This window comes from Copadichromis virginalis, linkage group LG9, assembly GCF_057382275.1.
Source record: "Copadichromis virginalis isolate Kocher_CV1m ecotype Utaka linkage group LG9, C_Virginalis_male_GT1.1, whole genome shotgun sequence".
Taxonomy (NCBI): Eukaryota; Metazoa; Chordata; class Actinopteri; order Cichliformes; family Cichlidae; genus Copadichromis; species Copadichromis virginalis.
Window position 1 is genome coordinate 15,180,262 of NC_140626.1, and position 72,089 is coordinate 15,252,350.

The 72,089-nt window shown below is 42.2% G+C and overlaps 1 protein-coding gene, 1 long non-coding RNA gene and 2 pseudogenes across 2 annotated transcripts; 2 read left to right on the forward strand and 2 right to left on the reverse strand.

Annotated features, from left to right (window-relative positions):
* Positions 1–26,752: 26,752 nt before the first annotated feature.
* LOC146701637 (histone H1-like) lies at positions 26,753–32,323 on the forward strand (annotated as a pseudogene).
* A 14,581-nt stretch (positions 32,324–46,904) lies between these two features.
* On the reverse strand, positions 46,905–47,518 carry LOC146701638 (uncharacterized). The gene is made up of 2 exons (XR_014922376.1): positions 47,167–47,518; positions 46,905–47,081 (listed from the first exon to the last, which is right to left on the reverse strand). It is a non-coding gene; the product is annotated as an uncharacterized LOC146701638 (long non-coding RNA).
* A 529-nt stretch (positions 47,519–48,047) lies between these two features.
* On the reverse strand, positions 48,048–50,280 carry LOC146701639 (uncharacterized; annotated as a pseudogene).
* Positions 50,281–50,304: 24 nt separating this feature from the next.
* LOC146701640 (uncharacterized) lies at positions 50,305–53,015 on the forward strand. Its single transcript, XM_085468886.1, has 2 exons — positions 50,305–50,840; positions 51,017–53,015. Exon 2 carries the CDS (start codon positions 51,462–51,464, stop codon positions 53,013–53,015), a length of 1,554 nt encoding a protein of 517 aa, XP_085325012.1. The 5' UTR covers positions 50,305–50,840; positions 51,017–51,461.
* Positions 53,016–72,089: the final 19,074 nt, after the last annotated feature.

Genomic DNA, 72,089 nt, shown 5'->3' on the forward strand with positions numbered 1-72,089 from the left:
ACAATAGCAGTGCTCAAAATTGGAACAGCAAGAAAGAGCGATGAAGGGGAAGAGAAGATGATGTGAAGATGAAGAAGGGGCAGCAGCACAAGTCTGGAAAAGGGGAGTGAAAGACTTTGGGGTTCGAGCCTTGCAGAGGACACGCAGCTGTGCTTTAAAACCAAGTGTAATAAGGTTTTTTTTTCTCTTCTCACAAGCATCACAACATTTCATCTGTTTATTTATGTTTGTTGCTGTGGCTCTCAGTGTGAGAGATCCTCACCCTGAAAAAACCCAAAGCTGGGCGCACAGTACACATCTTCATGCTTCTGAGAGAGAGACATGATGCAATGGCATCTTATCGCACAAGAGTAATCTTTCTTTGTGTACATATATTTTTGGCGCTGGATAAGCAGCTGCATCATTTCATGCTCAACCAGGAAACGCAGGCGTCTTTGCTGCTGCTTCAAATTAATGAGAGCCTCTTATTTTTATTTTTTTTCACTAAATTTCTTTTAATCAGCGCCTTCCCTCGCTTGTTTTCTTGTTCGCAGCGGGCTCGACGATACGTGGCAGATGGCTGAGGCACAACTGCAAAAGAAGATGTTGACACAGTAATATTGCAATTAATGGCACCAGTTATCTAAGGAAAACACTGATGTTTAAAATCTCTATTTTAAATTCCTTTCTCCAGTTAATAATAAAGGAACGGTGCAACGCTGCAAATGAACCGAAGGGCCAAAGTAAGGAAAACTCAAAGGACAGGATGGTAATGAACAAGTGAAAACAGACATTCACAGAGGCTCCTGAGCCAATCCTCACACTTTTATTTATTTATTCTCTCAACAGGGACGGAGAACAATAGCTTAATGATCTGCAGCAGATTGCAAATTTCCATATGCAGTCCCTGCGCAGCAGCTACTGTAGGCTTCATCATTAGAAAGATAAAAAAGACAATTATAACAACATTGTTATTGACCTCAGACCAAACATAATTGCTTTCAGTCATAAAGGGAGGAAATGTCCATTTGCGAAGCTAGGCCCATTTTTTGCCGAAAGGCTTTAAAAGTTTTTTCTCACGCAGCAGATATTGACATAAATAAAACTAATAAAAAGGGCCCCGACTTCACATAGAAAGACACAAATATTTATCATATTTGGTTGTTTCTGGCTGAATTTTCAATGTTTCTCGGTGTGAGATTATATATCAGCAACAGTAAAAAGTATTAACTTATAATAATAAAAGAGATAAATCTGTAATTAAATGATGCCTAGGTAAAAATTTTGCTTCTTCAACAAAAATATGAGATGTTTAAGACATAAATAAATGACACATAATCTATGATAACACCCTTTATCCTGTTGGCATGGAGACTTGTGTTGTCTTGCCTCAATGATCTCCAAAATCCAAACTCTGCAGTTCTAACCAAGACAGACAGATCAAGAGGAAAAGACCAAATGAAAATCAGCATCTGGTGCTCTAGGTTTGGGATTAGGTGAGAGGCCAACAAACTTACCCTGTTAAAACATCAAGTTATGGAAACAACAAGGATTACTGCCACCACAGAGCGTGCAGAGACTTAAGCCAACCGAGTGGCAACTTGAATTCTTCTGATAAAGCTCTAAAACAGGATGTCAAATATATGAAAGATAGTGCGGTGGGGCTGAAAGCTTTAATTTGAAATGTGGAATATATGAAACATCAAATACAACACAGGTCAACTGGAGCAAAGAGTGAAAAAAGAATAAATCGCCCCTTAAGGGACACAGATGACTAACTAATTGCACAATCAGACAATTGTAATTTGGTTTCCTCACTTTCATCTTTGTGATCCATACATCTTCTGCAACTTATCCAAGCCTGGGTTTCAGGGCCAGCGGTCTAAACAAAGATTTCCAACCTGCTGAAAGAGATAATCTCTCTGGATCTGGCCTCCTCCCACGAGGACTGTCTGTCCAGAACGACAGAACTCCTGACCCAAAGTTTATTTTATAACTCACTGTTTTTTTATTTATTAAGGATTTAAAAGTTAGGGACATATTCACTTTGACTGACAGGTCTGCTGATTTGTTGGCCATAGCTGTTAGGTCTCTGCTTGGTTTGACCAACAAAACAAAAAAATCTGACTTCCTGTGTGCTTTTCAAGCAAAGTTCTTTTTATTGTGTCATGGTTGCTATGGTATCCATTCATTTTTAGTTTTTAGCCTCATTTTCTTTTCTTCTCTTTTCTGTTCTTTTTCTTACTGTTGTTGGACTGTCTATCCAGCCCTTATTACTCATTTTTTTGCCTGTTTTTCCTATTTTGGTTTACTCATTAGACTTTGAATTTTTTGGCTGAGCTAGAAAATCCAAAAAATAAAAAATACAGTTTTATTTTTACTGGTTATTTTTCTTGACTCTGTTTATAGCGTTTTCTCATGTTGCCCATGACAACCACTTGCAGAGTTGTGTTGCAATGTTGGTACCTAATTTGCTTAAAATTTGAAACACTTTATTTTTATGTTACAAAAAAAATGGTGTTTGGACTGTTTTTCATATGCTAGCAGCATATTTACTGAGGGTTTATGGACTCACCTTAAATTTGTTAAATATTTAGTGTGAAGTCTGAGAGCACATCAGAATTAAAGAGAAAATAATAGTCATATCTCTGACAATATGTTTAATTTTATCTATCAACAAATATGCCAACTTCTAAAATCTTATGCCTGCTGACACATTCATCATTCATGATTGGTAATTGGATCTCAAATTATTTTTATTGTTAGATTTGGAGACAAAAAAAATCAGTGTTTGATTTTACAACTACCCATTTAAACCTGATTTGCATTCCCCGAATGATGACACTTGATAATATAATGCAAAAGAATAGAGGTTGATTATAAAAAGGTGGAAAACACAGATACAAAATCATCCAATGTGTCCTTGTTAACCTTTATTTATTAAAGATGGAGAAGCTGCTGATTCTCTAAATATTTCCCCCACTGTTACTTGATTTATTTAGTTTAATGAGCTCAAGTCCTGAATATGTTAAACTTGATCCATGAAAAAAACATGTTTTCTCCTGCTAGTTTTGCATGGCAGATACTGCAAATATTGCAACATACATGAGCCTCACATAGTTAAAAATCATTAAACTGGAACACCTAAACTGTGCACTAGAAGTGCACATTTAAAATTGAATAATACCAATTACCAAAGTCAATAATGCTTGCTTAAATTTATGACAAGCCCAAGACTTATTTTGATTACTAGCTATGGAAATCAACAGTGCTAAAGTAATATTTAATATCTTTTAGTTTGCTGGAATTTAATTAACTATTTAAGAATACGCTTCATCCATCAGTCAACTCGGGTTGCAGAGAGCTGGAACCCATCTCAGCCCACTGGTTAAGTGGGAGCATAACAACTGTCAACCTCAGTGGGGAAAAGTAGCGTTCCTCTTGGGGCCACAGGCTGTGCCCAGAAGGAAATCAGTCCCCATAAATCCCCGTATTAAAATGCCCAACTTCAGCCATAAATATATAACGCCTTTATTGTAACCTACAGTAAACAAACAATTTTATTATTTTTAGCTAAATTTCTCAACATAATATTAGTTTTTGTTTTTGTGCAGGCTCAAAGTTATGCTGGCATTAAGAGGTGTGCTGATACAGGAAGCTAAAGCAGCTAGTTGTCTGCTAGGCTAATTAGAGGCACAAAACTGGACTTTGACAGCACATGTGCTGCTGGTATTTTTGACCATTTTTATGTAATATCTGGCAAATAATGTGTGGCTTCATGTGATACAGCATACAGCATTTTTTGGTAAGTGAAATTGTACTATTTTATTTTTTATGTTTTTCAGTACTAATTAGCACTTATTTGTGTCTACGTACAATGCTAATATAATGTATGGATATAGTCTCTCCTCTTAACAGTCCAACCTCTCCTCCCAGTTTGGTAAACTAGGATGCTAAATGCTAAAAAAGGTACCCGTTCACTTATTAACTTCACAGAATCTGTAAGAAATCAGTACATTTTCTGGAAAATCATATATATAAGCAAACTTTTGTTTATTTTTTGAAATGGAACGATGTAATGAAGTGTTTTATGGACCCTACAGCCTAATATGACCTAAAGGATTTGACAATGTGGCCCTTTCCAGTCAAACCATAAGAACACAGATTAAGGGGAATCTGGAGCTTTAGCTGAAAAACAAAATGCACAATTTTGACTTTTTTTCTTGCCTCTGGATGAGAGCTGTGATGTCTGTGACACCGCCCGGTTACTTATCTTTGTTTGTGGATTAATAAAAGAGTTTACGATTACGGAGGAGCTGGCAGTGATGCAATCAGGGAAAGGGACCATGACAGAGTGTTGATTAAATAGTGAATAGCGATAGTTTTACTCTGTCTATTTTACATTTTCAATAATTGTAACATCTACTCTTACCAGCAGCAGTTTATAAAGAGATAAAATTAATATTGAGCAGAAATGAGTTCATCATCTTGGTGCAGCCCTCAACAACAGCTCCAGTTTCTCATGTGGCACATTGGACAAACGAAATGCCCACCCATGCCCGCACAAATGTATAAGTCAGAGTAGTTTGTTAGTTTGGTACAGCATAACTTTGCAACTGACCTGTTGCCCCTGAGCAGTTTCTCTTTGTTTGCTGGCTTGCAATATAGGCAAAATACGTCCCCCAAAAGGTTGAGAGGATTTTATATTAACTGCCCTGGCTGAACTAGCAATCTCACGCTGACCTCTCTCAGCAGACGTCTGTAATCTGCAGCCTCACCATGAGTGTCGTGTCGATTGTGGTCAACGCAGAAACGTAATTGCCGGGCACCGTCTTACACAATAGCTCGGTAGTGTGCTGAGATTGCATGCTTAGTCTCAAGGAGGTTTATTGTCTCTCTCAAAGTGCATGGACTTCTTAGGTGAAGCTGCAAAACAAAGTCTTCCTGATAATTACAGTCACTGCTATTTGTTTGTTGGGTCTCCTGTGATTTATCTCCTCTGAATGGTTTTGAATCATCATCGCTCCAAAACATTAGATTAATTCCCTGCTTTGGCAAGCAGCCTGCCAATTACTTTTAGGGTCAACCATAATCAGCACAACACTCTTGTGCTATTGTGCAGATTAGATGAGAAGCATATCATTAAAACAACAATACGGAGGTTGGCGGAATGACCAAATGAGGACAACTGTCCCGGCGGGTTGGTTTTAATAAACTAAAGTCCATGTAGAAAGTTTTTCTAAGCCCACTCCAACTCATCAGGTCGGGTGTCGAGGTTTTTCTGGAGATAGGTTTATTATAAATCCAGAGCAGCTGAAATTCTACAATAATATTGTTTGATTTTGACAATCCCAGTCTGTCCGGGCTCGTGCAGAGTGAAGCAGTCCAAGGCTCACCAAGTTCTGAGAGTTTGCTGGCAAATGTTAATGGCAGATGAGGAGAACAACAGTGAAAGAGAGCTGGAAGGGAAGTCAGGATAGTTTATCAACTCTGTTTCGGTTTACACTTTACTCCTTGTCGTGGGGATCAATAAACACTCAGAGTCTCCACTGGTGTCCTGGCGAAAAAGCAAATAAACGTATTTCTTATTATGCGGGAAATTCTTTAAGCTAATTAGCCGATGGTGATTAGCTAAGAATTCTTTTTCTTGATTTGAGTCAGTTAAAACAGCAAACTGTTGCTGTTTTCCAACTTACTTTACATCACTGGAAATGACATCTTTTTAGGTTTCAGCATTTGGGCAGCAATTTATGGTCATTAACTGCACCACTGGGAAATTTTCATTTGCATTTTAAATTCTTTTAAAAAGCATTTGAGTAACTCCACAAGGAAGCATCTGTTATTAAAATGGACTCATGGCATATTCAAGCAATATTCAAACTAAATTCCTAAATGTATTATTTTTGTCACTTGTTGAGGCAGCAGTTTAAAATCTTAAGAAAAGGTTCAGGAAGTTGTTATTTTTCAAATCTCACTTGGGCCTGGTGATGGAGACAAGATCACTTATACTCTATATGCAAAAGGTTAGTTCCTAGCCATATGTACTATAAGCAGTGTTGGTCTTATTTTCAAAGAAAATAAGTCTTTGTTACCTTATTAAGCAGGATGTTTTGTTTTTTCTTGTTTTCGTCACACACAGCGTACTCTCCAAGCCGTAATGCAAAGCGGAAACTGTCAGGGTCCTGGGACTGGGCGACCCAGGATCCCTGGGCAGTCATGGACCTGTGTATTATTATGTATTTTTGGTGTCGTTTCCCCTTCTCTGTGCGTGTACATATGTGTGTTTCTCTGTGCTGTGTTAGTCTGTGTCCCACTCATATGTTTAGGCGAGGTATGGGTGTGTATGTCTGCGGGTGTGCCTGGAGGATGGAGCTCGGCCACCTGCAGGCCTGAGGGGTGTGGCCCTGCGGAGGGACTGGCCACACCCGAAGCCACACACCTGCCGCTGATCAGGGCTCGTCGGGGGAGCTACTTAGGAGAGTCTTGGAGCTCCCACCGACACGGGATCATTGCATGAGACTCCACGTTAGTCACCCTGTCTAGGTTTTGTCTTAAAGTGTATGCCTGCCATTCCTAAGTGTCCTGACAGCTGCCGCTATTGTTTCCCACAGGTGGAGCGTGGAAGGCTTGGGAGAGCAGCGAGCACCGGGGGGTGCTGACACGGGAGCAGAGAGCACGAGGGAGACACGACACGGGAGTCTGGGGAATACACTGGGGTTTATTGTTACTTTCCATCACTGTAAATAAACGCACTGTTTATACACAGAGTACCGTGCCTGGGTCCTCCTTTTCCCCACATCCCCACGGTCTGCCAGCCAGACCGTGACAGAAACAGAGGTCGCTCACCTTCAACATAAAAGCTGAGCCTTTTGAAATATGTTGGTTGCAGTGTTGAGGCAAACCATTTATATTTAGGGTGAATTTTCTCCATTTCTACTTTGTGTCACATCTTTTCAAGTTTCACTACAGCAAGGAAAGCAAATGGTGAGTGTTGCCAGACATTTAAGGGTTTTTTTTTACACAAACTCTGGGCCACCATAGCAGTCTGCTAGTGAGAAAAGCAATTGCAAAGATGTTTTTGGTGCAGCACCCTCTTTGCAGCAGATTACCTCAAATGACTGCCAGCAACCTCCAGCAGCCACTCACCATTTTTCCCTAGTGACCGGAGATTGCCAGGACATCGCTGATAAGTTGTTAGGCCTGTGTGACAGAGACCTGTTGTTTATGCAGTTTTGTTGAAATCGCACTGCTGTAAGCTTGCACTGTATACATGTAATTCTCGTGTTGCTCTTAAGCCTGAATAAATGAGGAGAGTTGCATCAGGTGTAAAATCTTTGTCAAATTGAAAATGTGAATCAAAATAATTACATAAGAGGATCTGCTGTGGTGGCCCCTCAGGGGGGAGGAAGAGGACAAAGATGAATAAGATGAATAAAAATGAGAATCTTTGTCTTACATTTCAGGCCCATCAGGGAAAGGAGAGAGATTTACGGATTTAATGTAGAAACTTAAACTTTATCCTGCTGTGATTTCTAATCTTTGTTCAATATTATTTTTTCTCCATATGGACTTTTTTTAAAATTAAAAAATAACTGACCATAAACAGATAAGAAGAAATTTAAGTTTATGACTGCAATTAAACAATGCACATAAGAGTAAACTGTAAAACATTAAATATCCTGCATGGCATCCCTTGTAATCAAACCATCATCCCTAACTGGTCACTGCAGATGGCTGCTCCTCACTGAGCCTGGCTCTGCGGGAGGTTTATTGTGGTTAAAAAGTAGTTTTTTCTTTCCACTGTCTCAAAGGGGGTTGTTTGATTGTTGAGGTTTTCTCTGTATTATTGTGGGGTCTCCACCTTACAACATGAAGCACCTTCAGGTTACTGCTGTTGTGATTTGGTGCTATATAAATAAAACTGATTTGAATTGAATTAAATGTCATATTTGGCTCCAGCACTTACTAACCAGTGCAAGAAATCAGGAAATAGTATTATGCCATTATGTTTATTTATGCTGATTAAAAAATTCTGCAAATGTGGATCACAAAGGTTGTTAATTGTGGCTTCAGTCATGGAGCTTTTACCAAATGAATTTAGGTTGAATTTACAGTTTTGTTTGTTTGTTTTTTATTCAAAAATGATACTATTAAGTAACTGAAATGGTAATGTAGGTCTGAATGACTAAGCCCTTTTGGTCTGACAATCATCTCTGCCCTATCGCGTACTGTGAACAGTCTGCGCTGCCCTTTGCAAGAGAGATTTGAGAGCTCCTGTTGTTTGATCCCAGGTTTAGTCTGCAGCTCAGAGTTCTTCCTGCTGCTGAAGAGCAGGAGGAGGCACGCTGCTCATAAACCAGCCTGAAAGATTTTATCTTCTATTGCTTTCAATGGAAAGCTTGGATGTTACATGATGCAGAAGTTATTACTGGATTTTGTGACTACCAAACCGAGCTGTAGAGTCCAGTTTGTTGCTGACAGTCATATCATGTTTTAAGTCCACATAAGGCATTACTAAATTCATTTATTCAGAGTTTGTAACATCAATTGTATTATTAACTGTCAAATATAAAGTTAAGGTGAGCTTGTTATTAAGAAATATTGCACTACGCTTTTTTTCCCTTTACAACAGCCAACACAGTACACACAACTGGCATGAAAATATTTTAAACAAAGTAAAAAAAAACTTTAGAAATTAAAGAAAAGAAAAGAAAGAGCTAGATAAAATTAAAGCTCAATGAGTAAAACTCAAAATTTAACAAAATGCAATCTCAAATCTGAATATTGCAAATAAGTGCCTCTGTAGATAATATAATATAATATAATAATGAAAAATCATGCAAAATAGAAAAACTAAACCAAACACCAGGTATAAAAATAGCAAAGCATGGAAGTACGTAATGAACACTGCTCGGTAACAGAGGATGTTGCATCGCTCGCTAAGATAAGACAAATTTGTCTGGACAGGACAGGAGTTGTCTGTTGAGAACAGAACCACAATGATGCTCCTAGAACCAGGGTTCTAGGAGGGACCAATCAGCAGCTGACATCCGAACAGCCAGCCAGGTTTAACCAATCAAGAAGAGAAATGTAGACAGCTTCTCAGAGATCATCAAGTTCACACTCATACAAAAACAATACGCAGACAAACACTGTAGAAGGACAGAGACAATACTTTATTGGGCTTATGGTACTATGAGATATGATGTTCTGTCTAGCTGTTGACAGAACAGCTAGCTAATAAACTGCAGAATTGATGGCAGTAAGCTCTACTTTTTATAGTGTTAGAACCATTCAGCTCTCCTCAAAACTCCTGAAAAACACCATGATGAAAAACACGACTACATAGTTCAATCTTTTCATGTCTTCATCAGTTGTTTTTCAACACACATTGATTTCATCTTTTAAATAGCAAACCTCTGCATTTGCTTTTCAGAGACTTCAAAGCCCCCTTCAAGACAACTTGGAGCCTTTTTATAACTCGAGTCATAACAGTCAATATCACAAGTGTGCAAAGGAGAAATAATAATAAAGCCTGTCTGAAAACAGATGAGGGCAAACAGAAATATGGTGCACTGCGTTATGAGAAGCAGAGCACTACTCTCCAGTCCGGTTCAGCAAGGTTTTTGTGCTGAGTAGAAGTTCAAAGAGTCAAAGTTCACTCACCTCCAAAGTTTCTGCAGAGTTTACATTTCTTGTTACTGAAGTTTCTCCCTTCACCAGTTTGTCCAAAATTGCAATTTCCTCTCTATTTAATTGCCTTGTATTATTTAAGTTGCAGCTTTAATTAATAAAATCAATATGTTTCTGCTGCAGTACAATCAATCTGCGCATGAAAGCCCATAATAAGTAAGGCTGAGGATACAGTTATGGAAAAAGTAGACTTCAGGTGTGATTAAGATAATGTCAGGGTTGGTTAGCTAACTAAAATTGGTTTTTTCTTGTTATAAAGGAGTGGTTTACAAATCTATACAGGGTGTATCCTACTTCTCGCCCTGTGACAGCTGGGATAAGGTCCAGTTCCCCCTGTGACCCTGTGTTGAATAAGCAGTTGAGACAATGGGTGGCTTAGTTTACCTATGGCTGTATTTCATGACATATATTGGTGCTTCCTTCCAATGCTGGAGTGAGCTATATGTATTCAAGCATTTAGGCAGATTCATTCACACCTCTGGCATCTGGCACATCTCTTTCATTGCTAGGGTTTCATTTCAGATAACTTCAAGTGCAAACTTCACAGCTGGAAAAAGGCATTAACTGTCAGGAATCAGTGAGGTTTGACTGAATGCCTGGTTTTTCATCTAGTGGAATGAAGCTAAGGCCAAGGTAAATTTTATCTATATAGTAAATTTAAACAAAAGCACTTTCAAGTAAAAATGAGAGGGAAAAACGGAAGGTTTCTAACCTTCCTCTACACATGTAAAGGCTACTTACACAATATTTTACTACAAAAAGTAGCTGTTTGACTCCCTGAGCCTCGTTTTGCTGAAATTGTTCTTCAGGGAGGGAGAAAGACTTTTTGGTTTTGTTTCGGTCATTTAGTATTGTAGGATTTGTAGTCTACAACATAAAGCACCTTGTACATTTTGAATAAATCACACTGAATTGAACTGAAGTGTTTGCATACAACGGCCGTGGTTCCAGAGATCAGCGGTTGCTGAATGCTTGAATAAAAAGCCATGTCACCAGCTTAGATTTATAAAGTGTTGAGCTTGCTTGGTAGATCTTTCCAAAGTCTCATGCAATGACAGCAAAATCATGGCCCATTTTTGTATGAGCTGAGACCCTTAGAGAGTCTAAAGTAGTTGAGATGGAGACGTAAACAGTCCAGAGGGAGTGTTCAGTTAAAGCTTTAAAGGCCAACAGTATCGTTTGTAGGTACTGTTTGTAGGCAAATGAGAGACTTAGACTTGGTTAAAATGAAAGATGGGCCTTTATTACAGTAAATAAAAAGACATCTGATGAGGAGCATTACGCACCCATCAACCACAACCTCAACGTCTGCTTCGCTGCATATACGGTGAGCACACACCTGTTTAGCATTACGTGGAGCTTTGCTATTTTCTAATCTAACATGGAAATATTTTTAGAGATTTTATATTCTGGCAGGATTTGAAGGATTGCATGTTACCTGCTGCCTTTGCGCAGTTTACTGGGTATGTTGTAATTTCTGAGTGCATGACTGTGTGTAACACTGGAAATCATTTGTGTGATATGTTGATATGGTTGTGCTGTTTCCATTTTGGATCTAGCTTTGTTCTAGTTGGTAGAATGCCTCTATTTGAAAAGCTCCAAGTTTTTCAACAGTAATCTCTTATCCCCTGAGTTCTTTTATTTGTTTTTATATATTTATTTTCCAAAACATTCATGCTCACTTTATTCAGTGCCAGTATTTTGGATTTGGCTCTCATAGTTCATATCAGTATAAAACACCATTAACATTTGGCCAAGGGTTTCAAAAGGTGATAGAACATGGATTCATACAATCACTCGTCAGTTTTTCAATATTTTGGTAGCAGGTAGAGGGATAAAGGCTCAATAACAGTTTCCCAGAAGTAGTTTTCAAAGTATTATCTTCAATCACACTTATATTTTGGGTTTCTTTTGGCCTGTCCAATTGCTGCAGTGTCTGTGGAGCTTTGAAAAGAGAAACACACGAGTGAATTCAAACTGTTTCTGCAGTCTGAATAAAACTAAATGTAGAAAAATAGAACAATACATGTGCAAACATACACAGAAATAGAGTATATGAAGCAAAGGTTTGTACAATTCTAAGATAGTCAATATTTGATATGACTTTTATTCTTCTTTTTTCTTTTGTTTTTTTTGCCTGTCCCGTTTGGCTCTTTTGCCCTCAGAATTGTTGTCTAAAGGCAAAGAAAGATGCCCAACGGATTTACTTTACCAAACTGACCATCCCAGCCTTGCCATAATGGTCTATTTGATTCACCTTTTATTGTTTATTTTAGTTTCACTTGCTGAATACGGGACAGACTTGACTGGGGGAAAGAGGGAAAGAGAAACAGCTGGGGAGAAGGGCAAAAAACAAAAACCAACAGAATGGGCAGAAAAAAAAATAAGAAAAAAAAATGCATCTATCGATCACCTGGATCACCTGTTGAGAAAGAAAAAAGAAAACAAGCAGAAGAGAACAAGAGTAATAGAATAAACAACATCATAATGATATATGGGAATATGACAGTAAATACTAAATATTAAACATTATTGTGCAGCACATAAGATCAACAGAACACAGTGTGCTTTGAGGTAGGAGCCAAAAAGGGTGTAGTTTGTGTGTGTGATCACCCGTGTGTACACCTGTGAGCATGGACGCGCTTGTTTTTTTAAAAGGTTCCTTCATGTAATGATCTGCTAGAGGGTGTGGGGGGGGCCACAGCCCCGTCCTCCAGGGCATGAAGCAGGTATGGAGGAGATCAAAACTCCAGACATCCAGAGGCCCCCAGAACACAAGAGACCAAGGAAGACCAACAGAGGGGCAGCCGCGCCACTGTCCCAGAAAGAGCTGAGGAGAGTCCCAGATGAGGGCTCACTCAGCAGCCGCGGAGCAGAAGCCAGGGGGAGTTGCAGTGACGCGCCCGTGAGCTCCGCCGGCAGCCAGCCGTGCCTGAGTGACCGAGCCCCAGGCCGAGAGGCTGAGGGCACCCCACCCCCGAAGTGGCCCGAGCGAGCCCCAGGCTCCAGGCCCCGATAAGCGGCCGCCAAGGAGTGAGCCGGCGTGTACCTGGACGTCCATCCCCAGACACAAAGAACCACCAACGCACCGATGTCTGAGGGAGTCCGCCACTGGCAGGGGAAGTGGTGGTGGTGGGGGGAGATAGGCCTCCAAACCTTGGAGGGCCTGAGATGTCCCCAGAGAGGTGGCGTCTGATACCCAACCTGACATATAGACACAGACATACAGGCACACACAGACACAAACATCCATCCCACCCTCATGCTCTCATATGCACTTACTCCACACACAACCAACATGGAGACAAACATAAAGAGACGCTATACACACGATCACACTCCCCAAGCGTACTCTACAAACCGGGTCTAGGTACCCTTGCCCCTGGAGGGGGGAACTGCACCCAGACCCAGGTGGTGTTTCCCTTTTCCCTGCGGTGGGGAGAGGCAGACCGCCCTGACTCCGCAGCAGCAGGGAGGCCCCACACTCCAGACCGCAGTCGGACGGCCAACTCCTCCTTCTAGCCCCCCCGCTCCAGCAGGCCGCAGAGAATGGGGGTGAGAGAAGACTACAAACCTCCCTCTACCCGCTCATTGTAATGTTGATGCATGTGTGTTCTAAGGTGCAATTAAAACCCAGGAGGGCATGGAGCTACCTGCCAGAGAGCAGCAGGTAAGCGCATGGTCCACTTTTATTCTTCAACACAGCCTGAACTCTCATAGTGAAGCTTTTTTGTAATTTCTGTAAGCAGTATTCAGGAACAGTTCCCTAAAGTTCTTGAAGGACAATCGAAGGTTTTTCACTGAATGTTGGAAGCCCTTTTCTCCATTTGCTCTCAAGATGATCCTTCGCTGCTTCCATAATTTTGATGTCCGAGTTCTGGGGATGCCAGTCCATGAGTGATAATGTTGCATTGTGTGTTTTTCTGTCCAGGTATGCTTCTACTGCATGGTGAGTTAGGTTACTCTGCATGCAACAGAAAAACATTACACACACACACGCACATGTGTAAGGAACTGGAATAAATTAAAAACAAGTGCAAGGTCCTTCAAAATAAAAGCCCAGCTATAACCGATTTGGGCAGCTTTGTGTATGCCCACTGTCACCAGTGGGCTGTGTGCTTACTCTGGCTAGATAAATAGTGTTGCTTTAATCATGTTTTTTTTAAACTGTTTGCCCTCCTGAAGTTTTGAAACTGGATGTGACAAGTGACAAGTGAGGACCTCAAACCTCTGCGACTTATCAGTCACAAAGCAGCCATGACCTACAAAATTTCTTTTTTAGCTCTCATGGGAGTGTAAATTATACAATGAATGGGGCTTTTTGTATTAAAAAAAGATATGAAACTAGCAACTGGGACCATGATTTTAGAAAAAGTGTTCACTGAGGACAGAAATAGGGTAATTTTCTCATAGATTTGTATATGTCAGACTTCCACCAGAGTCATCACCCCCTGCTTGTCACTATGTATAATGCATATTTTTAAAATCAAGAATCTGTCTTTTTTGATAAGAAAAACACCACCTTGTGTAACCAAATCCCTACCAGGCTCTTCTCTGGATGCCAGTTTGTTGATATGTATGAGTCTGTGGATAGCTTTCTGTTTTGGGAGTTTGTGCTGGAGAGGCCTCAACAAACAAGATAAAAGGGTTTGTATTGGCAAGTTTCTGGATTGCAAGATTTGACAAGATGACAAGGAGCACAAGAGAGTTTGTCTGCAAATTGACCCTAACACAAGTATTCGGAAACTCCTGCTGGTAGACTATTGTGGATGTAGCGAGCACTTCAAGAGGGATCACAAGAAACACCCTGTTGGATCGAACAGAATCGAAAACAAACTATTAAAAATGATTTGGGTTAAATGAACTGTAGGGATCTGTGTTGTTGGACACCTCGTTTCCTCAAACCTAAAAAGTAAAAAGTAAAAAGTTAGAATGACTGACCCTACAGTCACAGTTTTTGTAGTAAATGCCTCAGGCTGAAATAAGCTAGGATTATCCTTTAAATGTGTTTCTTTTTACGAGGCAGCTGTTATGAGGATGTCCATGTGAAAACTGCCACCGATTTGTCAAAGTAACAAAAAAGAGGGAGTTTAGAAAGGGTACATTCCAGAGGTGTGGACTCGAGTCACATGACTTGGACTCGAGTCAGACTCGAGTCATTAATTTTATGACTTTAGACTTGACTTGAAAAAATGTTCTAAGACTTGTGACTTGACTTGGACTTTTACACCAATGACTTGGGACTTGAATTGGACTTGAACCGGTTTACTTGAAAAGACTTGATATTTTACCCCAAATATAAAATTTAACATGCATATTATACAGAGATTGAAAATGTGACGTCATTCACGGGTAGAACCGCAAAGGATTCTGGGAACTCGTGGCAAGCGGTACTAGCGCACGCAGGCTTTCAATTAAAATCAGTTATACAGCGATAAAAAGAAACACAAAAATGTCAAGAAGCTGTTGTATTATTAACTACAATAGCCGGTCGCATGACAGCCACGGGAAGCCGACGGGTAAAGAGATCGGTTGTTATCGGATTACGTCGTTGAAGAGAAATTGTTCGAGCCATGTTTCCGAAGTAACAAAGACGCGACGGATGGCCTGGATTGCAGCCATTCAAAGACCAAATATAACGTCCCAGAACACTCCAGCTCACAGGTTACTCTGCTCCAAGCATTTACACGAAGGTCAGTCTGCTGTTGTAGTTAATGCGTCATTTTCTTAACATAATTGGTGATATAGGTTACAAGCAAGTCTGGCGCTGAACAGAAATTGTCGCGCTATGCTCCTTTATTTATTGTGTTTATTGTGCATAAATAGTGAATTGTCCTGACACAATATTGCGTTTCGCTTCTGTTATTATGGTACATTGACAAAAACATATACTTTTATTCACATGATAAAACAGGTTTTTTGTTTTTTGTCACTAATTGCCCAGTACGATTACAGCATACAGTATTATTGTCACTGCTACATTTCTGTGATGGGTACCAGAAATTATTTCCACTACTACCCATCCCACTACTACCCACTACTACTACTACCCATCCGTCGGTAAACTGTACCTGGGCTTGTTGCAGTGACCTGAAGTTACTAAACTTCATGAGTGTATGCACTCACTCCAAGAACCGTATGATTATAAATATGCATATAAATATGCTAAGATGAGATAGCTGACTTCATCTAACTAGCAAATGTTGTCCAGGCTACGTTGGTGATTCAGTTTTTTTTAATGTGTACGATATTTTTGTCATGCGATTTTAAAGCCGGTCCTACAACCGCATCCAAGAATAACATGCAGCTTATCTCAGAACTGTCGGTGAAAATTATTCTTGGAGCTAGGTTTAATTGAGCTGCATTTTAAAGAGGTGCAATTTCACAATTTGTGTATATTTTCTAAGTTCACTATTTTGTCATGTGTTGAGAAAAACACAGATTTTAAAATTACATGGTCTAATATTTACATTTAGCATAACTGCAACATTATTTTTTCGTTTTTTTTTTTTAAAGACTGGAAAGGACTTGAAATTCAAAGTTTCAGACTTGTGACTTGACTCGGACTTTTACACCAGTGACTTGAGACTCGACTCTGACTTGCCTGACATTACTTGAGACTTGACTTGAGACTTGAGGATAAAGACTTGAGACTTACTTAAGACTTGCAAAACAATGACTTGGTCCCACCTCTGGTACATTCACTGGCCACTCTTTCACTTCTACACAGCTGTTCAAAAATGCTGTGAAAGTTGGTTTTTGATGTCAGATCTGACACTATGGCCAAAGCTATCTTACCATTTACAATGCAGTCCACAGACAGACCATTAATCCAGCTTGAGTATAAGCTACAGCTCTTCATCCTTCAGCTCTTTCCTGGTGTTCTTCTAAAGAGATAAGATATCAAATCCTTTATTATGTGTTTGTTCGGTTAGACATGTGATCCAGAGTGCTCTATGTTGTTGGAGCCTATAGCTTCAACACCAGAGCACAGGCTGTTTTAAGGCAAACATTGATGCGCAATGAGACAAAATGGCTTTAAGTTGCTCAAAAAGTTACCCGTTTTGGGGAACTTTTAAAAAAATCTGAATGTTTTATTATTTTAAATTACTTGGTTTAGTTTAGGCATTATAGAGAGAAACTGTGGCAGATGATTTCAAGGTGGAGGTAGGATTACATCAGGGATCTGATCTGATGTGAGCCCATTCTTGTTTTTAGTGATGATGTTAGGCATGAATCTATGAGTCGACTATGATGATTATGTTTAGGTATAGCTGTAGGCACTACAAACCTCTTGGTCGGGATTAGGCATTTCACACTATTTGGTTAACTTTTAAAAGTCTCAACTTAACTAAGTTATATTTCAGAAAAATGTCATGATTTGGTTGAAATGCAAGGATTGCCACATCTTTTAAAGTTTGCTTTGGTGGTGGTAACTGGTTTCTCTGGGTAATATGGCTAATATAAAGTGTATTTCATGGAGAAACATGAAAGTTTGTGTGTGCGAACACGAACATATGGATTGCTTTTTCATCCCTATTTCACATTCTGCAACGAGGCTGGCCTGTGAGCTGGTTTTGTTCAGATTGTGCTCTTTATGCACTAGCTTAAACCTCTGAATGTCTCTCATCTTCCTTTTCCTCAGCAAAAACCACCTCAGCCCAGTACTTTATCTTTGTATATTTCCTCCTCCACCACCTCATCAGACTGAGCCAAATGTATTATTTTTTCTATCAGTCTGTCAGCTGGAGGAAAAGGGGAAAAAAAGCCAGAAGAGAAACAAATCAATGCAGGACTTTGCAGTGAAACTCAGTTAGGATTGGCTGGGCATCACCTCTCATCAGTATTCCATAATCATTCGCGGAGTCTAGAGCAGAGCATGGTCTTCTTTAATTGTCCCTCTGCAGGCAAAAGAGTTTAAAAAGAAGTAGAAAAACACCGCATTCACAGAGCTGTCAAGACGAGCTGAGAGTAAATACAGCTAGCCATCACCCCAGCTCCTTACACACCCCATTATTTATTGGCCTTGCAGATGCCCTTGCCTGAGATTGCTTCTTTTGCAGCCCTCTCTCGTTTACCCTCCATCACTGAGTAAAGTCATGATCCAGCTGGGATTTTTAGTGAAGCTGTTGGCCTCAAAACATGCTAACCCAGGGCGCAGTATTTCAAGCTGACATGTCACCCCCGGTGCTGTAATCAGGGGCTCGGTAGTGCCAAGCAGCTGGTGCCATAGCTGGTCCTTCATCTCAACACACAGCATTTGAATGCAAGCTTTAAGCAAACATCTATCCAAGCTCAGTTTTGAAATTCAAAATGCAGGAAAACACCTGGTCTTAGGCGTTTGTCAATTATAATTCAGCCAGAGGCTCATTAGTAAAATTACTTCTCTTAACAGAGATGAAAGGACATTTTCATAATAAAACCGTCATGTTTCAAACGCTGCAGTTCATTGAGCGTGTTTAGCAGAGCACATACAACCTATGATGAGCTCACTTAGGGTGAAAATATTCGTGTGCACAAAATACAAATTTGCACACATGCACAGAATCAGATTCAGTTCAAAGGCATAGTTAGGAAACACGAGACCCCTTTGAAAAACTCAAAGAACGTGCACACAAAAAACCTTTCAATCAACCAATCTTTTCACTGTGAAATCTGAATTTATTTATTCGCCAAAAGGGAAAAAAAATGAGAGGCTCAAGGTACAATTACAACTCTGATAATGGAATTTACCTTGTACAATCGCTTTTTAGTGTTCAAAGAGACCCAAATCTTTGCGTTTAAAGGCTTATTCATTGGTTAGATCTTTTTGGAGGACCCAATTAGATTTGTATAAAAGGCAGGTGCACCAGAAAGGTTGAGCTTGGCTTCAAGCTTTAGATGTGCTAAAAGCAACTTTTTTTTGGTAATTATTTCTTTTGCTGGTGTCAAAAACTATAATTACACATTATTTATTGCAACTTTTACATATACAAAAATGCAGAAATAAGTTGTATCCTGTGTTTTGCTCATACTGTCAGAAACGATGGTCCTGTGGTTCCACTTTGTAACGCAGCGAGCTAAGATTGACAGATGCCATGTCAGACTTAAAAAGTCTTTCATGTTGGCGTCGTGATGCTCAGCTTTCTTTAGGTTTACATTGGAGTTGTCCATACAATGCTAGCAGTGCAGAACTATTAGTCTTTTTTTTAAATTTTAGAATGTAGAATATTTATTCTGATGCAATCCCACAGGGATTTATTGCATCAAGAAGTGCGTTGCCAAAGTTTAGAAAGATACGTTTTAAGGGGCTTTTCAAGGAGATCGCAATACTGAATGGGTCAGAGTTCCAGAGTCTGGGGGCCAAGAGGCATTTTAATCAATCATATTATATTTAAGATCTTTACAGTCTCACATCTTCAGTTAAAATACTTAACCAAAGTCAGTTGTAAGTTGGCTTCAGGTGAAACATGAACAATGTGGGGAATAATTGCTGGTTTCAAGCTTCAGATTTCCTCTTCATCCTGACTTGAAGAGATCGGTGAACTTCTTGAATGTTAAATTAAGACAAGGGGTAATTAACAAAGATGGTGGAAGCTCCCTAAGGACAACCACCTCTTGCATAAGCAATGAATATCAAGTATAACATCTTAGGTGAGTCTCAGAGAGGGGCTCTGCATGTAATTGGAGTTGAGAGGGTCACCAAGTGCCACTGCAGAAATGAGAAGTACTTATCAAGATATGGATGATTTTGCCCTCAAGATCCCTCCTGTGAAAAGAATGGATCCTTCATGTGTGTTAATACTTTTTCTTTTTGCACAATATCTGAAATGATTTATGTTTGTGTGCATGATCTATTTTTATTAACATTTTCAAAGTGTTTTTACTAAGTACATTCTTGGAAAGGTACTTCCAAGATTAGCTCTTACCTTTTTAGAAAAGGTTAGCATCACACAGCTCTAGAGCAAACCTGTGAAACCTGTGTGGATTAGGACACACATGTAGCAGACAGGGAGTAAACTTAAAGTGCAGCTTTACTGATGCTAAATTCACAGGAAATATTAAAATGTTTGCAATACGAAAGTTAGAAATCTCATGAAAAATCTCATGAAACAGAAGCAATACAGGGCTCACACGATATAAACGGTGTACCAAAATTGATTTTCTGATTTCAAAAGGCTATATTTTTTGAAGTAATGAACATTTAAATTGGTGCTAATTTTTTTAAAATAAATGGCTGAATATAAAGTTTTATATATAAAACTCAGAGTCACTGCTGTTGTTAGGCTACCTATCGGCAACCACATGAAACTCAAAAATCCCCTCTGTCTAACAGTATAGTGTGTACAGTGTGTTTCGACTGTTATTGAGCCGAAGCTAAGAACTGAAAACATGAATGACAACAACATAAGGAACTCATACAAAGCATTAATAGTTAGACACAAAGAAATAAGATTGTGAAGAAGTAAATTCCAATAAAACAGAACTCCAGTCTAAAGATGACTAAAGCCTTGGACAGAGATCAATATTAACTGCTCAGAACTGCAGACAGGGCTTGTGTTTTATCAAAATGGGTACTTTTATTCACCTTAAAATACTGATTTTTAAAATCCACAAACAGCTGAAAAGTTTTGCATCACTTTTAAATATTTAATGTTAAATTCAGCTACTCGAGATTCTGGCGTATCGGCCTTTGGGGGTTCGATTATATTCTTAAAAGTGACCAAAAAAGCTCAGTGTGTTCCTGTTCTGAAAAAGAAGGCTATTCCATGTTGGAAATTGCCAAAAAAAATAAACATTTTATTCAACTGTGTACTTCATTCACACAGCTGTGCAAATTGGCTCTAACCAAAATAGAAGGAGAACTGGGGAGCACCGGTGCACATCTGAGCAAGAAGACGAGATGATACTGTGTGTGTGTGTTCTCATGTTCCTTGTGCCCTTTGGATTCATGTTTGGATACCCTGTTGGGCTGCTTATTATGGATTCCTGAATTAGCCACATTCAAGGCTCACCTTTTGTTGAGCATTCTGCTTCCTCCTTCCTTCTGCAACTCTTCGACACTCTTTTGTTGCTGTAGAGACTAATTTTACCTACTTTGTATGGTAGGTTGTAATTTGCAAAAAGGTACCATGTCGATGTTTTTTTGTGCAAACTTATTATATCTGAATATACTGGAGTGAAACCTGCATGTTTTCATAAAATGTGAAGTGAAGTATAAATTATAAAACTGAAGAAGTAGTTAAAAAAAATACTCGCAGCAGTAACTAAACACTGGATGTTTTCAATGTGATAGTGTGTAACACTTCAAACAAGATCTATTATGATTCGCGCAAGAAAGACCAACCATCAACTAATGCATGAGGTCATACGGACACACAGCCTGGGGCTACTGCAACCACTTTCTCAACTTCCCAGCAGAAACAATTTAAGCAAAGCTCTACCACTAACACAGTTAAAAAAAATGAATGCTACTGATGGTTGTTTGATAAACAAAAGTCTTAAAGCAGTTTTTGTGATATCCTGCACTGTGATGCAAAACCAAAATCAATACCAAACTAGTTAGAACGAGCATCCATAAACCAGTTGTATCCTGCTGTCACCCCCAGCTCTGAGACTAGTCCAACTTTCCTGGAAGAGGAACTGCACTCGCTATGAGAAAGACTGACATTTCTGGAAGATTCAGGGAAGATTCATAGAAAAAAAAGTAGCTTGTCTTTTGACATGAATATATAAATGTAGTGCGCGAGGGCTGGGGGATTTACTTTAGGTGGAGAATGTGCTGCAAGGTGTTCATTTCCATACAATTTTACACTTGCAGACATAAAGTCTATTTTCCTCCTCATAGTACCATTACCTACAGGAAATGTATTCATCCTGACATTAGTCAGAAAAGGACAACTGTCTGTCATTAGTTATTTTTTATCTACTAATTTCCCCAGTGTTCCCTGGCTTCTTTCCAACCCTCGTGGAAGTAATTTTGCTGAGTGAGGGTAATTTTAGCTGACTTTAAAAATAATGTGTGGTCTTCATTTTGTCTGACGTTCATCTTGCCTTTGTAATTGATGTCTTTAGAGTTAACCTCTCTGTTTGGTGAGGCCTGAGAAAAGATTAGTGTTAGTGTAGCTTATACGATCGCACTGGGTGTTTTGGCTTTACGGCTACAAGGACAACCTGATTGCAGATAGTGCAGAGACACAATATACTGCCATATCTGGCTACTCACAAAACAGTGGGTTTATGAAGCAGGGTGAGAGTAGAAGATCATAACTCAATGACCATGCATGTAGTAGAGTAATATTTCATTATATTTCGTACTATTTATCTGTATTGTCATCTTCAAATAATTTCACATCATTAAAAGACAGACTGGCAAGTTGTATTTGTTTTACTTAATGTTAATGCACAATAGTGCAGTGATTGTCATTGATGCCTCACAGCAAGAAGGCCCAGGGTCTGACCCCACTGGCTGACTGGGGTGTGGTGAGGTTTACATTTTCTCTCTGGGTTCTTTGGTTTGTGGCCACACCTCAAAGACATCATGTTAGATTAACTAGTGATTCTACATTGGCTGAAGGTGCAGAAGACTGGTACCCTGTCCAAGGTGTAACCTGTATCTTAACCTAAAACATAGGTAAGGCTCCAGCTCCCATGAACCTGAACTGGATAAGTGGAAGATGTCTGGATGGTTTTGTTTTAGACTTTAGTTGTGAAGACAAGTGTGTCTATCTCATCCAGTAGGACTATCGAGGAACCCTCCAAAATCAAAAAAGCAAGGCCAGGGATGGCAGCTCTAAATAAATAAGACTGTTTTTTTTATTATGCACCTGCAACAGGTTGAAATGTAGTTGGAGGATACTCACGCAGAAAGTAAACACAAATGATCAAAATCTTCAACAATTTAAAAACATCTATCTACAAGGAAAATGTATATATTTCAGATTTTGCTTTATTCCTTGGTCAGTCATCAGTGTTCTGCTAATTTGTGGCACAGACCATAAAAAGTATTTGTACAAAAGGAGAATAAAAGTGTCAGAAATAGAACTGTGATGAGCAAAGAAGTGTTTTCTCCATCAAAGCCTTTGATTGGAGGGTGCACTACATCGCACTGTTGTAAGCAAGATAAACACAACGCAGACCAAAACTTACAACACCGCCAAAAGCTCACTTACACTGAAGTTTGTTCAAGGAGAGACAGATATGCTTCTTCATCACAGATGAAGGCAAAACACAAGCGCTTTCAAAAGAAGTCTGCCCAATAACATCTCTTAAGATTTCTTAAAGCAAACAAGGCCAGAGGATTGGGATGGACAAAGAGATAGAGTAACACTGTTTGACATTTAATGATGGAAAAACTGATGAGTCCAAGTTAGAGATTAGTGGTAATAATAGATGAGTGCATGTAAGGAGACAGTGAATCAAACCCGGAGAAAAACATGGTGGTGAGAATATTTTACCCTGGAATTGGGTATCAAAACAGACCAACCTGCAATATGATAACGAGTCCAAAACACATGTTAAAGTTTCATGAGAACTCGTTGAAGACCAAAAAAGACCGAGGAGTTCTGTTTAACAGGCTTGAGGTCAAACATTTCTGGGAGAACTGAAAGAAGACTGAGAAAACCAAACATGTCTGGCATCACAATAACATTGTGGAAATAGATTATGCTGGGAAAAACAGCCTGTTCTCACCCCTGCAGCGTCAATTAGTTTAGATTTGTCACATGTTTTGTGAATAAATGGCATGGCTCATTTAGTCACAAGGTGTCCTTTGAAGTCTGTGCCTTCACAGACTATTGGTGAGAAGGATCAGGCCATCCCAACGTGTAATTTGTCACCGAGCAGGGTTACCGTTGTGAAGGGGCATGTTTTCATCCAAAGCATAGCTTTGCTTAAAACACTTTCAGTTTTCAGTGCCTAAATCCAACAAAGTACTATCTGGCGCTTGGATTTCAGTGTGTAAATCTAACCAAGTAGAACAAAATAAATTGTATTAGTGCTTAAACACAAGCAAATAGTTTTCAAGGCTTAATTTTTAGACTTTCCATATGCTGAACTAAACCAATAATTTTCAGTTCCTAGTTTTCTCAACTCTGAACCAAACCAGGAAGTCTTTAGACCAAAAACCCAGCCACGTTGTGTTTGTATATGTTAGAGTTTGTATTGTTGATTGTCATTTATGCTTAGAAATATTTAACCATAGATGCTTAGAGGTGTATAATCAATTGTGTAGTGATAAGTTGTGTGATCTTTAACAGGCTACAGAGGCTTGGTGTGTATTCCACACTAGAATGCACACCTACATCCTGGGAGCACGGGAAGAGGTCGCATCTTGTTTTAATTGTTTTATGGTAGGATTAACGTAGCTACGTCTGTTCTAGTCTAAGTGCTTTTCTGTTTAGATGAACTGCTGGACTTCCTCACCGGGGGGGGGGTCTAGTCTACCCTCTTCCTGACCAAGGATGTTTGACCCTTTGATCAGCAACACACACACACACACACACACACACACACACACACACACACACACACACACACACACACACACAGGCAAGGTACTCTTTGTTTGTATGTAGACGTCGGTATGTTAATGAACCTATGCATATTCATGTAACCTCAATAAAAGGACAGTGTATGGGAGGACGGACGAGAGCTACTGGGGTCAAGCGAAGGAACGGCGCTCTGTCTGGTTCTCTCCCGTGCACGAGTACCATGAAGAAGTTTGCCTACTTGCGTCTTGCTTGCAGTGTAATTATATTGTCTTCAACGTTCCAGCGGATGGGTTCAAGCTACAAACCTATCATTAATTGGTCCTTCGATGCCGGAGCCCTGGAATCGCATTCACCGAGGGGAGGAGGGACACGCTGAAAGGCTGACGTCAGCCAGGAAGTTCCTGTGGATTCGCGGTCTGTCTTTTCTCCTCGATGAATGACGGTCGGCGGGATTCGGGCTGATATTACACTCTAAGCAACGCCAAGTAAGTTTAAAGAGGCCGACTCTATAACCGTGTCGTTGTGCAGTCTCCGCCACTGTGTGAGGCGTTGAGAAGAGGCCGACTCTATAACCGTGTCGTTGTGCAGTCTCCGCCACTGTGTGAGGCGTTGAGAAGAGGCCGACTCTATAACCGTGTCGTTGTGCAGTCTCCGCCACTGTGTGAGGCGTTGAGAAGTTCGCTACTTTGTGTAGCGATACCCGGGTTCCTTGCTACTTTGTGGAGCAAGAGGTTCCTCGCTACTTTGTGTGGCTAGAGGTGAGTTCTCCGCCGCTTTGTGGGGCGTTGAGAAGTTCCGCGGGGTCCAGATTGTGCTGGACGATAGGCCTATTTTGTGTTGTTTTTGTTGTCGTTGTCGTCGTTGTTGTTGTTGTTGTTGTTGTTGTTGTGTGAGTGTGTGCGGAGCAGAACATGTGGTCTGTGACACCGACTGTTGTTGTTATCATGGGTTTCTAAGCAACCAAGAGTGAGTCGGAGGGAGACAGACGTTTGTGCTGGACTTTGCTCCTGGCAGCACAAAGTATTTATGTAAAAAAGAGAGGGAGCGACGGCTCCACAGCTGCGCGGGTTCACGCGAGCGCGGTCACGCGGGTTTCACGCGGACCTGAGCCGTGCGGTCAATCGCAGGCTTAAAAATGGAAGAGATTAAAATGTTAGAAGTTTTCAGAAAACACACCAGCCTTGAAGAGCGTGTGGAGAAGGCCAGCCCACATCAGCAGCTATGCTCTGGTGGGTGGCTGTCCCCCCACCCCTTGCTGACACAAAACGTTAACTCTTCAGCCTGTGTGCCAGACCATAGACGTAATTGAGGTGGATAGTTGTTAAAAGTCATCTACATTACGCTTGTGGTTGCTTAAATTCAGTACGATGACATGCGAGGTGAAGTGATATAGATAAATATTTAAACTAATGAAGTGCATAGAGGCACTTGACCTGTGTGGAAGACTGTCGTCTTATTATGAGCCATTGTTGAGATATGGAGCACACCTGTGAAAACAACTAATATGCTGAACCCTGTATGAAACATCTAAAAGTACATGATGGAGAAGCTGAATTGAATATGAAAGTGTAAGACTTTGCCGCTGTGGGCAGAGCAACTACTGTGTGATGTTGCGTTGCAGTTTTTTTTCTGAGCTGATGAGCAGGCTACACATTATCAGATCGAGAGCTGTCTGAGAACTACTCTAAGAGAGGGAAACAGCGCTATGTTAACTGTGATAACTGGAGTGTGCAACGTTTCCATGAGCAGTTTTCCTGCATCTTGACTTGTGTGTAGAGTGTTCATAACATCAGCATCATGTTTTTGATTATTTGTTTGTTGGGTTGAAAAATAGTTAAATAAACTGGTGATCATATTTACGGATCACCATGGCACATATCATCAGCCATGTGATTTATTTTTGCAGATGACAAAGTGAGTGTGAATGTGTCTGACGTCACAGTGTTTTTGTGCACTGTGCAAAAGTGATTGCCTCTGATTGTGAGTGAGAGCGGTGATTTTGCAGACCACCAGCTATTGTGAAGAAAAAAAAAAAAAGAGTGAAAGAGAAATAATCATAGGAAAAAGGTTTTGTGTTGATCAGCCGAAAAACAACTACAATGTCATTTTCTGCTTTTAAGAAAGGATTGTTCACACAAACACAGACAGAGAGAGAGAGAGAGAGAGATGTGTGTTGATTAAGCAGTGATGATAATAATGAACATGTTTTAGTTTGTCACTTTCAGGTGAAAAGCAGACCTGTATCAATTTTCCACATGCAACAGTCGGAAGAAAGTTATAGTTTAACATCATTGGAAACATGCAGGCCAAGTTTCTGGCTGACTTATTTACAGTGCCATGTGTTTCTCAACCTCACAAGCGAGCTCACTCCTCCCTGAAGATAAGGAATGCAGCTCCAAAGCAATAACATGATAAAGAGACAGCAGCAAGTCCTGAGCACAAAAAGTCCCAGCAAAGCAGCAGCAATGTGGATAAACAGCAGCAGCAGAAGAAAGCAAACCCATCTTCCTGTCTGATTGGTTGAATTTCACGGAGGGGCGAGCAAGATGGCAGCGTGAAGAGGAGTTTTTGTTTGAGTTCTCAGCACAAGACACTTATTTGATGTCTTTCTGGCCTTCGGGACTTTTTTGGAGATCAGCGCGCTAAACTTGCTGGATCTGAGGCCAGGGTCTGCGGCGGCAGCATGTTGAAATGCTCAAAAAGGACTGAGTGACTCGGGCAAGCCACATGCGGCTAGCGACATGAAAGAAATGGACCCTTCATGATGCGTTCAACGTGCCAGCGCTGTGGTGGGAAAGGCTCCATCATAAACACACCCTGCGCCCTGCGCCGAGGTTCAGGCCAAGAAGAAGAAGACGATGACTTCCAAGCCCAAGAAGGTCGGCCTCAGCGTGGGCGAGCTGATTGTGAAAGCCGTGGCCGCTTCCAAGGAGCGCAACGGCCTGTCTGTGGCCGCTCTCAAGAAGGCTCTGGCTGCCGGAGGCTACGATGTGGACAAGAACAAGGCCCGTGTCAAGACCGCCATCAAGAGCCTGGTGGCGAAGGGCACTCTGGTGCAGACCAAGGGCACCGGGGCCTCCGGATCCTTCAAGATGAACAGGGTTACTGAGACCAAAGCTAAGACGCCCGCCGCGGCCAAAGCCAAGAAACCGGCAGCAGCTGCTAAGAAGTCGCCCAAGAAGGCAGCGGCAGCACTTCAGACACTAGCACAAGGTCAACCGCATCAGAGGAGGGACAGGACAATAGTGAGAGTGGCTGTGACTTCACTGTGCATGTGAAGAAAACGTTTGAGGAGAACTGAACAGTTGGAGTTTGACATTTGCCACCTGTGGAGTAAAATGGCAAGAAGAGACAGTGGGACACAGGACAAAGCTGAAGGAGAACTGCCGGCTGTTGGACTGTTGAAGTGGGAGAGGACAACAGAGTGAGAAGACTAGGTGAGAACACATAGGAATTATTTAATGTGGGAAATCAAAATTTGGGTTAGCAAACCTGGGGAAAAGAAAACTGACTGCTTAAGTTGGAAAATTGAGACGGAGTCTGAAACATTGCGAAAATAGAAACATATACAAAATCACACACACACAAGCAGAACATGCATTAACCCTACTAACAATTCCAAACACAAAATGACTCATGAAGACTCATAGCACATTAGTTAAGAAATGATTAAATAATAGCAGAGAAGTGTGTAGGAAAGGCAGCTTTAAGAACATGCTCTGCTGGATATGCAGCTCCACAGACATGCATTAGACCTGCCTAATAACACAAACACATGTAATGAAAATTAGCTTGTTATCTTTCATCAGTGTTACAATAGTGTCAATTTAGCAGACACTTGTTATCAAATGCTGAATTTATCCTAAAGAAAAAAAATTGACTCTCCAAGTTGCAGGACAACAATTTAACTTTTGTGGGAAAAAAAAAAAAAAAAAATCCTGGTTTGATAAATCAGTGATCAGACAATAAATTTAGTGTTAAAATGGTAAATTGGGAGAAGCTTCCTGCTTGATTGAGGCAGCATAAGTAATTTACTGTATGAGGGAAATTGTCTTTTGTGATACTATTTTGAACATGCTTTTCTGTCGTCCTGTCAACTTAGTGGGTTAATAGCTGATATGCAAATTAGTTGATTGGTTTTAGATTAATGAAAGGTGACTGAATTCTAGTACGAGTGAATGAGATGTGTTGGAGTTGTTGTGTGTTGAGTGGAGACTCTAAAACACTGAGTTTCCTGCTTTGATGTGCGAGTGAATCCTGTATTTAGATACACAACACTGAATACGTCAGAACGAACGTTTTTTGTGAAGTGCATGACAGCATGTCACATGTTTTATGATGAAGGGAAAAGGAAAATTGAATAAAATAGATCTGTGGCCTAAATGAGTGAAGAGCACAGACCTGGTAATTAAACTCATAGCTAATAAGACATTAGGATTATGTTGTGTGTTGTGCAGCTGATGGTTGATTTGGAGTGAATCTAGCTGATGATTTTTCTTTTGTTGTGAAGTTGAGCCTGCCGATTAGTATGATGGTGTGATAAACCATGTTAATGGTATGATTTACCCTCCTGAGATGAGGAGCTTGTGTCATGACTTAACAAGGCCTTTTTATTTTGATACTTTCACAGTGCACTGAAAGTTTTGTTTGATAATCTCTGTTGTTTAAGCAGATCTGCACGTCGGGAATTAAAAGCGCTACACGTCGTCGAGAAAATTGTGCCAAGTGAGTTCTCCACATTTAAATGGACTCTGGAGAAAGCCACTTATTTGGGACAATTATTAAATGACAGTCCCAGTCCAAAAGGATTCAGCGATGTAATCCAAACTAAAGTTCTTCTTTTTCTTTTTGAAATGACGTCATTTTGCTGAGAGTGGAAACTAAATGCGACGATAGGTTCCACTATCAGCAAAGAAAGAAAGAATGAATGCATGAATGAGTGAGTGAAAGGAAAACAAACTGACTGACTGGTAAAAGCTGACAAAAGCTGACAAGACTTTACTGATGTAACACGACTGTGTGAAGTTGACCCCCGCCTGGCAGGGGTGCAGATGAGTCTGTGTGTGCTTCCCTTTACAGAAGCAGGAAGATGACAGCAACACTCGAGGTTGCGTGATGATTTAACATTTTAAATGCCATTTTCTGTGTCTGTGAATTTACTATGTGTGTGTCATTCACTAGCTTGTGTGCTCACAGAGATATCTGTGACAAAGTATGCATACGCCTGCGCAAGCGCTAACATTTGCATTTTCGTTTTTACAGCATTATGGTTCTTCATGTGTTTGATCATGTGATTTATAGGAATACTGGCTAATGTTTCTCTACTACAGGATTTCTGGGTTTATGTGTGAGGAAAACTGTGTTTACAGGTTATGAGTGGTGATGCTGTTGCATTGGGTTGATGGGAAAATGTGAAGGTTACTTTGATAATGTGAATAACATGTGTGAAATTTCCTGTGTTGAGAACTGGTGTTACTTCTTTCCACAGCTAGGGTTGACTTTATGGTGTTTTTATGGCACCTCTGGAACCTGTTGACCTGTGTCTGACCTCTGTCTGACTACAGTCAATGTGTATTGCTAATGTTTGTTTCTTTGAGAATGCTGTAGTAGATTCAGCTGAAGCGGACAAGTGACATGGGTAAAACAAATAAGAGATTACGGTGTTTATGGGATAGTTTATTATGGGCTCATTTGCTGGCCACTTTTGAACCCATAATAATAATATATGAGTGGAGTGACTTTGCTTAAGAGAAGTCACTGATTACATTAATGTTAACAGAGTACATGGGATAATCCATGTCTGAGGTGAATTAGGGTAATAGTTGTAGTTACTGATTTGAGAAAACCTGCACATGACACTTGTCTTGCTGATGTTGAATGCTTATTACTCTTATGATACAATTGTTTACAGGTATGAAGTTTGATTTCACTTCCAGATTTTGCTTTCCAGGCCGTAATGGTGTGTATGCAGGCTCCTGGGAGAGCCAGGTGTTAAGCAAACTTAATATGCAACACACGCTAACATCTTTTATTGCAGGGTTACGGAGCTACTCCAGAGGAGATGCCCTGATGTTGCCTGGGACATGATCTAGCTAATCTTTTTCTTTAAGACAGGGATCCAGGTTTGGTGAGTTGACGCATGGGAATGTCCATGCGTCAAGAGGTGGAGTGCAAGGATTAACATTAAACAATGTTTACTATTATTGTTGCAGTGATTTGTGTGATTAGCCGTTTTATTTACAAATATTAAACCTATGCAAGTGGTGCATCCATGTTCAGATGAGGCTTTGATGGCCTATAAGTGAAGTTCACTGAACTAAAGAATGTGGTTTGATGATTGTTGACATACTCTCCAAATAGTTTGTCTTCCTAGCAAGGAAATACAGGTGCAGCAGTAATCTCCTGAGAAATCTTCAGAGGCCCAGTGAGAAGCGTGAACCATTCCAGGCATAGCTGACAGCCAGGCAGTGGTTGAGGTCAAAGGTCAAGCTGGTTGGGGCCCATCATGAGATCAGACCTTGGAGCCACAGCAAGGACCATGAAACTGCCTGCAAAATAGAGGAGAGGATCGTCCACAAGATGGGAGAGAGGCTTCAGGAGGATCAGAGATCATCTTCAGCACAGCAGACATCACACAGAGAGCTGTGCTACTGAGCTTCCAGGAGATCAAGAGGAGACTTCCCACAGCAAGATGTTAAATAAAATGAAACATTCAATATTGACGCTGAGAAAGACAATTAAGGTGTACGACGTGCTCTGCCTTAAACCTTCAGCAGCGTTGGAACATGAAAACTCGTGGGATGAGGGGAGCGTGCCAAGCTCCATCGACAGCGCAGAAGGAGTTCGGGGATGACATCATGATTCTATGAAAGCACAGGAACCAGAAGCTATGGTGGTGATGACAGCAGTTTCCTATGAACATCACCTAACGCTGTGCCACTGTACTGTGCATACGATGACACTCTGAAGGCTGCTGGGATCATAACAGCAGTAAGACAACTGAACCCTGCACCCTTTCCACAGAGGTGTTTTCTGCAGAGTATGGACAATTAAGGAGTCATAAATATCCCCCTCACAAGACGAAGGTCTGAAGTCAGGTGATGGGGGCTGGTAAGAGGCCATAAAACTAGAGTGCTGAGAGGTCTGCAGCTTTGGAAATAGCTGAGAACCATGTTGACAAACAACAAAACTAACTGGTATGTTTGAATGTTTATTCTACATACATTTGGACTCTGGTCCTATGGACAACGATGGAAACAACTGGAAGAGACATTCATGACGCCCTGCAGAACTCAAACCACTCTGCAGAGAGACATGTGATTTGCACACCCGGAGGAAGCATTACCAAGCTGAGATGTTTTTGAAAATGTTACTTTTTTATTTTTACTATTAAATTAACAATTTCTTTGTTTGCTCGTAAGATGCAGTTTGCCATGAGATGAGCTCAATGAATGGGGTAACTGCTAATACATTTATTAAACTGTGTAACTTTTACAGTAATTTAGGGTGATTTGACATATGCTGAGTAAAAAAATGTTTACATTGAAACTGTCAGACATGAGGTATGCATAACTGGGAACTTTCTAGCATAAAGGTCAAAAAACGGGGGAATGTTAGAGTTTGTATTGTTGATTGTCATTTATGCTTAGAAATATTTAACCATAGATGCTTAGAGGTGTATAATCAATTGTGTAGTGATAAGTTGTGTGATCTTTAACAGGCTACAGAGGCTTGGTGTGTATTCCACACTAGAATGCACACCTACATCCTGGGAGCACGGGAAGAGGTCGCATCTTGTTTTAATTGTTTTATGGTAGGATTAACGTAGCTACGTCTGTTCTAGTCTAAGTGCTTTTCTGTTTAGATGAACTGCTGGACTTCCTCACCGGGGGGGGGGTCTAGTCTACCCTCTTCCTGACCAAGGATGTTTGACCCTTTGATCAGCAACACACACACACACACACACACACACACACACACACACACACACACACACACACACAGGCAAGGTACTCTTTGTTTGTATGTAGACGTCGGTATGTTAATGAACCTATGCATATTCATGTAACCTCAATAAAAGGACAGTGTATGGGAGGACGGACGAGAGCTACTGGGGTCAAGCGAAGGAACGGCGCTCTGTCTGGTTCTCTCCCGTGCACGAGTACCATGAAGAAGTTTGCCTACTTGCGTCTTGCTTGCAGTGTAATTATATTGTCTTCAACGTTCCAGCGGATGGGTTCAAGCTACAAACCTAACAGTATATACCTATACTTACCCAAGTAGTTTTCAGAGTCCAGTTTTCATATTCTAAACCAGCAGTCCCCAACCTTTTTTGCACCACGGACCAGCTTATGTCCGACAATATTTTCAAGGACCGGCCTTTAAGGTTTTGCAGATAAATACAGCAAAATAAAACCAGTGCTGGGACCAAAAAACCAAACAAACAAATGATTTATTCATAACACATGGGGAAACTGAGTTAAGGATAAAAACCATTAAAACAATAACGATAAAAACCGATAAAAACCCTGAAAACCATAAATTTCACGCCCGAGCCTCAACTCTCGCAGCCTGATACTAAACAACTCACGGACCGGTTCCGGTCCATGGCCTGGGGGTTGGGAACTGCTTTTTTAAGGCCCAAAGCTGCTGGCTTCAGCTGATGTTTGTTACAGTTGCTTTTAGCGTCCTTCTAAGTTCATGAAATCCTCAATTTTAAGGTCTGAAACATGGTGAGTGACCTAAGCCCAGTCTAAGAGGCTGGAGTTTTTCTCACTGATAAAAGCTTTAGTTCCACAGGCCGAATGTTTGGAGTCTTGTTGCAGGATAAAGGTCCAGCTCTTGAGATTGGCAGAATTGTTCTGTACAAAGTCAAACTGTGTGTTGTACACTCCTAAATTCACCCCGCTGCTGCCTGCCATGGTTTTGTGTTTCTTTTTGTCCAGTTTTATTTGTATAGCTTGTCACACACTTCAGTTATTTTTTACCTCAAGCCTTTGTTCTATTTCTACCCCCCTGTGCCACGCTTATGTTCAATCAATTAATCACTTACCTCAGTATATATAGCAACAACTGCTCACCTCACACTGCCTTGTTTTCTTTTAGTTTTTCCTTTTTTTCATGTTTCTCATCATTTTCTACATGTTCAACCACTTTCCTGTTTTATGAACTTTGCCTTATGCTTGTTCCATATCTGAATTATTAACCTCTTTTGTATGACCTCTAGTTTGTGGATTTTGGATTTGTACTTTTCTTTATTCGTCCAGCAATTGGGTCTTTCCCTCCTGTGACCTTTACAGCTGCCAGCATCTGTTTCATAATCAATAAAAAGCGAGCCAGTTCCAGAAATGGCCATATCTGCTGGAGCCATGACATGACCTCTCCATGATGATGGTCATGCCCTATTATTCTCCACACTTGACGGAAACACTTTGCTCTCATGTGTCCACACAACCTTTCTTGCTTTAGTTCAATCCCATATTAGCCTTTCAAGTCTTGCTGCTCATAAGAGATTGCATTTTCCAGTACAGTCAGTGTAATTCTACAGAGATTATCTAACTTGTACAATCTTTCAAAAGTATAGTAAAACTTTTTAAAATACTTTTATTAAAAACAAGTAAAACACCCAAGTCACAAGTATATCAGAGACATCACGGACTGAATAGCCTTACTGGAAAAAATAATAAAATCACATAATCCACATCTGTTTACACTGCTAGTTTGGTTTGATATGTCGACACTGACTTCAGAAGTGTGTGAGCCTGTGTGTGTCCTCTATAGACTCCCGGTTGCAGCCATTAAACACACTGAAGAGGCAAACATCAGTCTCTGTCATACCTGCTCCGAGTGTTCTTAAAGCCACTTCAAAAGGTATTTTTCACTTAATATTTATGCTTTAAGAGAACAGTACAAAGTTGGCTGTCAGCCATTAAAATGCGTTTCTTTTAAGTGAACTTTTTTGGAGTCTGTTTTCGGATTTTGATCTTTCGGATCAAAGGGAAATAAAGAATCATCTTTCACTTATCTGTGATTTTGACCAGAGCAGAGAAAGTGTGAGTATTGCAGACGCAGTCACTTTGGTATTTCAGTTTCATAAAGACTGCTATTTTAAGAGGAATCAAGCATCTTCTTGAGGGAGGTGCAAACAGTGTCTTTGTGTAACACGCCTGTGTTTGTGCCTCTAGCTCATAACAAATGACTTTCTTTTTGTGTTGCATATAGATTTTATGCAGCATATACGGTCTTTACTTGTGTCTTTTATCTCCAAACAGTTCAGCTTGAAGAGTGATCAGCGGGGGCTCCTATCTGCTCAGTTCTACATTCACACTATAAATAGAAATGATGTGTTTCTATATGCACATCACACTATATGGAAGGCCGTGTCTGCATGTTTTGTGCAGTTTTGGTTGGGTCAGACCTTGACTGCAAATATTTTAAACATTCTTGTCACTGTCCCTGGAGTCCAGTGCTCCATCCTTCCCCTCCCCCCCCCCTCTTCTCACTCTTGTCTTGCTCTATCCAGCTCCCTCTCACTCCTTATCTCTCCTGTGTGCAGTCATTCGTGGTTGGTGGAGATCCCTAGAGTCGTGCCTCCAAGCTGCAGCAGAAACTCCAAGCACCTGTTACTCATCTCCCAGTCTCCTCAGCAGTACTTAAGGACAGGTTTCTCTTCTCCACTGTTGCCAGATTGTTCAGCTAGTTCCAGTGGTAATATGAGGCTCGCTAGAAAGAAACTCCTTGTTCATTTTTGATTCCATGCGCTTACCCTTTTTCTTGTCTGCCTTCAAGAAACTCCTGGTGTATTTCTCTGTTGCTCTTCTTATCTTGGATTCTTCTGTTTTTTTACTGCAGCTCCATATGCACCATCAAAATTACCTGCCTGGAGTTGGCAGGCGGGTAATTGCTTGCCTGCCTGCCTACTGCTCCATTATATTTGCTGCTCAAGAAACATTTTTTTTGTGTGAATTTTCCTCCATAAGTAAGCATACTATAAATTATCTAAAGTCTACATCTGTCTGAGTGAAACATTGGCAAGTCTTGATTGATATGTGTCTTCAAATAAACATTTTGAAGATGCATATCTTCAATTCAAAGGAAACTTGTGGTCTCCTTTTGATTTATGAAACAATGCACATATTACAAAACCTTCCTTTACTGGAGACTACATTTTAGGGTTATCATGTGCCTTCAGGATGTTGATGTGACATATGTATGACTTTGTTTCTTTATGTACGGAGTACCCACTCTGTATCAACGGGTTTGTGCTCCACAACATATGGACAAGAAAATAGTGCCTGTGTAGCAAAGTCAGTGGTCACATGACTGGAGGGTCCATCCTACAGACTTTTTGTTGAGGTTTATTTTTACGTTGGACTTGGCATTTGTAGATGCATCACAGACAAAATTGCAGGCCTTGTGTAGTCTCTCTCTAAATATTTCAAAATGTATCTTTTGGTATGGCCAAAACCTAAATCAAGAGATCCCAGGTTGAAATCCTGGATGAGCCCCAGTTCATGTTCTGTCCCCAGCTTAAGGGTGGCATAGATATCACATGAGGTATGACTCCCAAAGCTTTTTCTAGCTGCTGAGAAGCAGTTTATTCACTTTAAAGTGCTCGAAACAACAAGCAAAACTAAAAGGCAAACAAAAGACAGTTCTGTAACATAAACTCCTAATCAATAAACAGGAGAAAAAAGTAGTTCAGCAAAAAGAGCTTCTCTCTAAACTGCTGCAAAGTGTTCGATATATATATATATATAGTGTATAAGTATGTACAAAGAGAATTTAAAACATGCTCTCAGCTAACCACAAAGAAGAATGTACAACTCAGCTCTCACAATTCAGTTATTAGCTTCTACTAACGATTCGCACAAACAATCAATGCTGCTAGCAAAGTAACTACTGACTCTTTGTTCAGCTGGAGGTCAAGAGGCTGCTGTACATCCAGTGATCCAATCAGCACACAGCAACTTATTCAAACCAGCCAATTAGCTCTCTTTACCCATCTCAGCCACATAACTGCACATATAGAAGGGGAGAAAGAGCTACACACACCCACACACACTCTCATCGCAGGAACCAGACATGCAAAGAATAGCATATGATCATGGATTGTAATATCTAGAATGTGGTTTTGTATAGTCTTGGTAAAATAGGATGTCATAACCAGAGGTGAAACTAATTTACTGTAGACTGAAGCAAGACCCAGACTCATGTTTAACAAGATTTATTGTCACACAAGTTTGAGAACGAACAAAAGGTACAATGCAGGAGTTTATGGCTCAGGGAAGGCGGTGGAAACGAGAAGCCTGTTAAAGTTTGTAGCCAGAGAGATGCAGAAAATACATTTTTGAATCGCTCTGAGAGTCCTTACTTGCAGTGGAATCAGCAGTGGGGAGGTTGGACACTTGGGAGTTTTGTCCTGGGATCCAGGTGACAGTGGAGGGCGGGCAGGCAGGTGAATGAATGAAAGTGTATTCTCTGAAAGACCAGGCCAGCCGAGGATTTTAAATATTCGTGACATCTCAAGCTGGTCCTTAAGTACTGGCTGGTAATGAACAATCAGGAACACGTGTCTGCCTGAAGAGAAGGAAACTGGGCCTGTTCACCTCCACCTGAGAGAAAGAAAGACCAGAAGTGTTAGAGACCAACAGGAAAACAATACCCCGATGGACCACGACAAGGCAAAAGACACCATCTAGATGGCAGCAAATGACATTATAAAAGGCTCCATTTACCATCATAGATGCTGGGTTTTGAACATTGTGCTGATAAAAGTTGGAGGATGCCAGGATGACATGTTGGCCATGACCTTTATAAAGACTTACACATTTCAATTGGTCAAGCCACAGAATAGTTTGCCATTTTTAAACATTTCCATCCACGGCAAGCTGAAAACATCATTTCAGAATCTCTTTCTTATATACATGTTTTTATCTTTCTATTTTATACTTTTGAACTTGTATTTGTGGGTTTAAGGATGAAGTGTGTTCAATTATGTTTTCAGAAGACCGTATGCGTTGATTTCCATCATACAATTGTTTGTTTTTGTTTGTTTGTTTTTTTAATTCAGCACTGCCTGCGGGCCTAAAGATCAAATGCATTCAATACTGGTTTACAGCCTTGTCCTTTGGGTACAGACATTTCTAAACCATTTAATATGTAAAATAAATTAATTATCAAGAAGTGATATTCCTATATGGTTAAACTAGTAGACCACGTAGCCTTTCACAGAGTGGTGAACCCCTCCCTATCAGCACTTCTGCAATTCAAATGCTTTCTTTGTATGGTTATTCATGTTAATGACAACGCTTTTCTGTTGGCATCGTCATGGATTTGAAAAGCATTTCATTATGTTTTTCCTCACATTTTTACAACCTCTAAAGTTTGAAGAAATATAATTTACCTTAAATATGTGGAACCCTGTTTTCTAGATGTGTACATTAAGCATTTTGATGCTTTTACTTTGAAATATGTAACTTTAGCAGCTGTAGCAGTGTAATTTGCCCAGGTTAATGCAGTCTCTGTCCTTCCTTCACTCTCTGGATAAACCAAACATCTATAGTAAAAAAAGATTCTGCAGTTATGTCTCCTATAATATTTTGGTGTTTAGGTTGTTTGGCGTTGGATGTATTTTCAGAAGCACATGATCATAGTAATATCAAAGGAATATTATAAGGATACTACAAGCAGCAGTGCCTCTATGATTTTTCTTGCCCAGGGACTACAGGTTGCTATTTTCACTTTGATCTTGAATGTTGCACTGCTGTACAGGCTACAGTATAGTATGCGCAAGAGAGTTTATGGTATATACTTTCATGACTAAGTAGGAGGAAACTGACAGAGAACAGGACTCAGAGAAAAAGGTGCAATTACAAATATGTGTGCTGCTTCAGCAGTACAGACAGCTCCATAGATTTATCAATATGCAGCCCAGTTAGGCTACTGATATTTCAGAGCTGTGATCGGGTCCATGGATTCTAACTTGCACAAACCTCAGGCAACTAAAGGATCAATGAGTCACGACAGTCTATATCAACATATTCAACTAAACAAACTCTCATGCTCTGCAGAGAGAAAAATTGTTACTTTGTAAACATTCATGAAAATGGGTACACCCTTTCGTCAAAGGCTGAAAAAATATCTCAAAATCATGTCTGTCATGTCAGCTCTGTCTGAAAGCTGCTCATATGAATCCTTAATGTGCCATTTGAAAGGGGAATATTTTTTGGAAAAACACAGTTTCATCAGCAATCCCATCAGCCTTACAGCGCACTTTAGCGTCTTTCAGCTCACGCTGTTGGTTTTCAGCCAATAACTTTTTCACTGCATCATTTCTAGCCACAGCAGGCGGCTTGGGCCACAGCACACAAAGCAGACAGCTGAAGATGTACTCAAAACATCAGATGTGGCTGTGTGTCTATTCTTGCGAAAATCATATAGGGTGTTCCACACATGCCTAACAGAAAACATAAAGGCCAGTCAGTCAAAAAAAGTAGCCGCTTTGTGTAGCAAATGGAAAAATGTATGGGAAACACTGTCGGGGTCTGCGGAGGCAGATCGTGTGGAGTGTATGAGGAGGACCCAGGAACAGACACAGGCAAGAAGACAGAACTGAACTTGAACTTGAACGAGCCTTTATTTGGCAGGAAAGAAGTGATGCACATGAAACTATGAAAAACAAAGAAAATATGACGACTATGACTACTGTGACGTCATACTATGACTTCAAACTATGACCAGGCATGAAAACACAGACGTTCTGACAAATACAGAATGGAACACTAGACACAAGGAGTGATCAGGGGAAGTGGAAACACATGAGGAAACAGCTGACACAAATGCACATAGTGACACAGGGGAGGTGTAAAACTACGCACACTGACTAAGGGAAACACAGGAAATGAAACAGGAAACGTAGACAAGACAATACCAACTTCACAGACTTGGCACACATTAAAAAAAACTAGACAAGAACCCAGAAACCAAGGAGACAATGACAAATAATGGCCGAGCTTATCCTCGACTAAAACCTAAATAAGAACCAAACAAACTATATAATCACAAATCTAACATAAGACAAATACAAACTACATTCAGAGTGCAGGGTCAGAGGCCCAGCCTGTTACAAACACTGCAATTGTTTAAAATGAACAGCACGTTGAAGTTGTGCAAAAAAATGCGTGAAACATGAGGCAAATGTATTAAATAATTAGCTGACTGGCCTCTAATAAACTTTTGCAAGACTTTTGAATCAAAAGTTTGCCATGTCACCTTCATCTATCACAGTTAGCAAGATGCAAAAAGTTAAAGACAAAAAACAAAAATTAGACATTTGTTGTATATTATTTTGCTTTTCAAGGACACAATATCATCGCATTTAATTTATAGATATTTTTTCCCATTTGCATTGAATGCAAGTCCAAGTCCAGTTCACCCCTAGTTTATTTTTTTAAATCAACTCTAAACATGGTGGAAACTAAATAGCAAGTTTTACTAAATCATGTTTGTCAAGTCAAAAGCCAGACTAAAGCAGTAAAGATTGTAAGATGAGATTTTGATGCATAAGCTTTATTATTTTCTAATCTTTTGCTTTCATAAGAAAGTGCATCACAGCTCTGATATGTGCCTGTATTGAGTTTTAAACTGCAGATACACTCTTAACATAAATGGAGCAGAACTGAATTTTCACTGATGCAACATTTTTCCTGTGTTAACTTTTCATTTTAGACATAAATGGGAGGAAAACTGGTCTCAGTCGGCTGGATTTGTTTCTTTCTTGCCGCTCATCGCTTTGCTGATGAGATTTCGAGGAAACAAAAGGGAATAACGTGGCTCGCCCGTCTATTATAGCGTTTTAAAAAACCACATTGATTAGCCTGCGGGGAGCCGCTGTAGTTACCGCAAACATTAAAACTAACTTCACGATTCATCCTCCATCAGAGCTCGTATGGGAGCTGGAGCATATCAAGTTTACTGCTGCTTTGTTATCATTAACATTCTTTTTACTACTATACCGTATAAAATCACCAACTTACAGCCTGTTTATTGGTTTCTATTGACTTTCATGATGTCATGAAGCATATTTTGAATCCATTCTTTTAATTCCCATAAGCCTTCATTATAAATGTTGCTACATCTAATCATGTACAGTATGTAATCAATATACTAATCCTCTCATCTGGCCACAAATAAATTCATGTGACTTTATGCTTGAGGGCAGCTATAAAGGAATTAAAATAATGAAACTTCTATCCCGCTTGGCCCATATTCTTATTATCAATTGATCACGCTGTCTGAGCAACCTCTCTGCACACGTGGGGTGAAATCAAATTGGGCTTCTCCTTGGAAGGAGGGGGAAGGGAAAAACACAACTGAAACTGGATGGCTAATTTTGTAGTTGGCTTGAATCAAGATTGCCCATTTGATCCATGGCAAGGTTTCAAAACAGCTTATCTCCCGAGCCATTGTAATTTACAGAGATTTGATTACTGGAATTGGGAGGACACGGGCTGCCACTAAAGGCTGATTTCTCCCTGAAACTCACTTGAGACTGAGTTAGACTTTCACCTGCACTGAATGCTCATTTGATTCTTGGTTCTTCACAGCAGCAGACTGATGCAAAGGTGACTGGCTCAGGACTTTTGGGAGGAACTCAATTAGCATTAATTTATACTTAAAATTTAGTTTCTCTGCCAGTTTCCATCCTGGCACACATTTTAAAGACTGTTTGTGTGTTGTTTATCATATCTTAGCCTAATCCCTCCCTGTTTCCAAACATATTTGTCCATGTTTAAATGTTGTCTGTATTTACCTCAGTGTTTTGAATATTCCCACACGTGTGGTATTCAAGAGATTACAGTCTGGAAATTTTCAGAAAGCTTGTATTAATTTTAATTCTATAACTATATTCATGTGAAAAAAAATTCACTCTATGTGAGCCTGTGAAAATCAAGGGCATCCTCACTACTGCTACATCTATAGGAATTGAGAGGATATGGAGCAGCCAGATGCTGCTAATAAGATGCACTTTATATACCTCCGCTCTATACGAGCAGAAGTTTTGCAGGTTGTTGGTCTAAATGATTTAGGTGTCTGTTGACACAATGTCCCAGGCTTTCCAGGAGTACACATCCCAGCAAACTCACCCCAAGGTCAGCACATGCAATGGCTCTACAGACCTGTAAAATATTAAAGTTCATGACTATAAAGTTGTGAAAAAGACTGAACAAATATGACTTATTTCCCAGTAGAAAGCATCTACATGCGAGCATAGCTTAGGTCTGCAAAACTGCGTCTAAACAAACAACGTCACTTCTGGAGTAGTGTCCTTGACTGTTTAGCTCTAATGCAAAAGGACAGGTATGACAAAAACTAACCACAGCATGTCACCACAAACACCAGCTTGTTCTGCTGCCATAGGACCAAAGCAGCTATTCTACAACAGAATGACAGAAAAAAGACTCGATGAAATGGCCAAGTCAAAGTCCAGACCTCAACCTGACTGAAATGCTATATTAAGAGAGCTGTGCATGAATAAATGGCCACAAACCTCAATGAACTGAAGCAAAGGAGGAGAGTGCCAAAATTCCTCCACGATGATGTAAGAGACTGATAAAAGTGCACAGGAAACTAGTGCTTCAAATTATTGCAGCTAAGAGTGATTCTGCAATCTACTGAATCATGAAGTGGACTTGCTTTTTTTAACAGGCCTATATAGTAATATAGATGTTAGTGATATAGATAAATGAAATTAGATATAGATAAATGAAATTTAGTCAGACAAGCAGAAGGGAACCAATTACCCCCCTCAGGATCTCCCCCTTGGGGAGTATGGGATATGTCTCCTGCTGTTACAGGCTATTTGGTCACTGTATAGCTGTATTAAGACCTTGGTTTACATTGCTGGCAGTAAGTTGGACTTGTTCTTGGTGGATCTTAGGCTACGTCCACATTAGCCCGGATAGATTTGAAAACGGTGTTTTTGTCTGAAAATGCTCCGCTTCCACACTAGCGTTTTGAGTCATTTTCACAGAGTTGTGCGTCCACATTGAAACGGCCCAAAATGCTTACGTTCCAGTCCTGCGCATGTGCAAAAGCGAGTGAGCATTAAAGAATTTGAAGAAAAGCTATCTGGAGCATGTACAAACTGATATTCATCTTTTTAGGGCTGTCAAAATTGAGAGCAATCAAAACAACTGCTGTATAATGCACTCCGCTATCTTTGTTTAATTGGTCACATGACTGCATCACATGACTAAAATGCATCATTGTTTTAGAAAGTCTGCCTTTTTGAGTGTCCACACTGCGACGGGACAGCTCTGTTTTGAAATGTATGCTTTTTCGAGAGCGTTTTTCCTTGAGGAAAACACCGTCTCAGTGTGGACAGGAGGCCAAAACGGAGAGAAAACGATTCGTTTTCAAACGAAAACATACTAGTGTGGACGTAGCCTCAGACTCTCCCAGGCCTGCTCCTTATCCCAGGTTCATTTTATAATCTTTATGGATAAGGTATCTCAGTCTAGTCATTGGGTATCAGGCTCAGTGGTCCCAGGATCTTGTCTCTGCTTTTTACAGATGTTTTCTGTCTGCTGGTTTCTATTGACGGCTTCCATCTTGCACTGGATTGGTTTGCAGCCAAGTGTTAAACAGTTGGGATCCGAATTAGCACCTCCAAGTCTGAGAGCATGATTCTCAGCCAAAAAAAGCCCTAGTGGAGAAGTTAAAGTACTTTGTTCTTGTTCACAAGTTAGGGAGGGTGCAGAAGCTTAATAGATGGATTGGTGCAGGATCTGCAGTGATGTAGGTACTGTGCCAGTCTGTCATGGTGAAGAAAGAGCTGACTAAGAAAGCAAAGCTGTTGATTTACCAGTTAATATATACTCCTGCCCTCCCCTATGGCCATGAGCTCTGCTAGTGATAAAAAGAATGACATCAATGATGCAAACAATGGAAGTTAGCTTCCTTCAAAATGTGTCTGAGCTCTCCCTTAAAGATCAGTTACAAGGTGAGAAGCTTGGCCATTCAGATGGGGCTCAGAATACAGCTGCTGCCCCTTTATGTCAGCTTGATGTGGTTCGGGCTGGTTAGAGATCCTGGAACAGACCTAGAAAGACGGGAGAGACTGTGTGTCTTGGCAGAACGAGGTCACCCAGAAGGACATATGACTCTAGAAAGACTGATCAATCAGTAAAACTGACTCATTTTTGCTTTGCTTTTATTGGTTTCAGTGTTTAAAGAACTTTAAAACAGAGCAATAATAGGATGCAAACACTTGGCACACAACACGTTCTGGTTGTGCTGAGAAATTTGACCAAGACGTCAAATTAACTACATTATCTGTATGTATTTTTAAAATGTTCATTTAGTTCATTTGACAGTAATGGTAATCACCCTCTACCCTTAATAGCTTTTATTCAGCCTTTATTAGTTCATGTCAACCACGCCAGCCATTATGTGAGACCTAGCCATTGTTCAAATATTGGCTTTTATTTGAGAATTGAACAGATTAAACACATTATATTGTTTGTTCTGCTGCACTGTCTCTCTGGAACTCACATATCTTGTCAGTGCCCTGATTCTCAGCAGGGTGAGAGTTTCATCTGTTTTTAACTCATCATGTCTTATTGTCACCTCTCCGCACCAAGCTGCCCCCTGCCCATCGGTTACCCACTGTTACCTGTCATGCTCCGCTGCTCTGCCTGTTTCATTAGATCCTGTCAGCCATGTTGAGGTCCCCAGCTGCCCACTTCCAAATGCCCACACTGATATCTGCCTAAAGACAAACAGCTCAGGTCAATCAGAGCCACCTTTTTTGGCAATCTACACCTTTTGTTTCTTCTCTGACACTTCTGCTCTGACAAGGCTTGGTGTGATCTCTAACACGTTCAGGTAGGAGTACATCACAAACACTGTCTAAAATAACTAACTGAATTTAACACTCCTAATTGTACCCACACAAAAATGCACACATACTGTAGATGTTAACATAACTTTAATGCCATCTAAAGGCAGTAAAGTGGGTTGATTTATGGTTTCAGTGCTATTTTCTTTCTTTTATTTCTTGGTGTTGATGATAGTGGTGTGTTTGACATAAGAAACAAAGGAAGATGAAAGGCAATATATTATATTATACTTGAGACTTTTTGGCAAACTTCAAAGGAAATTTAACAATTTAGCAGTGTGTGGACCAGTTGCAAAGGCAGAAGGAGAAGGCTGACATTCAACATAACATTTATCATGTAACGCTAATACCAAGTTACCAAAAAAACATGAACCACAGAAGGTGAAAATAGCTTATTTACTTCTTTGATTGGACCTGCAGTTCTAGAAAAGGCAACTTGCTATTTTTACTTTGTGCTTCCATGGTTGGTGTGACAGAGGCGGATACTAGGAATAGTCTGAGATGGAGGTAAATGATCCAAAAGGAGAAACACTTTTTAAATTTATTTATTTATTTTTACACAGATTAGATTTGCAGGTACTGGTTGAAGTGCTTCATAGACCAAGCCTCAGAGTTTAACAAACAGCTCTAGGGTTGGAAAATAAAAAAAGCCCACATGGATTTGCCAAAACTGGAGGGCCACTTAAGGCTGGCTCCAAAGGTAAGTAGTTCCTCATAATGAGGCCACATTAAAAGCCCCTTTTCAGAAACAGAAATAAGGTTGTTTATAGGCCTTTGGGGGGGAAAAAAGATTTTGGTGGTTTAAAGCTAATTACCCTCCTTTTTACAACTTTGAAATTGTGAATTCATATATAACTAACATGTTTAAATTGTATTAAGGCATACAATTATGCACAGGTAAGATGTGTGGCTGCTAAATAATACATAGCTAGTGCTTGTGTCTGGTATTCTTATAATATGAGCACTAGTGAGAACTAGTTAGCAGGTAACTCTATCATACTGTTTACGAATGCACCTTGCTAACCAAGTGAGCTAATGTTAGCCTTTAACTTATCAATCCACCCTCTTGTGAAAATACTGTAAATTCTGACTCTGAAAGACCAAGATGAGGGCAGCTCAAAAGCCAAATTTGAACATTTAAAGCCATTGTGATTCCATCCACGTGTGGACTTTATATGTCTGAGTTAGCCAGCTGCTAGCTGAGAGTTTATAGACGGGCTGGCACTTCAAAATCCTACTTAAATGAGGTAAGGTCTCTTAGGAGTTGCAGACCTGAAAATTTGAACCTATTAACCCAAGGGCTTTTCTTGAATTCTCAGATTTCTTCAGAAAACTCCTTTTTTTTTTTTAAAGATTTTAACTTGTTTCATACGATGCAGTTATGTAGTTTAGGTATTGTGCACATATATCTCTTTCCATAGTTTGTCTTTGCTCCTGTCTCTCTCTCCCCCCACCCCATTGCAGCAGATGGCTGCTCCTCTCTGAGCCTGGTTCTGCACGAGGTTTCTTTCTGTTAAAAGGGATTTTTTTCTTCCCACTGTCACCAAAGGGAATTTGTTGTTGTTGTTGTTTTTCACTAATATTGTAGGGTCCTTACCTTAAAAAATAAAGCACCTCGAGGTGACTGTTATAATTTGATGCAGTACATGAATGGTAAATGGACCGATTCTTTTATAGCGCTTTTCTACTCTCCCGGAGTACTAAAAGCGCTGTATACAACATGCCGCATTCACACCCATTCACAAGCACTTTCTCTATACTTGATGCTCTCTAACTACATTCACACTCCAATAGATGCATCGGAGAGCAACTTGGGGTTAGTATCCAGCCCAAGGATACTTAACATGCCAACTGGAGGAGCCAGGGATCGAACCACCAGCCTTCCGATCAGTAGGTGACCTGCTTTACCTCATGAGCTACAAATAAATTTGAACTTAACATTCTGCTGCAGTTTATTCTAAAACACAAATATAATGTGTAGATGGTGTTGAATAAATATATATTTTTAGTCTATATTTAAATTGATGACATTAAATGTTACAATGGTAGACAATGTTAAACGCATTGGCCAATTTATGAGGTGGTAGCGTAATGATGTGGCTGAGATTTTCCTGGCACACTTTGAGCCCATTTGGACACCACAGTTCAGCATTGTTTAAACTCCACAACCTACCTGGTTGTGTACTGCTGCTGACCATGTCCGTCCCTTCTGATGGCTAATTCCTGCAGGATAACACATCATGTTACAAAGCTCAAATCATCCCAAACTGGTTTCATAAACTTGATGAGTTTAGTACTCAAATGATCTACATAGTCCTTTGGGATGTGGTGTAATGGGAGATTCACATCATGGATGTCCAGCTGACAAATCTGCAGCAACTGTGTCGTGCTATCATGTCAAAATGACCAAACATCTCCGAGAGTGTTTGTATCTTCTCTGCCATGAAGAATTAAGGCAACTCTGAAAACAACAGAGGGTCAAACCCAGATGTACCTTAACTAAAGTGACTTAACTAATGCCAGTGACTTTACTTAGTTGAGACTGTGAGTAAATATTAGCCTACAGGTGGTGAACCAGCAGGGAAAAAATAACATCAGCGTGTCAGAGGGAGAGATGTGAAAGCGTGCAGCTTAGATACATATGTTTGTTTGTTTTTTACTACACTACATAAGAAGAGTGTGGTATGGAATGGGTGCATGGTGCAATGCAGAAGGATTCTTTCCATACACTGAACAAAAAGAGTCATGTGTACAGTTTAACTTATTTGAGTATATTTGTACAAGATGCACAAAAAGTGTCACGGTCTGGCTGGCAGACCGTGGGGATGTGGGGAAAGGAGGACCCAAAACGCAGACTCTGCGATGCAAACAGTGCTCTTTATTCACAGTGAAAAACTGTAAACACAATAACTCCCCGTTGCTCCCTTGAACCCCGTGTGCGTGCTTCCCTCCGACGTCTGTGCTCGTGCTCGTGCTCCCCGCTGTTGTGTTTCCGCACACCCCGTGCGTGCTGCCTTTCTGGACCACTCTTCCTCCTGCAGGGAAACCATAGAGGCAGCCGTCAACACTAACCCTCGGCGGGCATATACGAACAACACAGACATATGCTGACACACTAACTTGGTACGATAACTCAATGATCCCGCGCCGGTGGGAGCTCCAACACTCTCCTAAGTAGCTCCCCCGACGAGCCCTGATCACCAACAGGTGTGGCAGGAACTTCAGGTGTGGCCAGTCCTTCGCAGGGCCACACCTATCAGGCCTGCAGGTGGCTGTGCTCCATCCTCCAGCCACACCCGCAGACATACACACGTATACACCCACACCCTGCCTATACATACGAGTGGGACACAGACTAACACAGCATTGTGGAGAAAACACACATCACCAAATAATAATAATACTAACAACAATAACAACAGTCAAAACTGGTCACGGACCCCCGAGTCCTCCAGAGCCGGGTCCGTGACAGTACCCCCCCTCCAAGGGTCGGCTCCCGACGACCCAAAAACACAAACCAAAAACAGCACAACCAACCCAGGGCGGGCGGCGGGAGGTCCAGGACGGAGGGCAGAACCAAAACAAGCAAAAACACCCAAGGAAAACAACCCCCCCATGGTCACAGTCCCAGAGTCCGACCGCGCATCCCGCAGCGGAGCAACAAAAAGAAAAAATGCCACAAAACAGTCTCAGGCGGCCCATCAACATAACAAAAGAGTTCAGGGGGCCTACCTCGAGTCCAATGGTGGCGACATTGCAGCTCCGGCGGGCAGCCACGGGTCCGGCAACAGCAGAAAAACGGTTCTGGGGGCCTGCCACTGCTCCAGTGGCGGCGGCACTGCTGCCCCTCCGGTGGCGAGCCCCGGGCCCAGTAGCGGCGGCGCTGCTCCCCAGGCGGCCTGCCCGGGATCCAGTGACGGTAGCAGCGCTGCGGCTCCTCCGGCGGCCTGCCCCGGGTCCGACGGCGGCGGCGCTGCTCCCCAGGCGGCCTGCCACGGGTCCGGTGGCGGCGCTGCTCCTCCGGTGAGCAACAGCGAGGTGTGGCACACGGTTCATGACGCGCTGGTCGCTGACGTGGATGCAGAGGACGTGGATGGCGTGGAGGCCGCGCCAGACGTGGAGGTCCCTCCGGTTCGTTGACCTCCGGCTCCGGCTGAGCGGGTCCCTCCTCGGCTGCTGGCAGCGAGAGCTCCACCTCGGCGGCTGGCAGCGAGAGCTCCCTCGGCTCGCCGAGCTCCTCCTCGGCTGGCAGCGCCGGTTGTTCCTTCCACTCGCCGAGCTCCTCTGCTGGTGGTTCGCTGAGCTGCTCCTGCTCGCTGAGCTGCTCCTGCTCGCTGAGCTGCTCCTGCTCGGGCAGAGCGAGCTCCTCCCGCTCGCTGAGCTCCGGCTCCCGCTCGCTGAGCTCCGGCTCGGGAAGATCGAGCTCCTCCCGCTCGCTGGGCTCCTGCTCCGCCACGCTGAGCCGCTCCTCCGGCTCGCCGGGCTCCTGCTCCGGCTCGCAGGGCTCCACAGCTGGCGGTGCGGGCTCCTCCCGCTCTCCGAGCACCCTGAGCACCTCCGGCTGCGCTACAGCTACTGACGGTCGATCTGGAGGTGAAGATGGTGATGCGGTGTCTGCAGGTGGGGAAGGTGAAGGTAGAGTAGGTGATGCAGATGGCGAAGCCGAGAGTGCTGCGGTCGCTGCAGTCTGATGGGACTCTGGTGGAGAAGTAGCTGCAGAGGGAGGAGGTGATGATGGTGCGGTCGCTGCTCCCGGTGGACTGGCCAACGATGCAGGGACAGACAGGTGAAATGATGGCAGAGGTGGTCCAGCAGGCATATCGACCTCCAACTGAGGATGAAGGTGAGAGGCTGACCGGACTGAAGACTCAGTCACCAGCTGGGCAGCAGACTCCGTTACTAGCTGGGCAGCGGACTGAGTTGAGGGTGATATGGCTATTATGAAGGGTGGAGAGGATGAGAATGTTACAGCTGGCTCAACAAATTCCAGGGGTCCAGAGGCAACTGAGGCCTCCAGTTCGGCCTCTGGGGAAGCCCTGGGGAGAACCTCTGTCTCCATATGGCCAGACTGAGCCAAAAAGTCATCTGGGTCTGTATGCTGTGAACTCCCTAGCTCCCAGCTCACAGTCTCAGAGTGAACATCTTCTGAGTTTTTGGAGGTAAAGCAAACAGTTTCTGACCCCACCGACTCTGAGCTAACTACCTCAAGGCTGTCTATGCAAAATTCTGCCCCAGCATTAGCACTCAGGCCACATTCGTCCGTCGGTGGTCCAAAAATCCCCACTGGGAGTTCAGTTACACCTCTTACAGTTTCTCCATTGTTAATTGCCGTAGTGGCTATAGTCTCTATGTCCATGTTCACAGGAAGGGAATTTACAACACCGGCAGAGTCCATTTTACTCACTGTGGCGTCCAGAGCCGCTGGTCCTGAGCCTTCGACCAGCACAGGAGTGAGTGTAGAGGTGGCTGAACGCTGCTTGCGAGGACGCCTTCTCCTCCGTGAAGGCGGGGCCGGGTGTACGGAAACAGTCCTCTGCTGTTCATCTGTGTTTTGATTTTCAATGACAGGAGTAATAGAAACAAATGAGTCGGGTTTACTCACTGCGGTAATGAGTGCTGTCGGTCCGTCGCCAGCTGACCGGACTGAAACTGCAGGAGTGGGTTGAGGTGTAATGGGGTGATGATGGCGAGTGCGACATCCCTTCTGTAATGGAGGATCAAACAATTGTGCCACAAGCATCGACGGGAAAGTCCTCCGCCGATGCGCAAAAAACCAAGCGGCTAGAGTTTCTAGGTGAGCAGCCGAACCTTCCTTGCTCGGACTGCCCAAGCCGAATAAATCAAAACTAGAGCTCTCTCGTAAAATAGTGACCAATAGCCTAAGGTTGTTAATGTCCAAAAAGTTCATGGTGAAGGTAGTGGATGAGAGATAATTGTCAAAGAACACTACCTGTATATGTCTCTTGTGTGGGTCTACAGCCTGGATTACGCTCCGGCAGTAATCCCATAGCTGCGTGAGCGATCTCTCCTCCGTGGCAACTCCTGAGTTTGCTGGGTCCATGGTGGTTGGCGGGATCATTCTGTCACGGTCTGGCTGGCAGACCGTGGGGATGTGGGGAAAGGAGGACCCAAAACGCAGACTCTGCGATGCAAACAGTGCTCTTTATTCACAGTGAAAAACTGTAAACACAATAACTCCCCGTTGCTCCCTTGAACCCCGTGTGCGTGCTTCCCTCCGACGTCTGTGCTCGTGTAACATATGTGTTAAACACTTGTGAATTTCACCCAAAATACTTTCTTTTTTTGGAATAAATATGTCATTTTTTTGCATCTCACTCTCCTATCTGTGTGTTCGGTCTGTGTGCGTTCATGTGCGTGTGTGCGCTGCGTGGTGACGTAGGCGCGTGCATGTGTGCCCCGGTCACAGCTCCTTTCAGCATGGCCGGAGGTAAGTCACTGCCACGTTGCTCTCTGTTAATCAAAGTTTGTTCGGATCCCAAGCTTCAGTGTGAATACGACCGTACCGCCGCGTTTTTGTTTATCGTTAAGAGACTCATTTGGGATAAGTTTTGTGGAGGACGAGTTCATTAATACACAATTATAATGAGTTATAGCCGAGAACTCGGCTAATATGCTAGCATGCTAAGCTAGTCCGTATCGCTAGCGGCTTGAGAGTTTACTCGCGTCAGTCTCTCCTTTTGTGTAACAGCATGCACCTTTTCTTTCTTCGTCAGGAGAGGGTTACGAGCAGTCGCGTGACACGCACGGATCGAACATGTGTCTCTGTGTTGCAGGTATGGAGATGTTTTTATGTTTTGGAGATGCAGTCTTTCATTTATTGTTCTTATAAGTTGTTTTGATGTTTTTTAGTGACACATTGTTTATTTTGTGCTTTTTGTTTTTTGAGAGTTTAAGTCAATGGTTTGAAATAATTTGTTGTATTTGGTTCGTTACATTAATGTACATTAAGGACACAGCTCCTTTCAGCATGGCCGGAGGAGAGGGTTACGAGCAGTCGCGTGACACGCACGGATCGAACATGTGTCTCTGTGTTGCAGATGTGCAGTAAAGAGCCAAAGATTCGACACTGTCTCCTGCCTCTTGCTTCAACACCAAAACACAACGCAGAACAGCAGGCGTAACAATTACACGGGTTACATTGGTGCCGTGACCCTTTGGATTCATCAAGCATCGACGTCATCTCGATCACCGTGGGGAGCTCTTCACAATTGCCCTCGTTCCAAGTTGGTTGCTTTTCCTAACTTGTGTGGGACTTTTTGAATGAGCTTGGACATTTAATCTGCTCAATTCTCATCCTGAATAACATTAAGTGTTAGTTAAGAATACTGTGTTTGCTTTTGTTCAGTTGCACTATTTGGAATTTTGTTTCTTGTGATTGTGCTTTATTCATCATTATGGAGCCAGCATCTGGTTCGGAGGCAACTGGTGTTCCTGATGAGGAGGTTTCCTCTAATGTTGGTTTGGGGCGAGGGTGGTTTCTTGGGGATGGGGCTCAGACACCTAAAGTTGGTGTGTCATTTGCTCCCAAGTTTTGTTCCACTCGTCTCCAGGTTCCCCCCTGTGACATTCAGACCCCGCAGACAGCTGGCAGCGCTGAGTTGAGTACACTCATCTCAGACTTGGCCAATCAGATTGGTCAGTCCATCGTAGCCCAGCTGCAAGGTGATAAGGGGAGCAGTATGCCTATTGAAAGCTCTAAGGCTGAGCAGGGACCCCCTGAGCTAAATTTGTCTGGGGTGAAACTGGTCTTGCAATCAGACGTCAAGGAGCCACCAGTTTTCAGGGGTGATGGCAGTGATAAATTTTCCATTCATGAATGGGTCGAGATGATGGAAATGTACTTTGTAAAACGCAACACACCAACAGACCAGCGATCACGTGACATATTGGCTAGGTTGATGGGGAAGGCTAAGGATGTAGTGAGGGTCACCCTACGTCACAACCCCTCACTTGACCATGTCCAGGTTCCTGAATTGATATTTGACATTCTGAAACAGCACTTTAGCGTATTGACTTACTCCTCTATGCCTATGGCTGACTTCTATAACACCAAACCATTACAACATGAGGGAGTGATGGAATATTGGATAAGGCTAAACAATGCTATTGACGCTGCTGACGAGTGCTTGCGTAGGCAGGGGCGTAATGTTGAGGACCCAGGGCGTGAGGTCTCGATGATGTTCATCAAGTATTGCCCCGACCCCATCCTCTCGAACAGGCTCAGCATCAAAGCAGCTGAGGAGTGGACAACCACCGAGGTTCAAGAACGCATTGATAGCTTCCAGCGTGAACTCAGGGCACGCAGTCAGGGCAGTTCCCACACCTCACAGAGGAGAGAGGTTAGCCACAACTGCTCTGTTGTGCCTCAAGAAGCGATGGCGCCACAGCCTGGTCAGGCCAGTGTCGCCTTGCAGTCTCAGCCTACAGCAGCAGCCTCAAACCTCGCTTGTCAGCTTTCGCCCACAGCAACTTGCTTCACTCCTGTTCTAGCTGATGTTTCGACGACCTATCCTTCTGGGACATCAGTGTCTTCTTGTCCGGTGCCTACGCCTACTCCTCAGTTCCAACAGTCACCAACATACACTGTGACCACTCAACCTAGTCAGCAGTCAGTTGGTTGCGAGCTTGGTTCGACTGACACCCAAGCTTTTGATGTGACTGGCATGCGCGCTCTGATCAGCCTCTTGGATCGCGTGATTGCATGTCAGAATGTGCAGACTGCAGCCCCTGCATCTACACCTTCGCAGCGTCTTACCCGCGGGCCCTTTCTTAAGAAGAATTGTCAGGTCTGTGGCAACACTGGTCATTCCACTCACATGCACTGCAGGAGAGAGAATCTCTGTCTTGCATGTTTTGCTCCTGGTCATTGGAAAAAGGACTGTCACAGTCGTCGTGAGGGACGGGAGGCCGGGGCTGTCGCAAGGCAGGGTTGGCCTTCGGAAAACTGAATCACCCACATTTGGAGAGGGGCAGTGTGGGGGAAGAACCTAATACCCTCAATCATGATGAATCGGATCTCGAAATTCTTTATGTCAACACCTGTTCAACAATGCCAGAGGGGTACCGTGTCGTGGTTCAGGGACCAGCAGTAGTGCCCACATTTAGTGAATTGTTCTACACCCAAGTTGCAGTGAATGACAAGGTTAACTTGAGGGGCATGATGGATTCCGGGTCTATGGCTTGCACTATGAGTGAAGAGGCCGAGAAGTCACTTAGAGAGGCTGGGGCTCTTGTGAGTGGACCGCAGTCGGCCGAACGGATTGTGCTGGTTGGCTGTGGTGGGAAGCAGACCCACCCAAAGTGCGTTTATGACTTGACACTTACCGTCCACGGTGTGAAATGCATTGTACCAGTTTTGGTAGTGTCGGGCCAGCGTGATGAGCTCATCATTGGCTCCAACGTTCTCAAGTACCTGATGCGAGTTATGAAACATTCTGATGACTATTGGAAGCTTGTGTCTGTGGGAAGCAAGCACTCGCTTCTTGACTATGAGCACTTCTTGGACATGATGTCGTGCACCACCAGATGGAGGGGTGAGGAGGTTCCCGACAAAATTGGCACTGTGAAACTGCCTCGTGCTGTGACACTACTCCCACGGTGTGAACATCTGGTATGGGGCAGGCTACCCAGCAATGTGCCAGTCTCTCCAGGCAGCACGATCATCGTGGAACCGTGCACCTCTGGGTCTGGGCCGAGAGACGTTCTTGTTGGCCGGGTGATCACGTCCATGTGGGGTGATCGGTGGGTGCCATTGAAGATGACCAATCTCTCCTCAAAACCACTGACCTTGAAACGCAACTCGAGGGTTGCTGTTGTTTCATCTTGCCTTGCGGTGGAGGACCTTGATTTCCAGCAGGACTCCTGCAAGATGGCGAGTATGGCCCAGGTACCAGCCAGTGGGCCAGCTACTACTGAGGCCGACTTGAATGACAGGTTGTGCTCCCTAGGTTTGGGTGATCTTGACATTGACTCATGCCATGCCAGCTTACAATCAAAGAGAGAGCTCGTTGAGCTAATTGAGCAGTATGAGGACATCTTCTCTAGACACCCGCTTGACTGTGGCGAAGCTAGACGCTTTGTACATCGGATCCACCTGACTGATGAACGCCCATTCCGTATGCCTTACAGAAGAGTACCCCCTGCTCATTACCAACAACTAAGGCAGGTACTCACTGACATGGAGGAGAAAGGGATTATTCGCAAATCCATCAGCGAGTATGCATCCCCCCTCGTCATGGTCTGGAAAAAGGATGGCGGATTGCGGATTTGTACGGACTTCAGGTGGTTGAATGCGCGGACTCTTAAGGATGCGCATCCACTCCCTCACCAAGCGGATTGCCTTGCCGCGCTTGGGGGCAATGCCTTCTTCAGCACGATGGACTTAACCTCTGGGTTTTACAACATCCCAATGTGTGAGGAGGATAAGAAGTACACTGCTTTCACGACGCCTGTTGGCCTCTACGAATACAACCGGATGCCACAAGGGCTTTGCAATAGCCCAGCTTCATTCATGCGCATGATGCTGAACATCTTTGGTGACCTCAACTTCACCAGTCTGCTCTGCTACTTGGATGACCTCCTGGTCTTTGCTCCCACTGAAGAGGAAGCCCTGTGCCGGCTCCGAGCTGTTTTTCAAAGGTTGAGAGACAACAATCTCAAGTTGGGTCCAAAGAAGTGTCATCTGCTGCGGAAGTCAGTCAGGTTTCTGGGCCATGTCATCGACCAGACCGGAGTGGCTGTGGACCCAGCTAAGGTGGAAGTGGTTTCCAAGATGCCAAGGGAGGCTCTAATGGAGAAGGATGGTTGCACTCCTTCTGTGAAGAGGATTAAGTCCTTTCTAGGAATGGTCTTTTTCTATCAGTGCTTCATCCCTGGTTGCTCAGCCATTGCCAAGCCTCTGTTTGCTCTGACGGCTGGTCAGAAGAGGAAGGGACGGACTAGTCACGCTGGGAGGGGTGCTGGCATGTTCAGAAAGTTGACTGCTGCAGATTGGAGCCCTGCATGTGACAAGGCCTTTCATAAACTGAAGGACGACCTCCTTAACTGTGCCGTGTTGGCTCATCCTGACTTTTCACGACCGTTCATTTTGTCTGTGGATGCTTCTCTGGATGGACTGGGAGCGGTTCTGTCACAATTGCCTATCGACGGGGATAAGGCACGCCCTATTGCTTTCGCGAGCAAGGCGCTAAGCAGGTCACAGCAGAGATACCCAGCCCATCGCCTTGAGTTCATGGCCCTAAAGTGGAGCATCTCTGAAAAGTTCAGCCACTGGTTGATGGGGCACAAGTTCACAGTGTGGACTGACAACAACCCGCTCGTTCATGTATTGACCAAACCCAAGCTGGACGCTTATGAACAAAGGTGGGTGGCCAAGCTGTCATCCTACAACTTTGATTTGAGGTACATCCCAGGTCGAAAGAATGTTGTAGCAGATGCACTTAGTCGTGACCCCTTCACCTATCAACCTATCGGTGGGCGCTTGCTTCAAGAGCCCTACGAGCACTTGGTGCGGAATGCAGAAGGTGCGGCGGCTCATGAGGTGCAGGACGCTTTCAGGTTTGGTGTCCAAAATATTCGGGTTGTCCAACAACCTGTTCCAGCTCTGGCCTCAGAGGATTTCTACAGTTCGTCGGAAGTCACGGCTACCTTGGCTCACCATGATTACTGGGAAACCGCTGCGGAGAATAGAGCTGCCTCCATTCTCCACCTTGTTCAGCAGTTGCAGCCAGTTGGCAATGATGTACTGCCATCACTTACCTTATATGAGCTGGAGGACCACCAACTTCAGGATCCCATCATCTCCGCTGTCCTGCCGCTTGTAGCCCGCAGGAGGCGCCCTTCCAGGCGTGAGAGACATGATATGGATTCCAGGGCACTGGCCCTATTGAAGCACTGGGAGAGGCTCAAGGTTCGAGATGGCATTCTCTACAGGGAGACGAGAGACCCTGTGAGCAAAACAAGGAGACTCCAGTTGGTGTTGCCAGTGAATTTACGGGTGCAGGCCTTGAAAGGTGTCCATGATTTGGCAGGGCACCAGGGTCAAGTTCGCACCCTCCACCTAGCAAGGCAACGTTTTTTCTGGCCCAATATGGAGAGGGATGTGAAGGAGCATGTTCGGTGCTGTGGAAGGTGCATACTTGCCAAGACTCCAGAGCCTGCAGCACGAGCCCCATTAGAGAGCATTAAGACCTCTGTTCCCATGGAGCTCATCTGCATTGACTTTTGGTCAGCAGAGGACAAAAAGAAGCGCTCTGTTGATGTGCTTGTGGCAACTGACCACTTCACGAAAATGGCCTTTGCTTTCCCGTGCAGGAATCAGACTGCCAAGCAGGTTGCCAGAAAGTTGTGGGACTGTGTTTTTTGTGTATATGGTTTCCCTGAGCGTATTCACTCAGACCAAGGTCCCAGCTTTGAGAGTGAACTATTTTCTGAGCTTCTGCAGATTTCGGGCGTTGCCAAGTCTCACACTACAGCTTATCACCCTATGGGGAATGGGGGCACGGAGCGGTTCAACCGCACACTTGGCAACATGCTGCGAGCTCTCCCTCTCAGAGCCAAACAGGAATGGCCGCAGCAGATTCAGACATTGACCTTTGCTTATAATGCAACTGTTCACGAGACTACTGGATATGCCCCATTCTATTTGATGTTCGGCCGTGTCCCACGACTACCGGTCGACGTTATGTTCAAGTCTGTTTTGCATGATCCCATTGTGGTGGACTTTAACGGCTACTCCAAGCTTCTTCTGTCGTACTTGTCTGAGGCTGCCAGGATCGCCCAGGAGCACACCAGCAATGAGCAGGAGCACCAGGCTCGTCAATACAACAAGAAAATCAAAGGTGTGTCTCTGAACGTTGGGGATCGCGTCCTGCTTGCCAATAAAGGCGAGCGGGGCAGGAAGAAACTTGCAGACAAGTGGGAGCCTCAGGTTTACACTGTTGTGGAGAGGCACCCCAGGACCCACATTTACAGGATCAGTGACTCTTCAGGCCAGAGTAAGGTTGTACACAGAAACCTTCTGTTGGACGTGAGTTTCCTTCCTGTCCAGGATTCGTTGGGAAGTCAGTCCTTAGACGTTTTCTCCAGTGAGGGGGATCTCAGTGCTGATGGGGATCTGGAGGACCCTGGCAGTCTAGGGACAGAGTCTACCGCAGCAAGGACTTCTTTGTGGGTCCTTTCGGATTTGAGCCATGGAGTGGATGTGGATTCCGCGGCAGGAGAGCATGCCTCACAGTCCACGGATCGTCAGCATGGTTCATGTGATGGTGCGGATGTGGACAATGCCCCACCTGATTCTCAGACTTGCACAACGGACATTCCAGCAAGCCCTGCTGGTCAGGCCCAGCACTTTGCTCTTCCTACTCCGGTTGACTGTTCCGCTACCTCTGATTCGACACAGTCTGGCACAGATTCTGTTCCAGGTGCCTGTCATGGGGACGCTGTTGTTCCGCAGACTGTTCCTGTTTCTGGTTCAGACATCAATCAGACCTCTGGTCAGCCGTATACTGAGCAGCCATCCAACTTGCCAAGACATGACTCTGACCATGCCAATGTTCGAAGCAGAGTGGTTACCAGAGCAGGTCGGGTGGTAAAGTCAGTCAACAGGCTGATAGAAAACATGGTCCAGAAGCCTATTACATGGGGCCTGTTACCGCCACGGGAGGCTCGGCCTCTGACATAGACTGTTTTTTTTGGGTCATCCCATTGCGTATTATGAATGTGTTGTACTTGCTTGAGGCATCATGACACCCACCCTGGGCGTTTTTATGGGACCACGTTTGATGAGGTGTAGGCTGCACCTTTGTGTTCTGAAAGGGTTGGAGGCCTGATCAACCTATCCAACTTCTTTTAATCCATTTATGGATAGTTTTTAACTGAACTATGGGATAAGATCCTTGGGTTACCTGTTCCGGAGGTGATGGTAGTTCAGCGTCGTTGTGCCTCTTGGTACTGCAGTACCATTCAGATGTGTAGTGATTTTGGTGAAATTCAGGGGGGGTGAATGTAACATATGTGTTAAACACTTGTGAATTTCACCCAAAATACTTTCTTTTTTTGGAATAAATATGTCATTTTTTTGCATCTCACTCTCCTATCTGTGTGTTCGGTCTGTGTGCGTTCATGTGCGTGTGTGCGCTGCGTGGTGACGTAGGCGCGTGCATGTGTGCCCCGGTCACAGCTCCTTTCAGCATGGCCGGAGGTAAGTCACTGCCACGTTGCTCTCTGTTAATCAAAGTTTGTTCGGATCCCAAGCTTCAGTGTGAATACGACCGTACCGCCGCGTTTTTGTTTATCGTTAAGAGACTCATTTGGGATAAGTTTTGTGGAGGACGAGTTCATTAATACACAATTATAATGAGTTATAGCCGAGAACTCGGCTAATATGCTAGCATGCTAAGCTAGTCCATATCGCTAGCGGCTTGAGAGTTTACTCGCGTCAGTCTCTCCTTTTGTGTAACAGCATGCACCTTTTCTTTCTTCGTCAGGAGAGGGTTACGAGCAGTCGCGTGACACGCACGGATCGAACATGTGTCTCTGTGTTGCAGGTATGGAGATGTTTTTATGTTTTGGAGATGCAGTCTTTCATTTATTGTTCTTATAAGTTGTTTTGATGTTTTTTAGTGACACATTGTTTATTTTGTGCTTTTTGTTTTTTGAGAGTTTAAGTCAATGGTTTGAAATAATTTGTTGTATTTGGTTCGTTACATTAATGTACATTAAGGACACAGCTCCTTTCAGCATGGCCGGAGGAGAGGGTTACGAGCAGTCGCGTGACACGCACGGATCGAACATGTGTCTCTGTGTTGCAGATGTGCAGTAAAGAGCCAAAGATTCGACACTGTCTCCTGCCTCTTGCTTCAACACCAAAACACAACGCAGAACAGCAGGCGTAACAATTACACGGGTTACACTCGTGCTCGTGCTCCCCGCTGTTGTGTTTCCGCACACCCCGTGCGTGCTGCCTTTCTGGACCACTCTTCCTCCTGCAGGGAAACCATAGAGGCAGCCGTCAACACTAACCCTCGGCGGGCATATACGAACAACACAGACATATGCTGACACACTAACTTGGTACGATAACTCAATGATCCCGCGCCGGTGGGAGCTCCAACACTCTCCTAAGTAGCTCCCCCGACGAGCCCTGATCAGCGGCAGGTGTGGCAGGAACTTCAGGTGTGGCCAGTCCTTCGCAGGGCCACACCTATCAGGCCTGCAGGTGGCTGTGCTCCATCCTCCAGCCACACCCGCAGACATACACACGTATACACCCACACCCTGCCTATACATACGAGTGGGACACAGACTAACACAGCATTGTGGAGAAAACACACATCACCAAATAATAATAATACTAACAACAATAACAACAGTCAAAACTGGTCACGGACCCCCGAGTCCTCCAGAGCCGGGTCCGTGACAAAAAGGTGACAAATCATGCAGTTCTTCTTGTTTGTTTTCGTGTCCGTCTGTGGACAGAGGCCTGAATGTAAAATCAAACACATGAGAGGTGCAAACTAAAGAATCTGCAACGTAACTTTGTAAAAACCCCACACGGGTGGTTTAAAAATGTGAGGTTAAAACAGGATTGTGTATATTTTTTGCTGTTCTCAAAAATACTTTGAGAGAAACTGTGTTCCTTGAGGTTTGTCGCCATTAGAAGCACTTCACATTTTTCCCCTCGGCGTACCTGCAGCAGCTTGATTTGTCTGTAGGTGCCTGTTGAAACCCAGGCCACGTAATGAGTGGTTACACAGCACAGTGGGACCAGAGTAGCATGGCAGTTTGAGATTCATGCTTTATTTCACACAGCAACATGCAGCACGGCTTGGGATTTGTGGTGGGAGGTTGATGCAATTGTCCTTTCTCTCTCTGTTCGGGCAAACATGACAAGTTTGCTCCTATAGATATCCGCCGTTTGGAGAAACATCGTTAGCTTGTACAGTGTTTTAAAATCCTTTACAATCAGATTTTATTGATGAATTGATGATACTTTTTCCTTAAAAAAAGAACAATTTCTGGAATGAAAGCCTTCATATTACGGATGAAAAACTGGAAGCAACACTGCAAAACCAATTTAACCAGTTGTAATAAGCTGAAGGAAGCAGTAAATAGCAATAATAAACTCTTATGAACAAGCGATGAAGTCAGAATGCATGAATGTGATCTGCAACAACTGAAAATTGCCCCTCGGCTGTGCAACAGGGGAAGTTTTCTTTGTTGTGTTCCTAATTTAGGGGAAATAAACTGGGAACTGTTATTGTTGAAAGAGGCACCATTACCTCCTTTCAATCATATCATCTTGCAATTCCGTCATCTATGTAGAGAATAATGGGTTTTATAGGCTACATAAAATTGCTCCCTCCCCAATACGCTTTGAAATCTCTTCTCTCACATGTAGGTTGAAAGAGGGTGAATTTTTAAAAAGTGCCATGCCAGCTGCCTTTATTCAGGTAATTAATGCTTTCACTTTTTACTGATGAGCTCCCTCGGTCGCATGTGGGAGGCCATTGTGAGGGAAAGCTCTCTGTGCACAAAAACAAAACATGCTGCCAGTTTCATTAGTTGTTCTCCCATTTCAGATCTATGCCTTTATTTGGCTCTCCCCGCTGTCTGAAAGTGCCGAAATGTGTTTTTAACCCTTTTTTCCTTCAGAGACGCTCTGAATAAAAAACCCCAAAAATAAATGTATTGTTTATCAAATAAGCAGCAGCTCGCCACAACACTACAAAACACTGGCTATAGATTAGTTAAGAGACCGAATCAGTTGTTGCATCTAAGGATCTGACCTCAGTTTAAAAGCCTTGGATGTCATTACTGTGGGGCTCCTGATGTTTTGGTAGCTTGCCAACAAAGGGCTTTAGTGCCAACATATCTGTAACAGTGACACAAATTAGCCAGCAAAGTGCATCTTTTCTTGATCAACAGTGAACCTGAGATCACTGCTGTTGGTTTTGCAAAGAACTCTGAAGCTGAGAGATGCACCATTGTACTCTGTTATGAGGTTTGACTGCATTAAAGATCATTACGCTAGGGAGTCAGAATTTAGCTGTGGTTTTAAGTTTGTAGTTGTTTATTTTTTGGCATATTTACACCATAACCATGTCGAGTTACTTACCAGGGGTTCCTGTTTGCTCAGAACTCAGTCATTTAAAAAGAACTATCACCAAAACAAACACTCAAGCAAGTTCTGAAGTTATAAAGATCAACATTTTTATGTTATTTAAAGATATTTACTCATGATGAGCACTGGTGATAATGATGTCTTTGCAAAGTGCAAATCACACCAGATCAACAATTTTACTGAATGTAAGATGTCTGCGTGTAGAGATTTGAATGAAGACTCTAATTAGGGATGCAACGTTTGATGCAACAGGGGTTTAAAAACATCCGCGAGCCACTGGTGCCGCCACTGCTCATTCCCAGGAAATGAGCACCAGTGTCTAAATCAAGTCCACAGCAGATGTTTTTTAACCCCTCGTACCATCCCTGCATGGGGTAACACTACTTTTCCCACCACTTTCAGACAGCAAACCAATTAATTTCATTTATTTAGCTTTGCCGTGTGGTTATATGGTTAGTTTGTTTGGAAGCAGGATTATTTGAAAACCTGTAGGTGAATTTCGATGAAAGCAATAACAGAGGTGAGGGATCTGGATAAGTATGTAGAAAGTATTGTTTAGACTGAATTAGAAATTGTGCGTGCTATCTGCACAAATTTGATTCATTTCAAATTGAAATAAGGGAAATGTGGAAGTATTTGTTGATGTTTTGACTTTGAACGTGGTGTGATCATTGGTGTCAGTTCAATTCAGTTTTATTTACATAGCGCCAAATTACAACAGGCATGACCTCAAGGCATTTTATATTGTAAGGTAGAGATCCTACAATAATATAGAGAAAACCACAATCAAATGAAATTCCTCCCTTTGATATTTTCCCTTCTTTAGACCAAGTGCTTGCTCAAAGGAATGGCACTTCTCTGGGTGAATGCCTTGTTGATGTCAGTACTTAGCTAGAAAGGAAACAGTAACTCAAATAACCACTCACTAGAAATTAGAAACTAGAAACTAGATTTGCATGTGACTTGCAAGAGCATGTTTGAATATACAACATGTCAAACCTTGAGGCAAATGGGCTACAGCAGCAGAAGACCACACTGGGTGTCAATCGTGTCTCCAATTCATAAAAGCTCAGAAAATTGGACAACATTGCCTGGTTTGATGAGCTTGATTTCTGGATGCTGCAGGATTCAGATGGTAGGGTTGGAATTTGGTGAAAACAACATTAAAGCAACCGTTCGTGCTGTTGTTGGTGGTCTTATTTCACACACTTTGGGCCCCTTAGTACCAGCTGTGGATCATTTATCATTAACACTACAGTCTGCCCGAGTTTTGGTCCTGACCATGTCCATCCCCTTATGACCACAGTGTACCTATCTTTGATAGCCTCTTTCAGCTGAATAATGTACCATATCACAAAGTCCAATTTCTCTCACAAACTGTTTTCTCGAACATGACAGTGAGTTCACTGTACTCAAATGGCCTCTGAGGTCACCAGATCTCAGTCCAACGGAGGACTTTCGGGAAAACGAGATTGACTTTGCATGTGTGCAGCTGACAAATCTGCAACAACTGTGATGCTGTCATGTCAATATAGAATAAGCTCTCTGAGGAATGTTTCCAGGACTGTGTTGAATCTGTGCCATGAAGAATGAAAGCGAATCTGAAGGGAACAATTTGGCAAAACTCAGTATTATTAAGGTATGCCTAACAAAGTGGTTGGTGAGTGTATGTCTAAGGGACTGTTTTTAAATCTATTACCGAGGAACACATTAATAGTAAAACTCTTCTATATGTTTTTTTCTATATCGCATTTACAATGCTATTTGCTGATATCTGACTCTGAATGTTACAGAAGCCGTGTAACAGAGCAAATAAAGATGAGTTACAGTGAATCAAACCACTACTGCGGACATTTTCCATTAATTTCAAAGTACAGCTCTGCCCGAGTCGATAAAAGGATGAAAAGTTATGTTTGGCTGAGCATGGACTTTAGTTAAAAAAAACATAGTGGTGTAAGATGTGAGCATACAAGCGAAGAAGGATGTCTGATTTAAAACAATGTGCCCCGCAGCAGCCGTGGCATGGTAAACTTTGAATCAGTTTTGACACAATTACACTGTTTATTTGCATTTAGATAGTTTTATCTGCTCTGCAGAGTTGAATCCAACACGTGCAGTTGTCTTCCCAATAAGAGCATTAAAGGACATTTCCAAGTCTCGTGAAAGAGCCAGATAAGGATTTTATGCAGAATTATGCAAAAATATAGCAGGTGCTGTAGGATTACCATATAGATGCAAATTAAAACCCAGCTCTGAGCCATCAGCAGCCATTAGAGGTGAGCTTGTAACAAGATAACACGCTCCCTGAGATCAATGCTGCAAAGATACTGAAGGTGTGTCACTGCTTGCTGCTAACAACTAGCCTCATGTCCTCCAAAATAGCTAAATAACATCTCCTGCTGAGGTGGTGATATGATCACGTAAAAACATCAGCTATATGATCTTGCGAAACAACGCCATTTATCTGACTCTTTCTACTCCTCCTCTCCTCAGGGTTTGTCCCTCTCATCTGCCTCATTAATGATGTCAAAGTATGGATAACAGTGTGATTATTCCTGCCTGGCCAGAACGCTCTTTAGTGCCTGCATGTGTCATATCTTAAATGACTCTTGATTGCGGGGATTTGGCCTGAAGGAAACTAAAAGCACATCGCCCATGTGGTTTTTTATTATCATGTCAGGGAAGAGGGAGGAAGAAAGGGCCTGTACTATTCATCAGAGACATTCAGACAAAGCGTATTTAACCACAAAGAGAGGGGAGAGGAGCAAGGTAAATAGGGACAGGGTAAAAATTTCTCCCGCCTTGACAGACTTAAGTAGCCTATTACATGATGGCGAGGCTTTCATCTATTACTTCAAGGAGGTAGAGAAGATAATCACCACTGTTATTCCCCATCTGATGTGCCCCAAGCCCCCTATTACCCCGTGGCCTGCAGCACTCTGCTGAATATATAGAGAGAGGGCTCATCCTCGCTCAAAGACAGATGGTGATGAAAGCTTCCTCCTGTGCAAAATATCATCTTAAAAAAAAGACAACAAGAACTAGCCATCTCTCACCCAAAATCTTCCAAACACCTCCCCCATCATCTTCCATCATCACTTATTTACCTGTATACACGATAATTAGGTTAACGAGAGCAGGACCGTCCTCGTCTTCGTCCAGCTACACTGTTTGTCCCCTATCTCTCGTTTCAGCTCAGTTCCAAAGACACTGAGATATGAGGGAAGGATCATTTCTTGGGTCATTAGTTCTGCTAATCAGCTCTCTAATTACAGGCCATTACAGCTGGGTGTCTGATGCATCTCTTCTCCCCAGGACCTTGGACATGATGCACTCTGACACTTTGTCTCCCACAAACAAGTAGCTGCCCTCTGGCTGAATGTTTGACACGTTAACCTCTGGATAAGACTGTTTTTACATGAATGAATCTTAGTATGCAGTCACACCAAACATGCCTGCAGCAGTTTTTTTAAATTAATTATTTAAAGGAATGCTCCACTGGCTTCATTTCAAGCTCTTAGTTTAAACTTAAACCACACTAGACACTGAAAATATAGTCTTAGTTTTATTTTAAGCAAACTGCGAATAAGTGCTGAAAGTTTCAGATACAGTAAAACGGCCACATCATCATAATCACATATACTAAGAAGCAACGAGCTATTATTATAACATTAATGGAAGTGAATGATGATTGGCTACTATGTACAGCTCAGCAGAGGGTTGCTTGTCATTATTATTCCATTTTATAAATGTGTGAACTCATCATTACCTGATTAATGAAACCAGTTTCTCCCAGTCTTTTCAATTAATTCATTTTTGTGAACAACTACACAGATAATAAAACAAGTCATAAAACCAGGACATTTCTAATTTATTGTTCTGCATGAAAGTTTGTTCTTAAGCCTTATTTATGGTAACCACATTAGTTGTGAAGTCACTGCCCTGACACCATTTATACTGGCACTTGAGGTGTGCGAGTTATCTCTGAGCTCCACCACTAATGTGTGGTGTGGAAAACAGACTGACACAGTCAGACTCATGTCTTCAACCTGTCTGCACCGGCTGTGCTGTGTGCAGGTGCACAACGAGTCAAACAACACCAAAGCACGACATAGCGAACAGTAGCTGTAGTGATGGCTCTTTTTGGCATGCACCACCGTGCGTTAGGGCAACAACAGTAACCAAAAAACAGATGTTACCAGGTCGTAATTGCCAGTTTAGGTGAGATTTTGGTGTTTTTAGCTGGGAGTTAACCAGATATGTAGTTTCCATACTTCATCGATTGTTTACAAATACAGGTATATTGTTAAAGAAACTCTCTCTCTTTGAGAGATGAACTGACGATGGTTGTCCCAAGCATTTCAGCAAACAAGCCCTTCAGATTCAAAGAATCACACAGTACCTAAAGAAGTCACGGCCCTGAGTTTATGGACTCTTAATCTTGTGTTCTTGGACTTTTCTGTTTCTTCATTTTCTGTTTTGGTTGTGAGTTTGGCTTTTTAGAATTATTATTCTTTAATTCAATATTTAATTCTTTGTTTTGTGATGTACACAAGGTGATTCTGAGAGGCATAAAGATCTATCATTGAAACTTTTGATACAAGCCTCCGGTTGCCAAAATTAACATCCCTCTCTCCAAACGTCTTCAGAAATATTTGTATGTATCTTTGCAAAATGTCAGCTTCACATTACTCACCGAATTTTATTAAGAAATGAATGGAAGACATCAGCTGGAACGGCAGGCGAAACAACTACATGCTCACTAAGATATAATTTTTGCTTAAAAAACAGTTATTTGTCCAATATGCATTAGTTTTGCACAAAAGCCCTTTCGTTAATAAGAAATTCGCACCTTCTTTCCCTCCTTTACTTAGTCCTCATATCCTTGAAACAACCCTGTGGTTGTCTTAAGGCCGCTGAAACTCTTGCTCGGCTCAAGTTCTGCTCTTTGGTGACCTTTTAAGATAAAATAAAGTCTGACAGTAATGCTGCTTTTTTGCACTCGTCTCTAAGAGAATCTGAACCTAATACGAGACGATCCAAAACAGAAGGTATTGTGGATAAAAGGTTGTACATCTGAGGGCTTTACCTGTCGGGGCTTAAGGACAACTTGCCTGACTATCATCTTTTAAATCTCTTAAATCTCCTCTCACAGGCGACTGTTATCCACAGACTTTTTCCTTTTGCATTTGACATTTTATTTGGTTTTTTTCAGACTTTTGGCTGAATCCAGTGGCTTAAATTTACAACTACACCTATGTATTAGAATCACACCTCACTAGTACGGACTTCCTTGTGGCAGCAGATTTGGAGATTATTGAGCAGAAGATGGATACATCAAGTATAAAAGTTGTGGCAAAGTGTTTAGATAAGTCTATCATGCTTAACAAAAGTTAAACGGAAGAAAATTAATAGGATTGGTTTTGGCTACCCCCTGCTGACAAAATCTCCCGCTTGCCAGAGTTGACAGTGAATGCACCTCTCTCCAACAAGAGTTTCTTCAGAGTCTGAAAACTTTTCAGGTGAGTTCTGCAGTTATCTACTGTAACTGTGTGGGTAGAAATCAACAATTATATGAAAACCAAATGAACTAATGAAAATAATGCCTATTTTTTACAGCTTTAAAAATATTTGCATTTGTACGGATGTTGCTGTGTTTACTTATCAGTTGATCCATTACATTGAAAAGTTAATTATGTTAATAATCATCAGATGATGGAACCTCTGCCCTGCCATGAGGTTAACATTAGCAAAGTAAAAATGGGATGGGTTACCAGGACAACACTAATCAGTTCAACCACTTCAGTTCATCATGTTTTAGCCATAAGTTAAAGACATTCCCATCAGCCTTAGCTGGTGTTTTGTTTAGAAAATGCTTGGATCCTAAAACGGTACACTAAGAAAGTAAACATGAACACATTACAATCTCATTCTGAGTATGTTAGTATCAATGGAGATATTTAGAGTGCAGCTGAATAGTTAGTTTTTCTTAGCGAAAAGAAAGAAGTGACTCAGAACTATCTACATTGCACCTAAATTCTCTACATACTAAGGAAAGGCACATCAAAGGTGCTTCTTTATTCACCTTCATCAGGAGATAAATATCCTATTATTTATACTGATGGGCCTTCCCACCATTCATGCAGACCACCAACATAACTGACAAGTTGTGCAGATCATTCACATGTTCAGTAATAGGAAGTTAAACTCACATCTTATTCTATTACATTTATATTAGTTTTAGTTACTATATTTTCAGACTTTGATTTATGACATAAAATATGAATCTTTATATTCTGCTTTATTCTTACAGATTAACTTAGTAATTAAAGTTATTAAGGGACCAGTAAAAACTTGGACTGGCTCAGTGGGTGGTATTAAAGATCGACACACTGCCAGACTAGTCACAAAGTGGCTGTAGGGGTCGTAACATCAGGCATGAGCAGGCCATGGGACTTCATGGGGGGAATTTAATAACCAGTGGATGACATCATAGTGACTTTCTCCATAATGACATTTTCTGTGGATTGTGTAGAAGTCTGTGATAAAATTGACCCTTGGCTCTCTTGATTGATGACTTCAGTAAACACTCTTGTGATTAATTTATGGTTTTACTGAATACAACGTGATGTTAATTATGTAAATTATGGCTCCCATTAGCGACAAAATGAATGATAAAGTGCACTGTACTTTACTTTGGGTCTATCTTATAACTGACAAGTCGCTCCACATATCTCTTGGTTTCAAAGCCACCGCTCACTCGTGATGTCTCATTTCAAAACTAAAACGACAACCGACGAAATGCTTACATCAAAGGTTCAACAATTTGACAAACCAAGAGTAGACATTACCATGGCTAATTCAATCTTTTGTACGCAGTTTATGACTGAGGTCAACTTCTTTGTTCAACATTTGGAACCAAAAATCAAGACCTGATCAAGAGGCCAGCAGCGTTTATGCTGACCGGGCAGGAGAGGGAACAACATCTGGATCAGATGCAGTTACATAATAATAATAATAATAATAATAATAATAGTAATAAGAGCAACTTCAAAAGCAGCCACACCAACCAAAACAATTATTTTCTTGGTCCTTTAGAGTGGAGTTAAACTCCACTTCAGGTTGTTACTAACAGCCTGTCACAAAGCACATCATTTGTGCCCCTTTTTTAGCTCAATCTCTGAAAATAACAAAATTAACACAGCATGTTAGTGCAAACATACTGTTGTATGCCTCTCAAGGTTATTCAGAAAAAAATATTAACTTAAATGTTGGCATGTTTCGCCGTGTGTGCACTGTGACCCTGTAAAGTTGAAAGAAAATGAAAAAGAGGAGAAGCGTCAGACCTTAAAGGAACCCATATGGAAAAGATATATAAATGTTATAAAGTTTGTATCTGTCTTGAGTGAAACTTGTATGAAAAGCATAAAAGAGTGAAAACAGATATAAGATCCCTAGAAAAAATATATAAATTAAACTTGTATGTTTTGGATACTTACAAACACAATGTATGAAAGTGGCAACTTTCATGAGGAAATCATATAAGTCTTATATGATTCACTATATGAAGTAGGCCACATCTTATGCCTACTTCATATAGTGTTTTCCATATGGGAAAACCCAAAACAACTTGCTACTGCAGATGAACAGTATCTAAAAGTCATGTCCTTTATAAATACATTTTTAAAAAGCCATCAAAAAGAAGCCATTGTTACGCAAGGGAAACGGGGTGAAAAGGCTGAGCTATGCTAGATTACACAAGAACTGGACTGAAAATCGTGGCAACAGATAAGTCATGAATCCAGATTTGAAGATTTTGGATCAATTATTCCCTTAAACAATGGCAATATATTTAAAAACAACATTTCTTAAATATTGCGTGAAAAGGACTGGTTATGTACACAGGTTTATATAGAAGTGCCAACCAGCAGGAAAGTCTGCAGCCATAGAGAGACAGCCACTTAGCAGCAGGATACAAAGAACATTGATGTACAAAATTTCCACAGCCAGTGGTAAAACGTAAAGCACAGTGGTAGACATTAACCTCCTTATTGAGATGCTGTGGGGACAGCTTGACCGTGTACTACATAAGCATTGCCCATTAAACCAATCCAGCTTGTGGGAGGCCCATTTAGAAGGCATGGGAAGGAGTGTAACCAGGTTACCTCACCAAACTGCCAGCTACCATGTAAAACATTTATAAGGCTGCAATTGCTTTAAAAAGAATCCATCCAACTATTTGCAGCAAAGTTTGAAGGGCAAAAATATCAATATATATATATATATAAAAACCTTTCTAATCTTGTATGTTCTTTTTGACCACTTACGGAAAAACTTTAAACCTGGTATTGATTGGCAAACAACTGTGTTTCCATTTATGTCATCTCTATTATCATCACTCAAAGCAAATCTTTTACTTTCTGATGAGTTCTGAGAATATAAAAAAGTAACATTGGTAGGCGTAAAAATGAACTTCAAAAAAATCAACTGAAAATTAGAAGAAAAATAGACCCAATGTTAAACATATAAATCAAAAGGTGGAGGTACAAGGTGAAGCACAACAATTAAGATCTGAATCTACATTTTTTATTTTATTTTATGTGACAACTCATATAAAATGACAACTTTTTACAGCATCTCATAAAGCTGGAAAAACAGTTGGTCGGTCATTTGCAGATTACAGATTGTCTGCCTGTTTGCTGTCTTTGGGGTGGCGCGGGGTAATGCAGCAGATGGCGAAGCTTTGCATAAGGAATGAATATAGGAATAATAAACAGAATATTGTTTATATTCACGCGGGTCACAGTAAGTTCATACGAAAAACAGGTCTTTGGAAGCACATACTGTGCACCCGTGCACACACAATTCATTTTCAGTACTGCTGGGCTCATTTGTCTTATTCATACATGTCAGAGAGAGAGCTGATGGGTTCTAGGTGAGCAGCTCTGACTCACAGCCTGACAGACGCTCTTATCATCTCAGCAAGCCTATTACAATTAGAGGAGGATACTCAACAATGTCAATATAATTAATTCAATTATTAAAAAGCCCGAGGCGCAGTAGGAAGATATGAAAATGACAGACTTGCAGAATGAGGTCTGTGCTGCACACGACACTGCGAGAGCTTAATAAGGGTGTTTTCTTTTTAAAGCCAGGGATATTTTGAAAGTTCCCCACAGGTTGATTGTTTTTTTTTTTTTTTTTAAATGCCAAGAGAGAAATAGTCTCAGGGGAGCAGACAGTCAATGAGTTTACATCTTGAATCCATAATTACAAAGGGCAGCACTTTTTTCCTTCGCATAGAGAATTCGTAATTTTTGCCAAACATCAAATTTATTGTTATGATTCTCACATTACGATAAGACTTGGATGCGTTAGAGATACATCTCCTGGGGCTGTGATATGAGCTGGGCTAAATAACAACAAGGAACACAATACATTTGTATTATTTTGTTCGGTTTGTATCAAACATTCCCCAAGTTATTTAGCAGGCTTCCCTGGGTAACCAGTGTAACATTACATTCAGTGGAACATCTTGTGTGGATGCACAACTGATCGAGTCTTAATATCGATCACTAATTTGGCTTCCCGGGATCAAACAAACATCATGAAGTGATACTGAAAATGTAGAAGATGAAGATTTTTGTTGTTTGGAAATTTTTCAAATGTAGCTCAACAAATATTGGAAACACACCACCAACTGCAGCCTCCCCAGGACATGCCCGGAACACCAACCCCAGAAGGCGCCCAGGAGGCATCCTTGTCAGATGCCCAAACCACCTCAGCTGGCTCCTTTCGATGTGGAGGAGCAGCGGCTCTACTCTGAGCCCCTCCCGGATGGCCGAACTTCTCACCCTAAGGGAGATAGGTGAAAATATTTTTTTAAAAACTAGTTCTTCCAGGAGATGCACTTAGATTCAGTTGTGTTAGTGGAAAGTCTGCACCTGTCTTTATTTTTCTTTTAGTTTTTAATCAGACAGATGGCAAATGTTGCATAGCTGAACTTGCAGACAACCAAACCACAGAAATGCTCACAGTGACCTGTGCTGACTGTTCGGTTTTATATTACAGTTATTATAAAACTGAGATTCTCGGTTTGATAGTGATTTATAGGCGCTCTAACAGTCACAAGTGCATTTCTTAAAAAATAACCACAACAACAATCCATTCACTTGTCGAAATTTGAAATAGAGACATAAGAGAAATAAAACCAACTAATACTTCCAATACTTGTATGAAGTGAAATTCCACTACCAGTAATTTTGTAGACTGAAAGATGTTCACCATACCACAGTGTGACATTTTTATTTTTACTTTCCCATCCATCCATCCATCCATCCATCCATCTTCATCCGCTTTATCCGAGGCCGGGTCGCGGGGGCAGCAGCCTAAGCAAAGAGGCCCAGACCTCCCTCTCCCCAGCCACCTCCTCCAGCTTATCCGGGGGAATACCAAGGCGTTCCCAGGCCAGCCAAGAGATATAATCTCTCCAGCGTGTCCTGGGTCTGCCCCGGGGCCTCCTCCCGGTGGGACATGCCTGGAACACCTCACTCAGGAGGCGCCCAGGGGGCATCCTTGTCAGATGCCCGAACCACCTCAGCTGGCTCCTTTCGATGTGGAGCAGCAGCTGCTCTACTCTGAGCCCCTCCCGGATGGCCGAACTTCTCACCCTATCTCTAAGGGAGAGGCCAGCCACCCTTCGGAGGAAGCTCATTTCTGCCGCTTGTATCCGCGATCTCGTTCTTTCGGTCACTACCCACAGCTCGTGATCATAGGTGAGGGTAGGGACGTAGATCGACCGGTAAATTGAGAGCTTCGCTTTTACACTCAGCTCCCTCTTCACCACGACGGACCGGTGCAGCGTCCGCATTACTGCAGCTGCAGCCCCAATCCGTCTGTC

Excerpts from the sequence above, each read along its gene's own strand:
- LOC146701640 (XM_085468886.1), top strand. The coding sequence starts at position 51,462 with ATGGAGCCAGCATCTGGTTCGGAGGCAACTGGTGTTCCTGATGAGGAG.